Raw genomic sequence first — 64,447 nt, forward strand, 5'->3', positions numbered from 1 at the left:
CAAATATACAAAGAGCTCAATTGGCTCGGCCTCCTCGTGGGCTGCAGCTGGCACTCTGCTCAGTCTCCGCCACGCTCACTTTCACATCTGAGTTAACAGGAGCCTGCAGAAATGTGTTCCGAGTGTAATACGAATACGTGTGTGCAATGCAATCCAGTAGATACTATATGGCACTATCTGACATACCATATGTGTACTTATTTTATATAACATCCCCCGCTGTAAGTGTGTAATTTAAAGATCAGTGGAATAGATTCCACATGGAATTGAATTTCCCTACTTGTTTAACAAGAATATAATGAGATAATCTGATAATTCCTCCCAAAATATTCCACTTCTCTGCAGTGGAATCTTTGAATTGATTGAGAGGCCCCTGACTGTGTCTTCCGTCACAGCCTTAGACCGCTGCAGATCATTTTCCAGGGCTTTAATCAGATTATAGTATTTGCTCTTTAGTTTATTCTGGATAGGAAACTATGAAATTCATAGACAGCAGAAGTAAAGAGTAGCTTTCAGCAAGTCTGCTCATTTGAAAACAGATTAATGCGGCCTTGCAATGTATGAACAGCACAGATGTAAATAATGAAATGAATGATGGCTGAATTCCATTCTGCTGCTTTGGTTTGTAAGGTAATTCATTGCGTCGGAAAATGCTTTTAAATGTCTGTTTGAATATGTTTATTCCCAGTGACTCAACACACACTTAAACTAAAGCATACGGTGCTGCAGGCAGCGACGCACGAGAGATAAGAGAGATTAACCCTCTCCTCACGTGCACACAATGCCCTTCATTAATTCACCGGACTCTGCAACATCTCGAGGGCTGTGAAGGTTGTTCATCAGCACAGGCAAATTCAGGTTTCTCATTATCCAAAATGTCTTGACAGAATTCAATTCTGTCACAGAAAGAGTCCACAGCTTTGCCAAAAGCTTTTGTCAGGATAGGTTATTGTTTAGTGTGTTAATGCTCGGTGTTAAACTGGCACGTACAGTATTTCTCATTTATGGCCACAGGCAGAAATATGAAGTAAAATAAATCTGTGTAAAATAGCAAAAGCCAGTGGGAGACTTAATAATGATTCAAGTCCAGTGACTCTTTCAGATTTCATGCCTTGCAGTCTGTGATCAGCATGTTTTGCACGATAACATTTAGTTTGCTCTTCAGACTTGGACCATTTTAAACTAATGAAAAGTTTTAACGTCACTTTTTCAAATACTTTAATCCGTCTGTGCTGTGTTCAGATTCTCACATGTAGTTTTTCTGTTCACAGTGGCACAGCATGCTGTCATTGTTCCCCCAGAAGCACTCTCTGGTCATTTAAAGCTCCCAGCACAGTTGCAGATGAGAGCCAAGACTATTGGAGCCAAACTCCTCACTGCTTAGCAGCAGATGCAGCTGATGTGTCCAATCCATGTTTAGATTTAATTGTCAGAGCAGCTGGGCTTTTAGAAAGGAACGTTGTGCAGAAAATTACAGCCTCTAAACAAGCAGTCATGCCTGGAAGAAATGACCATCCCTCTGTTGGCTCTCAAAGTGTGACTTATCACATCGTGACTGTCCATGATGAACCAATTTAAGGTTTCATGTCAGGAGTAAAAAAACAACAAAAACAATCACGCTGGAGAACCTAGAAGGGACATAATGTTACGGAACAAGCAGGTTATCATATGGTGAAAAAGGTCACGTCTCACCCTCTCTACACTCTCAGATGAAGAGTGAAATAAATTAGTGTATCGGACTCTGCTGTGGGAATTCCCAGGAGGCCTCTGCTTCTTCCTTTTGTTGAAACTTCAAAGGATATTTCACAGGGGAACGATCTTCCTCCTCCTCCCCTCTTGAGATCAGTCGACTGTGGGGCTGACGTGTGCTGCTTTCACGCTCTGGAGGAGTCACATTGTTCTGCTGCTGCTTTCTTAATTTACCTCATGAACAGTTGGACTGTAGATAATGAGATGTGCGGATTATTATATAGTTCATTGTTAGATTACTTAGGAAATAATTTAATGGTTCAAAATACACCATGAACATATATTTTATACTTTGCAGAGCCTGAGAAATGTAGTAATATATTCATTTAACAATTTATTTTGCTAAGGTTTTAAAATTATAATTATTCATCAATTTTGTATTGAAACCTCGTCCACCTTTTATTCATGCATAAATTCAATAGCCTTGACAGGTAAATATGGGATCTCTCCATTTCGATATTTCCATCTTCCTCCCCTACAGCATGCCTTGTCAGAACAAGCATGCATGCATAGTATGCAGTACGTGGCATGAATAATGTAATGCTGTTATTCTTCTTTCTGCAAATATCCTGGTGATCATGATTGCATCAAAATCAACAACATCACATTAAATCCATTCCAAACACACTACTCTCTGCCTTCTGGGTAATCTCCTGCTAATTCATAAGCATCCGTCATCTAACAGTCTGTTCAAAGCACACCTAGATGATAACCAGACATCACGTACTGCGCCAGGCAGACCAGACCGAACAATGTAAATAGAACTATTCAGCTTCTCGTCAATTAAATTCAGCACACCACGTATGTGACCTTTCCAGTGCTGGTGCCATTTATTCAAAAACTTTGGATCTAATCTGGCTCAGCCGGACGGACAAGCCGTGAGGTCGGGAGAAAGTCATAATGTACATGTCCACGATATCTTCACCTTATTTGTCTCAGTCTGATCTATCAGTCATATACAGAGCTTAGATAGATGCATTACGAGGATGTAGGATGGATTTCCCTTCAGGGATCATTTGAAACTAAAAGCATTGTGCTTCATGAAAGAGGTTGCCTCGAGAACATTCAAAATATTTTTTCACTAGTAATGAGCACAAAACCGGCCCGTAACTCTTTTATTTTACACGTATTGGTACTGCTGAGCAGCTGCATACATAGTGTACAGTGTATTTAATGAGCCATATATCATTTGCAGAGCTTTTAGGATCAAAGCGTTTGGGTGTTCATGGTCGAACGTCATATGAGAACTCCACACTGTGCAGGCTATTTGTACTACACTGGGTACTTCATTAAGTTGTAGCTGGAGGTACATTTTAATTGGTGCCAGTAAAGTAAGAGCTGTCTCTGACTCAGACATCCCTGTGTGTCATTGCCAGTTATGATTGTTCATTCCTGATGCACCATTTAAACTATATGTAGTGCTCTCTCTCTCTTTCCATTTGGCAATCAATGAACTTCTATCACTCTGCTCTGATTTTAGTGGTTGTAAAGCTGAATATGAATCTATAACTACGTGCCAAAGCCACTGCTGCCCGTCTTTATGTTCTGATAATTTAGTTGCTGCTGACAGGATTTACAGAAATGCACTCTGCCTGATATATGTACTAATATTTGGCCTGTCCAGTTTCCCAGCAGCAGCTGTTGAATTTATGAACGCAAAAGACCGAAGTCACACTTGGAAACTTCATTTTCCAGCGATGTATGCTTCTGGATTCAAACTTTAATGATCCATATGGGGATATGGATCATTAGGTTTGCTTCATTATGTGTGTTTAACTTGCAGTACTGATGGAAGCACACCCAGAGATCATTAAAGTACTCGTCTCTTTTAGTAAAATACTTTAACTTAAAGTACCAAAATTCAACGTGCTCATTATGCAGAATGGCCCAATTCACAATGATGGTTGTTCAATTATCATCGGTGATGGTCGTAACTGTTTTCAACAGTGTGATTTTTGTGCTTCTACCTGCTATTAGCTGCACACGTAAAAAATAATTACATTTCTCAGATGCTGTTACTTGCTTAAATGCTCCTTTGGATTCTCCCTCTGAAGCTGCTGTTTATTGTTTTGTACTGATCATTCAACCAGGAGAGTCTCATGTCCTTCCAAGCTGTAGAGGAGCTCCAACTGTGAGTCACAGATTGTCTGAGGAAAGAATGATCAGACCTTTTACTTCCCAGGAGCAGGCCGAAAAGACCTTCCCACTTTTGTTTTTGTCTACACAGGTAGACAAGGAGGTACCCCGTCCCATACATTTACTTTGGGTCAAATTACTCCGCACCATTACAGCATCAACAGCAAAAAGCATTTTCAGTTAAGAAATATCTTGGCGTTGCTGGTTGTGTCCTGGTTACTATTTCTACACACATATCTCTTATTGCGTATAGCTCTTTCCCTCAGGCTTGAGTACATTTCAGGTCAAATATAATTCATGTTCTCCCAGATAACTGATCTAATGAAATGAGACCATTATAATCATCAGCAGCACAATGTCTCAGACTTTCATTAATATGTTTCAGTGTCCCTGATAATGCCCCCGAAGCTTCAGTGCATTAGCAGGGGTGCTAATGAAACCATGTTAATAATGTGGCAACACAAAAGCTTTTCAGGCTGGTCGCTTATTCTCCTGGCCTAATGCACAGCAGCATTAGCCTCAGTGCTTCTATTATTCTAGTGCCACTCCAGCCGTATCTTATTAAGTACAGATTGGATCAAGCAGCCGGCAGCCTCACCGCTCAGCATCGGGGTGATTTATCACGTTGATTCCTCTGACGGGGGCGATTCGTTTTCTGATGAACTATACGAACCACTGCCAACAAACTCACATTCACTCTTAATGGGTAATAGAGCATTCATTATTAAGCAACCGCATTATGAAGCAATAATTACGGTGCAGCCACAACAAACATTTTCATGTTTGAGTTCAAGTTTGTTTCTGATTTATGAGGCTTGTTTAGCTCAGACACGCATGCGGCTCGTGGATTATTTCTTTATTTTCTTCTTTTACAGACTTTCCTCATGAGCTCCCCAAAAAGTATTTTTTATTTGCTCCGGTGGGACGGCTGCCTATGGATGTCATGGAAACGTGGACACAACTGAGCAGCAAGTGATTCACTGCACACCCCTGCCTCCATCTGGCTGGCCTGCCGATGACTGTGAGCAGCCATCTGCAGACGAGGGAGGGAGCTGCTCTGATGCACACGTGCATTCTCAGAAATAATAAAATATAGAACACACTGAGACACAAGCATGGTGTCTGTCCTATAAACGATGTGCCTCGGAGCAGACGAGGTGGCGATGGTGGGCAGCAGTATGCCAATTATGTAACACTGGGAAATTCAGTTAGTCAGCATCTCCATGAAGTTATGAACGTGTTGAAAGTCAAAGAGCTCAATCAAAGGATGTCCCAGTCAAGGTGTTTTATATTTTTTATCCTGACCGTGATACATTCATTCTGCCCATACTGAGTGATGCACTATTTATTATGTTTTATTCCTAATACAGATTTACATGTTGAACTTTAATCAGACGTGTTTCTACTTTGAATGTTACAAGGATGTTGTTATCATTTGTTATCATTAGAAATACACGTAAGTGACAGACTGCTGTCACTCCAAGTACACTTTGCGACAGTTAGTTGCGGCTGTTCGCAGCATCTGGAGCACAATTTTCCGACCGTGTTATGTGGATTATGTTGTTGAACGAATTGTGGATTAGCCTGTGGAATTTTTGAGTGTGTCGAGATAAACGATAAAACCCTTTTTTGCTTTCACCTACCAGCGGCGTCGGTGTGCATAGGACCAGAAACACGTGTACACTTACGGTTTACACTTTGCTACCAGTTTTGTACGCTACAGGCGGTATCTTTGTTTTGATTGTGGAGAGTAATAAAACACATTTTAATGAACTGCTAAGATTTGATCTGTTTACACAGAAATAAAGTAGCTGAATATGAGACTTGTTTGCCCTTAAAAAGATGTGATATGGCTGAAGAGAGCCACACATTTCCCATATTAACTTGTTAATAAGAGAAGCCAGTTTGTTTTTATGATAGAAATTTATGAGCAAACACAATTGTGCAGATCAATCGTACCTTTTTAAAAGTAAACCATAAAACAATAGGCAACATACAAAGGTTAATCCAATTCAATAAAAATAAGTATCAAACAAACTTTAAAGCTAGAATAAAAAGGTGAGTCTTAGTTCCCTCTTTGATTTTACTTATGTTAAATATTACATATGAGTCGGCCATTGCAGATGTTTAGTCAAAGGTTTTAGAAATAAAGATGTCTCTCTCCATGCTTGTTTATCTAAACTGTAGGCTACATTTATTACATTAATAATAATACTTGATGTATAAAAAGAGAAGCAGAGATTTGAGTGCGCTAAACCTTTCCCTCATAAACTGGTAATAAAAAAACCTACAGACTCCATAGCGCCTGTAACGTAAGTGTCTTCATCTGGAAGAAAAATATTTTTTCCTGCATGTGTTTGTGTCTGAAATGTTTATTGTAATCATGTCTCAAAATGATTACCCAATAAGTGTAATGCCTGTTAAAGCATAGCTGGGAGGATGCATCTGTACATATAATAGGTGACTGATGTTTTAACCATCTGTTCCCATCACTGACATTATCATCAAGGCCCAAACACAGAGCAGATCCACACCTGATGCTCAGCATAAAACAACACCATGTGTTACAGTGTGTGACATGGCACATATGTTAACAGACAGTTATAGATGTTGACTGAATCTGTTTATGTATTTGGTCAACACTTGCCATTGCCTGAAAGAAAGAAATATTGTTGGCAGGCAAGAATTGTTTAATAAATCATTTTATTATTTAAGTAAGGGATAAATTGGGACAATCTGGACATCTGCCATCACCACATATGGAGCCATGAATGGATGGAGAGACTTTTGCCAACATATTCCCAGCAGAGAATGTGCAGAAGCTTGCCAATATCATCAACAGCTGGAATAAATTCTATTAAAATTAGCGTCTATTGGGAACTGATGTTAACATTAGCGGACGTGGTCGGCTAGGTTCTACTTTCCCAGTGGAATACAGTAAATAAATAATGTGAGCAGATGTGGACAATGTGCATAAAGGCACATGTGATATTTGGATATTTTATATGTAAAGTGTTACGTAAAAACTACAATTCCACACAGAGAGCACTTATATTGAAGCGTTATTGACGGAACAGAGCTGTCAGCCATTACCACATTGCATTGTGGGATATTTATGTTGCCGTAGTGTCTAGTGTTTGCAAATTGTAATATTGTACCCAAAGAAGTATGCAATTCTCGTACTATACTATAACATACTATAACATACTACAAAATCTCAGTGTTTTAGCGTACTAAATAGTATTTTAGTGCAGAATTTAGGTAGACAAAAGCAGACTAATAAAATCTAGCTAGCGACCGCCCTATTTGTGAGTTTAAATGATAAGTGCATGTGTGCATGCACTGCATGGCTCTGAATCAAGAGTGAAAATACGTTTATGTGAAGTGAAGCTGCTACGATATGCATCAACATCCCTATAGATCAGGTCTATTGACAGCTCTCACTTCTCATTAAGTCGCAGGCATCCATCGGAAAGTCGTCGGTTCCCCTGCTGACTGTTGGGTGAAGATCACATGCAGGCCGACATGCAGAGGGGAGCCGGGGCACCTCTCTCCTGTGGAAATGGATGTGGATTTTACCTGAGAGAATGCATGAAGGTTTTGTGAATGTGTGTGTTTGTTATTTATGAAACAGTAAACACAGCTGTGTCTGCAGGGAGCTTCCACACTGGCCGCTGATGCTGACGCTGTGAGACAGTTATTTGTTTTCTACAGCGTGTTTTCTCTGTTTAATATCAGGCTCCAGTAGATTTGTGGTCCGTTCTTTAATATAGAATTGTATCATATTGGCACGAGGACAGTGATATTCAAGGCAGGCAAACAAATTAACAAAATATGATTTGTTTTCTCAGGAAGTTTTTCATAAGCTGGACTGCAATATTTTTATGTAACAAGAAAGTTTGTAACTGTTTGCCTCCAAAATCTAACAGCCTTATAATTAAACAAAAATACAACCCACGTAAAACAAAACTTAAGCTTAGGATATTCATGCTAATTTATGACTGTTGTGACTAAGTTATGACTACATTTTTAAAATTATATTTAAATATCATCTGGAACATCAGTCCATACATCAGGACACTACAATTATAAGTAATGATTTTTCTCTGTAAAAGTCTCTCGTCTTCACTTGCGTCAACATCTCTGGCCTCGTTCCACATCTTCCATCACACTGCCTCCTTCTCCAACTTTTTCACCACATCAACCCCTAAATCCCCCCCCCCCCCCCCCCCCCCCCCCCCCCTCACTTTGATGTAGAGAGCAGTCTGTGTGCAGTCCAATCCTTCGGCCATTGATTGTAAATGTCCCGCTCGCTCAGAGCACAGTCAGCATTTTTGGAGATGATCGGCTGCTCCTCCGGGTCGTAGATCAAACACTGAGTGCCCCTCTGGCTCCACACCTCAAAGTGGATCTCATAAACACCTACAGAATGGATGGGCTTTTGGGGGGACTTTGGTTGCATTCACATGTCTGTATGTGTTTGATTGGAACATAAGATGAATGCATAAGGTCAAGTAAGTTTTAATAAGTTTTATTTATACAACCCCAAATCACTAATTGGCCTCAAGGGCTTTTTCACACCACTGATGTCTTCTTTTTTCTGTCTTATGTTAAATTCATATCTCATTCTGGTGGTGAAATGGCAAAATAAGTTGAAATTAGGAGTCATGTATTCAGATACTAAAACAAAACACAGTTTTGGAGGAACACATTGCTTTTCAGTCCACTGAACGACAGCTCAGGATACAGGGATTGTGAAATATTTTTTCCTGTTGCAAAAAAAAAACGCATTACTACCGACTCCATGTTGAGAGGAGCAGAACAACAACACAATCAATTTCCCACATTCACTGTATGAATCCTACAGAGAAGCCCTCGAGCCTCAAATAGCTGCTCTCTCCTCTGAACCTACACATTTTCTATCTCTGCCTCTTCTTACAAGTGAAGCATTATATAAAGGCTCGCTCTCACCAAACAACACAAACATGCACACAAGGGAGAGCTGCTTTGTTAGCAGGCATCAAATAGTGACCTCTATTACTGTTACTGCTAAGATGATGTAGAAATCAAGAACAATGGGAAAATAGGCAACAACATAAGGGTCATTTGTTGCTGCTTTTAATTATGAGGAATGTGTAGATTATGTGAAAAATGTAATGGGGAGGTTTAGATTTAACCAGAATGAAGAAGTTTGTGGGGCGTGAGCGCATATTAATGACCCGAGGAGAATGGAGGAGTACACTTTTGACAGATAAGAGCTTTTTCCACAGAACAGTAATTGCATTTTTTCTTGCATTTTTACATTTCATCTCTTTTTGTTGGAAAAAGACTTCCAGGCTTTAATTTGCCTCCCTCAGATATCCTTTTCGAGACGGAACCTTTAGTGAACATCAGGCACACAGCAACTAAAAGGCATCGCTCTGCTTGAATGATTTCACGGACTGAACTCAAATTAGATCCAAGATTCCTCTTTGACCCGCTCGCATCTGAAGGAAACACAAACATGTTATGGCATCCATCTGTCCTTTCATGCCTCTTGAGTTCAGACAAAGCTGTGATAGATTCTCCACCGGCCTCCCACACGACTTCACAAAACCTGCAACCTATGATCAAACCAAATGTCATCTTCAGTGTTGCATGTACTGTAAGTCAACAGCTAGATCAATCATCCTTCCTGTCAGAACTGGATTATTGATGTGTTTTCACACAATGGAGGCTTCGCACTCTGGTTAAAAATGTCAATAAGTCAAAGCTGTCATGCTGCAAAGTAGCTATTAGGATAGAGATGGAGATGGTTAATCATTATCTTTACTGCATTGTGTGTTCATTTTGTGTGGAGATAAAATATTGTAGCATGTTGGAACATTTTTTGTTGTTGTTGTCACTAAAGCATTGAAACATTTGGGAAAGGAGGAGCTACGAATCCCAGGTTTCTGTGCTCGCTCTCAAAATAGCACTTGAGTCACATCTGATGCTGTTTGTTGCTGAGCACAGACAGACTTTCAAAGTAATCTTCTAAATCTTTTTAATCTCTCATTGTGGATGTAGCCCGACCTACTTACACGAACAGAATTGTGTCGGTTCTTACAAGTGTTGACCTTAAGCTCGATAGAGTATAGTGTATGAGGGAAGGATGAGGGATTTAGTCAGAATATTAATTTAATGTATTGATTCCTGAGGATAAATTCTCTTGAGCTTCCTTTGCAGCAGGGGGGGGGGGGGGTCAGAGATCAGGATTAGTTGTAGCATCTGGTTGGTTAGAGTCAAGGTCCTGGAGGTTGGATGTCACAGAACGATGCGGAGCTTACACTGGATTTAAGATGGTTACAACACACAATAGATTATAGCGAAGCTTTAGTTCTACAGCGACGTTGTCGAACATTTAGAAATATAATTCACATGTACAAAGTACGTAAAAATATCGATTTTAAAGCACATCTTTAGCACATCAATATAATTACTATATAATATGGCTGCGTTCCAACAATATAATTACTATGCAACATGGCTGCATTCCAACATTTTCAGGTATGTTTGCAACGTAATTAAACAACTGTTGATGATTTAAATAATCCTTCCAAACGGTCTGCCAGTGCAACACGAGAGCAGCAGGTGCTGCTCAGGTGGCATAAGACTCAATCTTCTCGGTTCAATATGGAACCTTTGTGATGACAGGTGGGTCTTAATAAATTTAAGTTTCAAATAATCTTCAATAAAGTGTCTGCTGTTTGTACACAGCAAAGAGATAATTAGACAAAACTAATTTATTTACCACCAGATTGAATGTAATGTAACAGTTTCTCTCATTGTCAGAATCAGTGTCACTCAACTTCTTGTCTTCTCTTCTTGAATTTCTTGAATTTTTATTTATTTCTAAACAGACTGTAGCCTATCCCAGCATGCACTGGGTGAGAAGCAGATTTCACAGATTCATTTTCATCTTCAAACCAACACTTGGGATGCTGTAACACTGAACTTTGACCAGGTTGTGGGAAAGAATTCGCCTTTTTCTGCAGAGCCCCAAGGCAGTTCAGTCTGTGACCTCGCACCAGTATTTCAGAGCGAGCCACATTGCTGTCAGTGAATTTTCGAGCAGCAGGAATATAAAATCTGCCAGTTGATGGAAGAAAAAGTAAAAAAGTACTTTGTGGAGCCAGAAGAAGCTAATTTTGAGTCGTTGCATCAGAATTGGGTTGTCTTATTGACATTCAGCACATTCAAAGATCAGATCTCTGGTTTCAAGCTTTAATGAAAAACTTGCTGCATGATTACGTAAAGTGGAGTTTAGCGTCAATGCCACAGACTATATAAAAGATAATTGCATTCATACGTTTAAGAGTTTTGTTAATTGTTAAGCAATCCGTGTGGATAACAAAATATGTGTCTACAGATACTTTTTTATTTCCTTAATTTGAATAACTCCCAACTAATTGACCTGATTGCTGCATAGAGAATTTTCTGACAATAAAGAAATGCAACGGAAGCAGATACCCGAGGAAAAAATGAGCTCGTACTTATAGTTTGAGTCAGCAGTGAAACTGTTTAAATTATGTTCTCCCTGCAGTACTGACTTTTGACTTTTCGTTAGTTTTTCTACTCATATTCACCATAATTACTGACAGAAGCGCACAGATCCATGTCTTCCAAAGGGCCCTTGAGGAATTTCAGCAAATGAGCTCTTTTAACATCCTCATGCGATGACATACTGAGGATGACTCAGTTCATGATGCTACTGTTGCATAATATTCACATAAAACATCGCCCGAATGCATCGATTGCAGACATTTGTATGCTTCCTTTTTTCATGTAAACCCTGCAGCCATTATGTTTGCTGTCTTAAATACAACTGAAGAAAATAATCTAGTGATCTCTTAAAGAGAAGAAATGATGAACAACTGTACTGTATGAAACCAGTTATACACAGATATAAATAAAGTGATAGTTAACAACGTGACCCTATTGTGTTTTGTTGACATTTGCGATACCTCCTCAGTCTCACAGACCCACTGCTGTTTCTCAAATAATAATGTTTTTTTCTCCTTTAAATATGTTTTTCTCATTAAAACCTGGTATGTGGGAATGTATTGAGGAAGTTACTTTTCCTTTTCAACCACAGTGAGCTTGCACATTTGATAAAGGTGGCAAAATACCAACCAAATAAGATAAGTTGTTATTGTTATATGGGCTTTGCTTTTATATAGTTACATTGTGATGTTACGTATTCCACTTCAAAATTCAACATTTTAAAAAGCCTCTTCTATTTTATCAACGCCTATTTCATTTGATGTTATCTTTTACCGTATCTACTTGTTTTGTAATTTATTTCCCTTTTAGAATTATTAATTCTCATGTGCATTAGTCTCAGTTGTTTTGCTGTTTATATTTGTCTTATTTTCGGCTTGTCAGTCATCTGTAAAGCACTTTTACTAAAGAGGTGCTAATGTTTGATCAAGGTAGTATGAACAAACTGTTATAAAACAATAACAGAAATCTAAATGGACTTGGGTGAGGTGCGTATAAAGTACTGTCAACATTTACATATGTGAAACCTAAATCTGTTGTATTTAATTAATATATGTACAGCTAGAACCTGTGAGACCCTGCACAGATATACCTATTATTTTCTGTAGTGGATACAACTATTTTTTTAGCTGATTTAGACGCAACCAAACAATAAGACTAGCTGAAGATGCACCTCATGCATTTGTGCAATCTGCCATCTGACACGCTTCCCTGGCTATCATAATACTATGTTCATTCAGCCTGTGGTGCCAGAAATGCAGGATAAAGAAGAGCTGGTTCCTGGCACCAAGGGGATCCTTTAGAAAAGAGCTCCATAAATCAGGCTGACGAGGGCTTCTGAATTCAAAACAACAATGTACAGTAGGTATACGTATAAAGATGTGTTTCAGTGCACCCTCGAACAAAATATATATGTTGCTCCAAATGTTGATGTTATAGCAAAGCAGCAACATACTGAGATATGTTTGTATCAATGTATTCGTTTAGATTGACGTAGGAGGTGAAATGATGGGTCGTCTTGTTTGCTGCTCTGGTGTTTTGAATCCTACACCAGACCTTGGTCATATATCACCTGCCTCCCCTGTCCCTCTGGACTCTGTCCACTGGAACAGAAATGTGCAGTGCAAAGCCCAGTGACCCCAGAGCTGAATACTACCCACATTCATTTCTCCTGCATACCTCCCCCTCATGTCTCCCCCTCGACCTCCCCCAGTGTCTCGCTTAACACTGAGAGTAAATCCCCCAAATGTCCTTAAGAATTTACAGCAGAAAAAGATAACTGCTGTGACATTAATCTGACTTTATTTTTTATAGATATTGGACATCTTTAGAGGGCAAATAAATTACATATGCTATACTTTAATGTGGGTTAGCCATTTTTAAATTCCCCATTAAGACAATCGGAGATGTCTTGAAAATGTTTTACTCCACTGTAGCATAAGATTGTAGGAGGCTGTGTGTCTGCAGGTTATTGTCATCGCTCTGTCATCTCATATTTTGGGTGATGGTTGGCTGTTATATATACATTTGTGTGTATTTGTGTGTGTGTGTGTGTGTGTGTGTGTGTGTGTGTGTGTGTGTGTGTGTGTGTGTGTGAGTGCGTGTGTGTGTGTGTATGGTGGGTAGAACCCCACTGCGCGCCGCCTCTCCATCAGTGCGTGTGCACGAGTGTCCGCAAAGCCGCCGCTGCTGCTCTCCAGGCGCGCAGTGCCATCCACAAACTTTGATGAGCCGTAATCTTCACCAAGGAAACAAAACGTGCCGAATACATTTTTTTAAACGTATTTTTTTTTTTCAGCTTGCATCCGCTAATTCGGTTCGATCAAGGTGAGTAACCTGCGAGCTTCAAATTACACTGACGTGTTGACGTGTTTTCGCAAAAAAGGATGGAGCTCCATGTGTGTTTATATCCGACTGTTTTGCATAATCTACAAGTGGCTCAGGAACCAGTGTGAAGTTTATGAGAATGTCATGGTTTTGCACGTTATGATGTTTTTTGGGGTTGTTTTTTTCATTTGAATCTGTGATTTTCGCGTGCGTTTTTCTGCCTCAGTCACACCGGTGTTACCTTATTTACCTTAATTATTAGCATTAGTATCAACCGCCACATCACTGATTGCCATGTACATGTTTTCCATGTAGTGTTATCATTTTAGTCTTATTTTTAAGTTGTTTTTTAACAAACAGGTGTCAAAATGGAAATCACTCCGGTTGAAATATTCAAAGAAGACAATAAGTGCCTGCTTGAAGACTGTCCGGTAAATTCTTCAGCCTGGATGTCCGGATACTCCGAGAGCCACAATGTGACCCACGATGATAACTGGGAGTCGGAAGGCATGTCTCCCATCATCCCCATCATCACTGCAGTCTACTCCGTGGTGTTTGTGGTCGGCTTGTTGGGCAACTGCCTCGTCATGTATGTGATCATCAGGTAAGTTCATTTTAAGTATAATACAAGAAGGATAAAGATCAATGTTTATGTAGCAATATAATAGACATGTTATTGTGATTTAAATCTGAATTCAAAGATGTATTGTTGACAGGAAGGATTCTGGAAATTGAGGAAAAATAAGACAAGTCTTTTGACACATGCAGTGGAGTCTATATGTTTTTAGAAATACAGAAAACAACAGAGGCCCATGCAGAAAAATGTGTTCCTCCACAGTCACTGTAAATGTTATTACTTCTGGTGAAGGCACTGGCACCAACCCTTGGGCTTTCACAGTGACCTCAAGGCCATCTGGTCTATGTCATAGTTCTTCTTTGTGCCCGTATACTCAATAGAGATAGGTCCTCTTAAGTGGCTGGGACAGCATCTAAATATATATTCATTTTAAACCTAGTAAGTCACAAGGGACACAAATTGTTAAGATTAATGTTGTCATTTTTAATTCAGTGGTAAATGTGTAAACTGTAAAGCATCCAATATGGCATTGATTCTGCCATCTTTCAAATTGGCCTTTTTTATGAATCTAATAACCCTCAAGCTCCAAAATATGGTAACAATATTCTGTACATTTCCCTCAGCCTGGTGGACATGATATTAATCGTAGTGGAAACCAGTGGTGCTTTATCAAACTGATAGCCTGCTTGCACCTCATTGGCTCTTATTTATGGTGTGTGAGAGCCAACAAATCTCCTTTTGATGTAATGTGAAATGCAGCAGTGGCATCCACAATTACCTGAAATCAGATTGATTGCGACGCCTGTCGGTGAAAGCCAATTTTATTTGTACGTTTTACTGTTTAGTTGCTCCGTGGAGGACGATTCAACTGCAGTAACAAGGTGTTTTATGATGATTTAGTGTAAACAACATCTGAAAGTATCCCCATCCAAACACTAAAGGTACAACGTCAACATAGGCCATTAGACGTTGAGCTATAAGCCATTAGTAGAAGTATCTGACATGGCAGTGCAACCTTTATGGCTTTAAAGCTGTTTGTGCTGTTAAAGCTGATCAATGTTTTTCCATTAACATTGGATCAAATTGAAAGGGGTCGCTTTTGATGAACCCACAGATAATCCGGAGCACTTTAGCGTCTTTCAGCTCATTGTTTTGGTTTAGGTTTTGATTCACTCTCGCGGCTCTCATCGCTGTTGTTTCCACTCTCAGCAGACAGACAAAGCTCAGATAAAAATAAGCTACCTGCTCCACAACAAACAACAGTTACACAAGTTAGCAAAGTTAGTGTCTAGCTGGTGAACATAGTGGAGCATTTAGCAGCTAAGGAGCCAGCTATTCCACTCAGGAGTTGGTGGAGACCAAAAGCAGAGCTAAAAGAGAGTGAACATCAGACTTTCATTTTGGGTTCAAGCAGTGTTGATTAATGAACAATGTTGATTTATGATGAGCCAAGAAGGAAGGTCTTCTAAAGAGTCAGCCAAACAATATAAGGCTGCTATGTCAGGCATAGCTCTGGTCATCTCTCTCCTCCTCACTATCACATGCATGTTCAACAGGTACACAAAGATGAAGACAGCCACCAACATTTACATTTTCAACTTGGCTCTCGCCGATGCCCTCGTCACCACCACAATGCCCTTCCAGAGCACGGACTACCTGTTGAACACCTGGCCCTTTGGCGAGGTGGTCTGCAAGGTCTTCATCTCCATCGACTACTACAACATGTTCACCAGCATCTTCACCCTCACCATGATGAGTGTGGACCGCTACGTGGCTGTGTGCCACCCGGTGAAGGCCCTGGACTTCCGCACTCCGATCAACGCCAAGATGATCAACGTGTGCATCTGGATCCTGTCGTCAGCGGCGGGCATTCCTGCTTTTATCCTGGGTGGCACCCAGACGAAGAGCGGTGAGGAAGAGCTTCCGCCATCCTTTTAATAACCTTGAAAAAGATGGGGCATTCACTTTAAAGCATGTGCTGATAATATTTTAAGAGCAGAATATATATTCTATCATCTGTCACTGCTGAGTTTTCTATTAGTCACACATCATGCATCATCCTTCCTGAATATAGATGATGTAAGAAAAAGTTTAGAGCAAAATGTTCCCTTTCGAGTGCAGATTAGATGTTCCATAACCGCTCGCTAAATTGATAGCATAAAGGAACAGAGTGGAATTCTATTTACGATAAAGCACAAGTGCACTTCATCACTTAATTCACTTTTTCTGCCCTCCTCTCTCCTTTGCCCCTGCAGACATAACCGAGTGTGCCTTACAGTTCCCAGAGCCGTACGTGTACTGGGACACGCTGATGAAGATATGCGTGTTCGTCTTTGCCTTCGTCGTGCCTGTGCTCATCATCACCGTGTGCTACTCCCTCTTGGTCCTGAGGCTGAAGAGCGTCAAAATGTTGTCCGGCTCGAGGGAAAAAGACCGCAACCTGCGGCGGATCACGCGGCTGGTGGTGGTCGTGGTGGCTGTGTTTGTGGTCTGCTGGACGCCCATTCACATTTTTATCCTGGTCAAGGCGCTCGTGGGCATTCCCGAAACCACCGCCATCATGGCCGCCTACTTCTTCTGCGTGGCTCTGGGCTACACCAACAGTAGCCTGAACCCCGTCCTGTATGCCTTTCTGGATGAGAACTTCAAACGCTGCTTCAAGGACTTCTGCCTCTCGGCCAAACTGAAGGGGGACAAGGTGTCGGGGAGCAGGAAGACCCCCAGCGCGAGGGAGGCCGCCGTTCCTCTGGGGAACCAAGATGGGACTAGAAAGCCGACATGACTAGCAGTGGAACTGTCTTCAATTTCTCACATTGGAAAAGAAGACTCACATGACCTGGGCCTAACCCATGTCACATCAGCAATGTAGTTCTGTCTCTTTTAAAGAGTTTTTTTTCCATTATCACTTGTGTTTTAACCAGTGCCAACATTTCATTTCAGAGATCAAATGAAAGGTTCTCGTTATAAATAGTGCGCCACGTTGATTAATATTTTTCCTCATGACAGATTGTGTATTTAGATGGAAGTGAACTGGGAGAGAATTTGGTTTAAGACCAAAATGTTTGTCTTCAACAGTAAACATTTCCTTTCCAAGAAAGAACTGAACTCATTAATTATATAGATTACACGTATTCCTATGAGTGGGACGTCCCCAAACAATATCACAGAAGAGGTAATGAGAATATGATGCCAACATTTCCCAAGAAAATTGTTGATTATTTTCCTTCACACATCAGTGTTGTATGGTTGTATGCTCATTCAATTTTGTTCATGCTTTTTTTCAAATTCTCTGTATTCCTGTCATTTCCAACTATAATCTTTCTATCACCAAATGTGCCTTCAACAGTCCAGGATAACGGATGTTTGTAGCAGCGGAAAATGGTTTCAGTAATGATGAGTGAGTGGGGTCAAACAGCAACTGTTTTTTTAAATGCAGTTAACATGTTAGTGGTATAGCTGCATGAGTCACTGACATCACGTATGTGCCATAATCCTTTTCATTTCTGTTGGTGAGCGTTTAAATTGTGCTGATTGACCACAATGTGAGAGACTCATGGTCGAAAAAAATAAAACTCAGCAAACCGCATCAAAGTTTGAAGTTCATCGATGAGAAATGTTTAAAAATCCTGGACTGGAATGTGCTTTTAAAATTTGAAAGAGGGCTCTGTAACAGCTTTGACTCTGGAGTTGTGTCCAGTTTGATAAGTTGTTCAATTTATGGTATATATTTCAATCACATGTGCTTTGTGTGGCGTTTTACTATGATACACATAGTCCTATTGAAACACTCACGCTATTATTGTAGGGAACTGTTCTCATCAGTGCAATCTGAAAACATGAATAGCTGTTTAAACAAGTTGGTTAAATACCATTTCTTCTGTCAACTGTACAGTATGATAGTATATACGTTATTTTGCATAGATAACAAAAATGACTTTACGCAGACATTGAAATATACTGTATTCGTAGCATGTCAATGATCATTGCTATGATAAAGCAGCATCGGCAGCCTGTATGCTCGATGGGCTGTGCTGTTATGTTGAATGTACTGCAAATAGACTCTGTATTATATAAACACATGATCGCTCATGGTATAAACTCATACATCACATTAGAGGTCAGCTACGTAATTCAGAAATAAAATCCATTTTCAGAAGCATTCTGTTTCTCTCTCGTGTCCCTGAACCAGAGCTTTGTGGGTTTGGGGAAACTGTTTTATTATTAACAAATCTCTATGTAAACTGACATAAAAATAGATAAAAGCACAGACGTTCTGTTACTTGACAACAAAATAAGAGACATTATTCTAAGAAACTCCACTGTGACCAAGACATCCTTGTTTTCTTTTCAGTCTCTGTGCTTAGCGTTTAAACCTGCTGCTGCTGTATATTGGCTTTGACGTGTTGATTCAAAACATACTGTGCTTGAAGCGCTAAATATTAAAGCAAGTTCAACAAACATTGCTTTTCTTCTCTTGCGGTGACAACTCATCTTGTTGTCAGTTTTGATTTGTAAACTCTGTAATATTTGACTGTGATACTCTGCCAGAAATGTCTCTCTATGTTTGCATTGCATCAGTACTTTGAATATTTTTGTTTTGAAATAAAACGCTGTCTCTCAAGGTGGCTTATTTAAATCTCACTTTGATAAATAAAGAGCAGTTTTAGTTTTTACAGATGAGTGTTAGTGAGGTTTACTGTAAACCAGCAGCTCCCTCCAGAGGACAGAATATGTAATTACTGATATATATATATATATATATATATATATATATATATATATATATGTGGGCAGGTTAACAAGAAATAGATCTACAGTGATTGATGGTTGCATACACATAGCTTGGCATTAGCAGAAGATTCATAACAGCCATCAACGTTAGCGCAGGTGTTCAGACTAAGAAGAACATGGATAGATAGTAAACCATTCTTACCTTCACTTTGCATGGTGTACATTATCCCTGCCTCCAGGTTAGGTGTTTGGTGATTCATTAAACTCAAACACATTTGTAAATAACATTTAAGCACATCATTAGCATGTCAGTGCTTTATCCTCTTAATACAGCACAGTAGCTGTCTGCTTTTGCCCAATTGGTAAATATGAAATAATTAAATATTGAATATCAGATAACATTTTTTATAAAATATCTGATGGGTTTTTTCATCACATTTTGGATTATAAATGATGAATATCAATTTTAATAAATCAGTAAATTAGTCTATACAATGAGTGAAATAGCTTACCCTAATATTAAAACAAAAATACATTTAAACACAATTTAATCTGAGAGTTTATCCTGATTTTGATTAACTTTATTTTCTTTACTTAAGTCAGCTCATGTCTTTAATGTCTACTGGACTTTGTTTTCATTCTGGTGCAGTGGAGGTTTCCTGTTTCCCATTGTGTGGTAACATGAATAGAACATATGAATTGATCTAGGAAAAATGATATGGAAATTGAACTCCCACCCTTATTAATGTGATACTGTAGTAAAAATCTGTTTAGATGTGTTATACGGGCTACATATCATATTTTGTCTCTCACTGTTTAGCAAAAAAGATGAGAAAAATAACAATAAAATTGTTTTTTTTAATTATGCATGAATACCAACACAACAAGTACTGTAAACACGAAGGGAATTAATAAAAACCTAACAGAGCTGTCTCGAGGGCGTGGCTGAGCGAGCAATTGTCACGTGACTCCTCTGACGTCACTGACAGTCTCTTCCGGGTGTTTTGCTTCAGCTGGACGGTGGACGGTGTCAGCGAGCTAGCGTAGCTTTCTTTAAGAGTCAAAAGCCTTAATTTTTACAAAATGAACCGCATATTTGGTAGGGGAACACCCAAGGCTCCACCGCCGAACCTCTCAGACTGCATCGGAAACGTGAGTATTTCCCAGATTTAACTTTTTGAACGCTGTCTCGAACAAAGTAAACAAAGATGGATCCCTTCTAGCTAACAGTTAGCTAACTTTTATGAGCAGAAAGCAGGCCAACGTTTGCCATATTTAAATGCTACGCTGTCACATTCAACGAGCCTAATAGTTAATAGTTATTATGTTACTGATAGCAGACAGGATTGTCATATTGGGCGCTGTCAACACAATGTATTGACAGCGTCGGTCGACAAACTCCAGATTTAAACAAAACAATGGGTTGATCTGTTCACGTAATGAATCAGCATTATTTATTTGAGCCTTTATATTGACATGTAACAGACATGACGTCACTCTCTGGGTGAAAAGGCTGACAGCAACCAGTTATACTGGTTATTTGAGTGGGAAGAGCTATTATTACCCAACCTGGGAGGAGGAAGAAACAGATGATATGTGTAATGGTACTCGATAAGCCTCATTTATCCTACTATGTTTGTACACCTAAAGAAAAGGCCCTCCATGATATTCATCATTTATTAAAATTGGTTATATTTATATCTGAAAGGCACGTTTTTAAGATGATTATACAGATAATAATCAAAAGCTGATGTCTGTGTTTCACTTGCAGGTTGATTCTCGCTCGGAGTCCGTGGACAAGAAGATTGCCAGACTAGATGTTGAACTTGTGAAGTACAAGGACCAGATGAAAAAGATGAGAGACGGGCCCTCAAAGGTGAGACTTAGTGTCCAATGCTGCTGTAAGACAAAGAAGATAATGGGCTCCTGAAACCCTTTAGGGTGCTGCCATCCAGGACCCAAAGTCACGTATCAGTGAAAATGAGATGTAAACATATTTATTTAATAAAATAATACATGAAGTTCTCAAAGGTTAAATGCAGCTGCACCATAACGTTGCCTCAAGAAAATACAGCCTTAAATTGTCAAATATTGTATTTAAATCGGGAACTATCTGATCAAATATTAAGAAGTTATTATGTACTTATGTCCCATTCATAACCAATCATTTTTTTTCATTCACCAGAACATGGTCAAGCAGAAAGCTCTGAGAGTTCTGAAGCAGAAGCGGATGTAAGTACTTTTATTTAGTGTTTATAATATCAAATTAACTATAAAAGCGCTATATGTTTATGTTATCAGCCTCAGTTGTTCCCTTATGTCAATTGTTGTGAGAGTCTAACTTTATATCATCTTTACATCTTCAGGTATGAGAGCCAGAGAGATAACCTCATGCAGCAGTCGTTCAACATGGAACAAACAAACTACACAATCCAGACCCTTAAAGACACTAAAACCACAGTAAGACAGGAAATTATCTACCGGATGATGTTTTCTTCCATCTGGAAAGATAATAACTCAAGAAAATGGATCTTTCTGCTGACATTTGCTTTTTTCATTTTTAGGTTGATGCCATGAAAACCGGCCTTAAAGACATGAAGAAAGCATACAAGCATGTGAAAATAGATCAGATCGAGGTATTTGTTTTGCGAATACAGATTTACCGACCGAGATGATTGATCTCAGCAGATGAGATGGCGTCACAGCTAATAATTGTGTATATATTTAAAGATAACACGCCATTATTCCCCTCCTAATGAGGCACTTTAAATATATTACAGTGGACTAGAAGTGAAGGGTAACCACACATTACTCAAAGCTCACAACCGGAACATATTATTAGGAATTAAGTAAATGTAAGTAGACTGAAAAAGGAATTGTTTGGATGTGTTGAGGGCTGCATGAGGTATGATCCACAGTGTATGATGGCGGTCGGCATGGCCCCCACTTGGAGACGCAGACAGGAGTACAGGCACAGAAGCAAAGCAAAGTAGAACTGTGAACGGGGCGAAACAGCAGCAAAACGCATTTTAGCGACCTAAAAGAAAGGCTCACCTCAAAAGAAATTAATATCTGTTTAAGAGATATACAGTCTATGTTTCAGATGGGGATCTGAAGCTGTTACATAGCCATTAATGCACTCTTTAAAGCCACCAGACTCCATGTGAAGTCTTTGTTACAGATCCGATGGATGAAGTGCAAACTTTGAACTTGTTTTATTTTATTTTGCTATTCAGGATCTTCAAGATGAGCTCGGGGACATGATGGAGGATGCCAACGACATCCAGGAGGCGCTGGGCAGGAGCTACGGCACACCTGAAATTGACGACGACGACTTGGAGGCCGGTCAGTAAAAATACTTTGAGGATGGGGATTTTGCTTTGACTATAATCTGCCAGTTATTGTGACTAATTGCGAATTGTCCACAGAGCTGGATGCTCTGGGAGACGAGCTCCTGATGGACGACGACAGCTCCTACCTGGATGACGCTGCAACAGCGCCTTCCATCCCAGAGGGCATGCCTGGCGACAAGTCGGTCAACAGGGTACAACACAGTTTTAAGATTTTTATACGCGTTTCTCCTTAACTTACAGAGCTTTTTCATTAATGGTCATTCCTCTTGTGTTTCAGGATGGTGTCCTGGTGGACGAGTTTGGCCTTCCTCAAATTCCTGCTACATAAAAGTGCAATCCGAACACTCGTGCTAGTTTTACATGTATCATAGCCTTTTTGTATTTATCCAACTGACACTCCCAGCCTTTAGAGTGCGGCAATAAAAACCACAGCATCTTCTGTCCAACGAACGATGAACTGCATCTTAAAATCAGGTATCTTTCATTAAAAGTTGATTATTATTCTATTAGTGAGCTCATATCTATCTGAGGTGATTGTTTGAATTGGGATTCTCTTAACTTTGTACAGTTTCTGCAGCATTTGATGCCAAGAACAAAATAAATAATATTTTTCAAACAATACATTGAAGTCATGCAAAAAGTAATTTATACAAAATTCACTTTTATTGCCAAGTTAAATATGTAGAAATGCAAAAATCAATAACTTAAAAAGGCATTATTTATTTGTATGTACACTTAATTGAAAAAATAAATACGGATTTCTTGAAGCAAGTTGGGGCTCAACTAAAGTAATCCACAGCATCATCACCAGCTCAGCCTGTACGTGTGAGGGAAGATCCTTTGGTGCAGATACTCCACCACACTGCTCTTCTTACGCAGGTTTTCAAATTCATAGTGAGGAATCTAGAAAAAAAAGAAACGCTTTTTAGTCATTTCATAAAAACAAGAAAAGTCAGAAGGTCCTGTGACACTTTAATTCTATGCACCATTTTGGATTAAACAATTTGGGCAGATGAAAATCTGAAGATGAGGGTCCAACCTGAACGACTTCATATCCCAGAAGCCTCAGGTGTCGCTGCTTCATGGCCTCTTTTCCAAGTAGCTGCCTGGTGTTTGTAGTGAACCTCTTCTGTCCGTCAATACAGAGAGCGATCCTGCAACACATCAATCCACCCAGAGCGATGCGTTAAAACCGGTTTTTAAACCACGCCAGCTTCGACAGATTTTACATAACACCATTTACCTTTTGTATACATCGTCAACATGGCTGGCAGGCAGAACATATCCTTCCTCATCAAGTTTTATCTCCACATCTACAAGAACACACAAAAAACAAAGGTAGTTGATGTTAAGCCTCTTTAGGTTGACTACAGGACACATTTAGGAGACAAACAGCTGTTATGTTACCGAGCGTGTAGCAGTACGGCGTCAGAACTTTGGATCCAAAGTATGAACGAGCCCCGAGCAAATCCACCAGCCCGTTTTTCACAGAGTTGTACAGATGTGGGTCCACGGGCGTCTCCAGAGAGCGTCCAGACATGAGGAAGGACTTGACGCGGTACTTGGGAAGGAGCCTGGGACCCTGAGGAGACAACACGAGGCGTGAAGTAACACAAATACATGAAGTGGCTGGCCTTCAGAATAAAAGCACAGGTAGAAAGTCACCTGTACAGGTTTTATCACATAACTGGAATGCACTGAACCTCACACAAGGATGACATGTTGTAAGAGGGTGTGTATTCAGGTTTGAGGCTCTTGCATTATTTCCTTTTGTTGACATAGTTTTACATATTGTACCTCATAGAAAGGACACTCCAACTTCAAAGTCATGTAGAGCTGAGTCAGCTGTGCCAGGATGGTCCGGTCCAATCCTGTGCCCTGATCTGGAACACAGGCAATTTGAGTCAATTGTATATTGTATAGCCTATAAGCCCAATATCACAAATGTGTCTCAAGAGGAAAAACTCCCCCCATTTAATAGCTGTTGTGTGTGTAGAATAGATCAACATAAATGCAACACTATTAGTGTTCTTTTTAAGCATGCGTTTGTGGGAAGCTTGTACATATCGCAGGTGTCTGACAGGATGCTTTACCTTGCAGTTGCTGTAGAAAGTAACTGCTGAACACTTTGGAGACAAAGTTAACAGGGAACCTCTCCACCAGGGTGCAGGAGTGGAGGAGGTTGAGCAGCGTCCGGGGCTGGAAGTGTGAAAAGCGCGTCCGCAGGATGGTTTCAACTTTCCTGAAGACCTCGCCAGCGTTGGGAGGAAGGTAGCCGAGCTTTCCAAAAGCCATGATCTGCCTGGCCACCTGGCTGGTGCTGTAGTCGTCCGCTCGGTACACGAAGCTCTCCGCAACGGCATCGAATACAGTCGGGGACAGGATGTTCCTCCGGCCGAAGAACTGAATCAACTTGGTGACCGTCTCTGGGTGGGATGTGAAGGTCATTGTGGGCACATACCTCTCCATCGCCTCCACAAAGTAATGATCACTGTGGCCGAAGTGCATCAAGGCCCCGAGCACAACGGTGAGCTCCTCGTCGGTGAAGTGAGGCACGTGCCGTACAGCCTGTTTACACAGATTGATCACGAGAGGCATGGCCTGCGTCTGGTTCAGAGTCACGAGAGCGCTGAGCAGCCCGCTGACAGCCGGAGGATCCATGCGGGAGGTGGCGGTCACGGCGTGGGAGTGCATGGCGTTCAGCAGGTCCCGATGTTTTCCATCTTGACCCACGTTACCTTGCAGAAATCTATAGGCAGCGGTGAGATCCGCAAGGCTCCACTGGGCCGGCTCCTGCTTCTGGATTTGCTCCATCACCTGCTCCAGCACCACGCAGCCAGGACCCTCTAGAGCCAGCATTGCCCGGCCCAGGGTGCACAGCTGCCCTACACTCATCTGCCCTCTGTCCAGCCGCTCCTGGCTCTCGGACACCAGCCGCACCATCAGCGTGCTCCACGGATCCAGGAAGAGGCGGGTGCAGGCCAGGAGAGCTGACACCAGTCCAGCATCCGTCAGCCGCACAGAGTCCTGCTCCAGCTGGAAGCACAGAGCCCTGATGGTGTCCTTCTCCAGCACCGCAGGGTCCTTCAGGGAGCCGCTCTCCTGCTCCAGGTCGGCCACACGGTGAAGTGCTGCTGCAGCCATGGTGTCAGACATGATCCCCACGGTGCGCAGCAGTGTGAAGACCTGCCGGGAGGAGGAGCAGCCCCCGAGACGCTGCAGGAAAGCCTGCTCCTCTGCAGCTGTGGGTCGGTGCAGCTGGGTCAGACTGAACCGAGGTCCCGAATCTCTGTGGAGTCCTACAGAGCTGCTAGCGACAAAGGACGGCTCCTTAACCATGCTGGTCAGGTTCCTCGTCCCGCAGTCCAGCTGGAACTTCTTGCAGCCCCGTCTCCAGATGCAGCCGCCAGCTGAGGTATACAGGCAGGCTACACATACAGGCAGTTCACCGCTGGCCCTCAGGAGCCCGGTGGTGCACACAGGTCCAACAGGAAGGTAGCGTTGAATCCCGACCTGCCTGAGCAGCGGAAATCTCTGGATCAGCTTCAGAGCCATGACCAGAACTCTTCACACCCAGCTGGAACCATGAAAAACACAAACTTTAAGAAACAAGAAAAGGTTTACTTGAGGAAAACGCACATATTTCCTCTATGTATCGTTAACTAAATCAAAAGTTCATCCATGTTACAAGCAATGAGAGTAACTTACTCAGCATCGTTACTTTTCTGTTAACTAACCAACCTTGAGGGTGCTGTTAGCTAACGTTAGCCACTTAGCTGCTAGCTTCCTGGCTAGTACAGAAGAGTCTCGCTGATCTGATTAACGTGTTTAACGGCTGACACCTCGACACCGAGTGACAGATAAACAACTAATGACAAGATGAAACCGGCAAAATGCATACCGTGACATGCCGACGTCTGCACGAGGACACAGAACCGGTGACAGCGAAGATGTGTCCCTAACGTGGTTCCGTAGGATATTGAGGCGTTCAGGGAACCTCGTTATGCAGTACTTTCGGAAGCACAGCATTGGATTATAACTATATACATCAAGTGGTTCGTGCGGCTTTTGATCGGAATTAAATTTAGGATATCCATAACAGTTATATAAATCCACCACTTTTACTGACGAAGTCATTTTATTGACCTCACCTTTGATGGACGTTTTACGCTTCACGCCGATTCGAATCTTTACCGACAGCATTAGAAGGCAGCACCGTTCAGCATGAGTTTTTTTGTTATTTAGACAATAGAGGGCAACATAACCCATTTAATAACTGCACAATCTCACCCAACTTTATAATTACTAAGTCACAGTATAATATGTCACAAAAATGTCAGAAAATAGTCATGATATTGTATGCCATAAAAAACAGAGATAAGAGAAGTCATAAAAAACTCATGGTGTAGTCTGCCATAAAAAAACATGTAAAATGAACTATAGATTGTATATTTTTGCCAATGTATCTTTCTGTGAGTGTGAATGATGTGTGCAAGGTGTCTGTGTGTATGCAAATACGTGTTTGCCATGACGAGGAGACATTCAGTTGTCGGCTTCTTTGGGTGAACTGCATATTGACTTCAGCTCATTACATAAAGAGCCAGGATGCTTCATCATCCCCAAACCGGCCACAACAGCACCCTTCCCTGGACCAACTGAATCTCTGGCCATACTGATGGTTTTTATTCTACTGGACGTAGTAGGCTACGGCTGGCCTGACTATTTACTTAATCATGTTTTCTCCCTTTTTTACTCTCCTTTTTGTACCTGCAAAGGGGAGTAATTTATTGTAATTTGGTTTAATTTATTTCTTCAAGTTAGATCTGTTTCTTCTGAGGTTTGACTTGTAATAAAATGTCCTAGTCAATCGCGCCTTAAAAAGCCATAGTATAGCATGTCGAAAAAAGTCATAAAAAATGCATGGATATGATCCTGATGTTCAAGCGGTAAGGATAGTTTTCACCCATGCGGTCCGGTTTCGACTCGCGGTATGGGAATTTGATTTTAAGCTGATATAGAAAACAAATCAAAGAGTTATAGTATAAGCATGCAGTGCATGGGGGCCAGGGACGTCTTCCCCGGGCTTTGAAGCCCCTTCACATCCTGTGGAGCCCCCCCCCCCCCAACTGGACACACACACCCTCTTCCCAGTCCACTGTGGAAAATTTCAAAACACACCAATTTACACAATTTCAAATACTTGCCAATCATCAGCTGGCACATGCACACATCTACGTTACTGGCATGTGCAATTATCTGACATCTGAGCCTACAGCCATGCCAGCAGCTTTGTGAGGCAGGTAGCAGCTACAATTTAAATCTGAGTCACACAATAAAACAGGGTTCAACCAGGGTTTGAAACCGCTCCAATGTGAACTCTTTTTCCCACCACATGTACCTGGTGCACAGAACGTGTTCCTCTTGTATGTACCTGGTGCACAGAACGTGTTCCTCTTGTTTACCCTTGGTAAACGCAAGACTAAACAAGTTGTGAAACAAGTTGTGGACCGGAACAATGCTCTAACACACACGTCTTCACGTCTTCACTCCTCAGTGGGGAAAAGGCTGCAGTGGATCCCTTCAAGTGCTTCTCTTGACTTGTTCACCTGCTGTAAGTAGGAACATATCAAACTTAATACACATATTTAAGAATACTAAGAAGACTTGCATGAATTCACTCTCATGTACATTTAGTTTTAGCATCCATGGATTCTCTGAACCTAGTGAGCCCTTACTTGTTCAAGTACAAAAGGAGGAACTTTCTGGTCAAGGACGAATTGCGACCAACAGGCCTTGATGCTCTGCAGCATTTTGAGATCCGTCCCACTGACATCTTCCTCGTCACGTACCCCAAGTCAGGTCAGTTGTTTTCTATAACTTTCTGCTAAATTCGACACTTTTACAGCTTTTTTATCAAACAACTGTTACCTCCAAAGTTTCCTTCAGAATAGCTGGGGGAGTCCCCACGCTAGATCAGGGTCAAAAGTCTGAACTGAAAAAAAAACGACCTGAAAGTGAAAAAAATATTTGAATCTGAAAATATAAAATCTGAAACGGAAAAATATAAGACCTCGAATATCAAAATCTATATGAAAGTGAAAAATGAAAAAGAAAAATGTATTCAAAAAATTCCAGAACTGAATCAAAATTATATTCAACCCCAAAAAAAATTTCATTCACTTATTTTTATTTTGAATACATTGCTGTATTTTTCAATGTTGTTCAAGGTTCAAATTGTCCGCTGGTTTATCGTTGGTTTCTAGAGCCTTCAAGTATTTTCAAAGGAATGGCAAGCATGTTTTCTCAAGTCAACCTTCGCTAAGCCCCGCCCCTCAAGCGCAGACTGGCCAATTATAGCGCAGAAACTCTTCTGCGCGATAGACACTCGCAGCCGTGTAAGATTTTTTAAAACTTTGTGTCATTATCAGAATACGTCAGCACATCATTAACTAGCACTGAAGGTGTACTGGATGTATACAGATGGCGTTTTCACTTTTTAATGATTGTTACTGTGAATACAGACATAACCGGCTTTACAGGAACAGAGTTGTTCCTGTAAAGGAACAACTCCTGTCATTGTCTTCTGTCTTGAACTCCAGGTGATGTGGTGGTTCACTTTAACACTGTGATCTGTAGCTTTAGCTTCTATCTTTATCTTTTGAACCTTTTTTCACTGCTGAGTCAGTTTCACATCCTGGATATTTCCCTCAAACACATATTGCAGACCTTCTGTCGGCTTTTCTGAAATTGCTTTTTTGTTTTTCCAAATATTAGATACTATTTTGTCTAGCTAAACCTAGTGCAGTTGAATACAACAAACTGTCATGAAGGTTAAAATGTTCAGTTTGAAACTGTTTTGTAGAGCTGCTGATTTTACTTGTAGTTCATGGTGCTGACAGGTGTTTCTATATTGTTTATTATTTGCACCACATACAATGATGGTAACAGAAACAGGCTGGTCTGGTATGTTCTTTTTCTTCTGTTGTATTTAAAACATCCTATATTTTATTTGACTCTGCAGGTACAATATGGATGCAGCAGATCCTGGTTCAGATCATGGATGCTGCACACCCTGAATCGGCAGAAGATGCCACCAACAGGTCAAGAGTTCCTTGGCTGGAGGGGAGAACTGCGGACAACCCTTTCAGAGAAAGGACTGATCCTCGAGTCTTTCGCTCGCATCTCCCCCCCGACATGTTACCTCAGGGGGTGAAAGCCAAACAAATCAAGGTAATTTACAATATTCGATTCAATTCAAGCGTTGATTTAAGCATCCGCCTGTAGCCGAATTCACAAAATACGTATATGTTTTTTTTTGCTTTAGGTTGTGTATGTTTGGAGGAACCCCAAGGATGTCCTGGTGTCGCTCTATCACTTTGCCCACAGTTGGGTGTTGCTGGAAACACCTCAGAGCTTTGAGGATTTCTTTCAGCAGTTCCTGGATGGTGACGGTAGGTTCAGTATTATGGGGTTCCTTAAGTACATCAGAGTAAGAACACAGAACAGAATCATTGTTGAACAACTCTGTTTTTGCATCTACTCGTGTAGGATGGTTGAAATGAGGTATTTCACTTTTCAAATAAAACATCTGTTTGTGTATCTCACTTTATCTTTGTAAGGTTAGTATTTAGTTAAGTTTTAGAAAACAAACATTAACATCATACAATACCAGCAAGTATCACTCACCTTTAGTTTTCAGCGCTGACACACAAATCTTTTCTCCAACAGTTTACATGGGATCATGGTTTGATCACATCCGTGATTATCACAACGCACGAGACCAACTGAACATCTGTTTTGTGCAATATGAGAACATGTTGAAGGTTAGGAATCTTCTTTTTTCTATTGTTTTTTTTATAGAACTTGACCTTGATAAAAGTATATAAATGAGTTGAGCACTGTAGCAATGATTAACTAATGTGCATGGATGCAACAGCCATGAGGTAACAAAGACTTCCTGCAGATTTTGGATTTATGGGCCTTTCTGTTTTTGCACATATTGTATACACATCTTTGATTGACAGGACCTCAGAGGAGAAGTTGTGAAGCTTTGTGCCTTCCTGGGGAAAGATCTGACAGATGAAGCCATTGATCATGTTGTGGAGATGTCCACCTTTAAAAACATGAACACCAACCCCAAAGCAAACTACAAGGACTTGGTTGAAACCAACCGCTACAAGAAGAAAACCATGCGCAAAGGTTTGTTTCCACTACTTTTGTCATCATTTACAGAGAAGAAATGTACTTTTAATGATGGAAAATGACTAAGCAGCAGACAAGTACAGACGGGTACATCTCAGATTCTTTTTCCGTATCCGAACAGGTATAGCAGGTGACTGGAAAAATGTCTTCACAGTGGCCCAGAATGAAGATTTTGACAACGTGTTCGAGGAGAAGATGAGCAACTTGCCGCTGACCTGCATCTGGGAGATTAAAGAATAGCTCCTCTTAAAATCAGCCCGGCCCTCAAGTGGAGAGAGTCTCCCTCAACGTGTCCGCACGCTCACAAAAACAGTGTTTCACTCCCAAAGTGATTCTCTCTACACACTTGAACCTTTCTGTGCAGTGACTGGTGGAAACTGGCCTCCATCAGTCTGAAGTTCATTTTACAAACTGTCTCAGTGCTGATCACTGCGATTAGTTAAAAGGGTTAAACTTAAAGAAACCGTCCCTATGAAATGTCATGCAAAGATATACTTTTCTGAAATTCGAGTAAACTTACCCTTTAACACAAAGCCGAAACAAACGATCAGTTAACCATACAAGCAGGGCAATAGATCACTATAGTAATGTGTGCAGGGCCATAATCCTGTGTTTCTCCTTCTATCTAAAGCATGTAATGCTTGTACTAGGTCAATGTTTTAACCATTTATTTTCTCAAACTGCAGCATCTTTGTTTACCTCTATTTTGTCACCAAAGAGTTTTGAGTTCAAAGAACTTGTAGCTGAATATATGAATTATATACGCATGGTCATTGTGTTGATTTTACACCTCTCGTCTAGCCAGGGCTTTGATGAGCCATCAATAAATCCACCAGAAACAAGTGATGTGACTCTTTTTTCCCCAATTGGACGGTCAAGCATGAAGTTCAGCATGTGTCTTCAGTTGACACATCCTGTTCTACAAAAAAGATAAGATGTTTTGCATTGGAAGTGTACATTTTGAGCTTATGTAGATACTGCTGGTAAAGTAATTAAAACCTAATCATCATAGATGGGATCAACTGTATAATGCACGTCTAACAGCTCAGAGTCCTCACTTGTCTGTTAAATTAGGGTTTTTAATAATAAAACCACTTGATTCTCATGACAGAAACACTCAACGATGTTTAGGTGATCATAGTATTTCGACAGCTTTTCTTTTGAGTTGTTGCACCACAAAACAGCACCTTAGTTTTTAGTAACGGCAGTGTTCATTTGTTCTTACAGAAAGAATTCAGCTCGCGCTAGTCGGCACACGAATGAATTTAGCGAGGAGGTAGAGTCGACTTGTCGACTTGACAAGCACCCAAGGAAGGAAAAATGTGCACAAGCACCTTAGTTGTAAACAAAATAAAGACAGAATAATGCACCACTTATTTCAGTTGTCATTTATGGAAGGGAGAAAGTCAAAATACAACTTGATAGATGGCGTCATTTAAAAAGTTTATATTATAAAATGTAAAAAGTCAGCTAAACCTGATCACATGAATTGCAAAGACTTATCCCGTAGAGCTTCCAAGGTGCTGCCACTTCACATGACAGGAAAAACATTTTACAACCTATTTTTCCTCTTCTCATTAGAGATGTGTACATTTGGCAATACTGGAAGTTCACAACAAACAAGAGTGGATAGTTATTGCTTTGGTTTAGTTTAAAATGGGGTTGGTACTGGAAAGTTGACAAGCTGCACCGTGATCTAGCTGACGGAAGAGGAGAAGAGGGCGGAAAGAATTACGCTGGTATGGCTCTTTAATCGTCCTTGTCCTTGGCACCGTGCTTCAGGATGCGTGTGAACTCCACGTAGTTGAAGTTGCTTTTCTTGTCGATGGGGGCCTCTCTGAAGAGCTCGTCCACCTCCTCATCTGTAAACCGGTCACCCATTGTCGTGAGCAGCTCTCTGAGATAATCATCCTGGATAGAACCTGAGTGGAAAACAGTCAAATCAGATGAGGCAGCTTCATTTGTAAAAACACTTTTTAAACGCCGCTGCAATTTAAAGTGCTTTGTGTCTGAATTTACCTGTCCCCTCCTCATCGAAGCAAGCGAATGCATTTCTGATCACATCCTCGGGGTCTGTGCCATTGAGCTTCTCCCCAAACATGGTGAGGAACATGGTGAAGTTAATGGGTCCAGGAGCTTCCATCATCATCGCCTCCAGGTAATCCTCAGTTGGGTTTTTCCCTATAAATAGAGCCAGTTATGGTGCATTTAGTCTGAAGGGTTTCAACTACAGAAGTGGTTTAAGTACAAGTGACATTAACAACTGAACAGCGTAGGTGCACACCCACATGAATAAAGTGCAGAACTGCCTACAGAGATGTTTGATGATCTAGCCCTGAAGTAAAAACTGACTCAGAGACTCTCCTACTCACCAAGAGAGGCCAGCATGTCGTGAAGGTCCTCTTTGTCCACGAACCCATCACGGTTCTGGTCGATCATGTTGAAGGCCTCCTTGAACTCCTGGATCTGAGACTGGTCAAACATGGCGAAGACATTGGAAGTTGCGCGCTGAGGGCGCTTCTTCGTGGTCTTTCCCTTTGCTCTTTTGCTAGACATCTTGACTTTTGTTTGACCTGCGGAAAAAAATAAATGTTTATGTATACATGTTGCATTATAACAGGCAGGAGCTTACTTCTTAAGGAAGACGACCATTATCAAATGACAGTGTAAATACAATAAGGAGAGAGGAAAACGACATAATACTGGCCCAATAACAAAGCAAAAAGATGACACACGGAGACAATCTGATCAAAAGGTTATGTCGATCATAACGTTACTCAAAATAAGATTTTGTCATCCATGCCCCCAACTCAGTGGAAGGGCATTTAAATTATCTGGCAGTGATTCCCCAGCGTGGTGTCCCTCACTGAGCTATAAATGGAAATGTTCCCCAGCTTTCTAGGTTGATCAGCTCACTGGCTTCACTGAAGGCAGAAGAATTAGGATGTGAGAACAGATGCCCTTATCAGGCAATGTCTTGAATGAAGACGCTCTCCGACATTCACATCTGGATGTTGACACATGATGTTTTTGCCACTGGATGTTGCTGGAAAACGGGTCTCAAACAGACAGCGTGTGCTGCGTAGAGCTTTGCCTTGTATTGAGACACTGTTAATATGGTGACACGGCTCGATATTATCTACAAGATGAAGGTTCAGTGATACAAGTTTTAAAGTTAGTTAGGGCTGAACTTAATCATTCAGTGTATAAACTGACAATCATATGTTCCCAGTGTGACACTCAAATTGCTTCTTTTGTTACAATAACATAGAAAATAACCAATATGCAGATTATCATTATTATAATAAAAAAAAAACAGCAAATTCTAAAATCGAGAAAACAGAAAATAATTGTACTTATTGCAATACAGTTCTTTTCGCATTAAAACAGTTATTGTTTTACAGTTACAAAGCACTAATTATAAAGTTTTAAATGCCATCAAAACATTTACAGAAGAGTACAGAAAAGTAGCTTACATTAGAGTCTTAGGGACTTACTTAAGTTAGCGATGAGCACTTTCCTAAATGTAACGTGCAAAACCAAATAGTCATCCTCAACTTATCGTCATGTTAGTTTGTTTTAGGAACTCATTTTATTCCATTTCCTGGAGCTTTAGTAAGTACGTATACAGTTGCGGCCTAGCTTGAGTCATAATAAATTATTAGCCGCGAAGCTAACAGCTAGCCGTGTTTTCAGTGCAAAGTGGCACAATACCATAGTCAGACATACGGCATTCCTTTAAAATTGCATTATCAATTTGATATAGTGTCAGCAAAGCACTTATACTGTAGATAAGTGTGGTATGCAGAGAAATAAAGTCAAAACAGACAGTCTTACCTGACAACTACACGACACTCAGCTAGCCCCGATGCTGCTCTTTTCTCAACCACCGCCCTTCACTTCCTGATAATCATATTGGGTTCCGTACAGAACATTCAGATCAAACCAAGTGAGGAAAATAGGGGAGATCATCAAGCATGAAGCTATTATTACTCTCTTGAAAAACTATTTATGAGTTGTTTCGATCCGAATATTACGCTTACGTAATTCTTATTGAACTTACATTCTAAAACAGATCCTAATGTTATATTATTAACGGTATTAAAATACATAATGCTCCTTCACACCCCCGATGGAGGAAATGTAACTTCCACAAATACTCCCTTGCCTGCCTTGACATTCCTGGATATGCCCTTTTAAGGGAAGAAAGACACACATCGTCCTTTGCGCAATTAAGGGAAGGGAAAACTAAAATGACCCCCGTGGGAAACAAATGGGCGTTACTATGAATATGGCAAAATTATTCTTTATTTTATTTTGTTGTTGTTGATGCTGTTAATCTGACTCAAATACTTTCATAATTACATGCATCTCAGCTGGGTGCTATTTCTATATTTTCTAGTATGTGGCAGATGTCAGCTTGTTTATGTTGTTTGTACTATATTTATTACATTATATTTAGTGTAAAAATATGTATATGCTGCTTTCTCGGCCAGGTTTCTCTTGTAAAAAGAGAACTTAATTTCAATGGGACTTAACCTGATTGAGTAAAGTTAAAGAAAATAAAATCAAAAGGAAGTTCACACACTTAAACCAATACAATAGGGGGAAAAATGTTGATAGAAAGGATAATAATAGATACTGACTGCCCACCGTGGGTCAAACAACAGTTGGTCATTGCTGCAAAGGGAGGCTTAGTGCTGCCGAGCTTCTAAAGCAAGATTTTAAACTGTTGAGTCATGGGTTGAAACAAGCTGCGTTCTTTTTTGTCCAGTTGTCGTATCACTTTTAAAGTTGATAACAAAATGGCTGAACATATGGCATGAGTCACTTATAGGTATGCTATATGTTGGAACCAAACAAGTCACCAGTGTAGAGCTGCAGTCGTCCACAAATAACATGACTAGTGTTAATGATGGTAGGAGTTGAGTGATTAAAAGGCACAAACGAGCAGTGTTTATTATTATGTTGTAGCCAGTTTAAGAACAAATATAGATGCTGATTTAAATAGTGCCACAAAGCTAAGAAAAAGCTGTTTTTATCATTGGGTCCATCAATTAGAACAGCTCGCATACATCTGGAAATTAAACATTTCAATTCTGGGTCTAACTCATTTGATTACACACATTTCAAGTGGAGGCAAGCAAATGTTTTATATGCAAATGTAATACTTTCCAGTTGATCTCTTTGTATTTGTTCATGGTGGGCCTTGCTGAGTCAAATGTACAATAAAATGACATTATGTAGTGTCACGTTAAACCACTGGAGTGTGCTATAGCTTCAAATAAAAGCTCACCTTTTCTCAGCGATATTATAGACAGTTTCTTGAGGCCATTAACAGTTTATCTCAGCATGTTACCCAATCCTGTGTGAGAGCTCATTTAATTTGTTCATGTCTAGAACTGTTATCATTCAACATTCAAGTAGCTTCAATGTGTGGGAGTCATACTAAGCAGAGCATAAAAATACCCCAAATAGATCCCATGAGACATCCAAAGAGTTGGAATTTCCTGGACAGCTGAACCCAGTGACAGGGTGCTAACATGCATGTGATTCATTAAAACCGTATTTACTTGGACAAACAGACGAGTGGGGAATTCAATATAATAATACAACTCATCTGCATAAGGCCTCAAAATGACCACATAGTTGAAGTACCTTTCTGACTTCAACATTATACATTATAGCAGGGGTCACCAACCTTTTTTAAACTGAGAGCTACTTCAAGGGTACCGAGTAGGACGAAGGGCTACTTATTTGATACGAACTTCCTGAATAACAAAATTGCACAGATCACCTTAATAATAATAATAATAATATATGTGAAGAGACTGTTTGATCACATGTCAGTTAATTATTCCTCACAATAATTATTAATAATGATTTCCACAACAATGATGGTATAGCTAGACATACATATTTAAACATGCAACTTTTATTTCTGTTAATCTGTTTCAACATTTGAAAGTCAGAGGTATCACATCTCTGATATTTTTGTATCATCACATGATCAAAGCCGGTTACTTTTGCACATAGCGCCTGCTGGTGAATGATCCAGTGGTAATGTAGACATTTTGCGAAGTCTGGGTCACCTTTGCATTGCGCAATGAAGCCTGCATGCCGGCCCGTCATCGCGGGAGCCCCGTCTGTAGTCACCGACACCAGCTTTTCCAATGGTACCTTTTTCTCAACGAAGAAACTAGTAACCAGTCTTGTCTATAGCCGAGCGGGGGATCCAACCCTCCGAGGCGCGCGAGCGTCTTCGGGCGCCCGCGTTCAAACCTCTAGTCTGGGCCTTTTCGGTCGGATTGCGTTGCCTCGCCTCTACCCCCGCCACCCCTAAATTGTTGCCCCGCGGCCTGTTCCGTGGAATTACGGACCTGACGACGGGGTGCGCTCGCGGCGCGCGTCTGGCACCAACGGGATGCGCCCGCCATTCAGAACCAGAAAACCTAGTGCGGTGCAGCAGCCTCGTCCTGGCTGTCCGCCGTGCGCCTCCGGGTACCCAACTCTCTTAACTCTCTGCAAGCGTTTTTGATTAAAAAAGAACAGCAACTACAATTTTAGACGGAGCTCCATAATGACTAGTGCTATTTTTAGAACATGTCTTGCGGGCGACTCACGTGGTCCCTGCGGGCGACAGGGTGCCCGCGGGCACCGTGTTGGCTACCTCTGCATTATAGGCTTTACGGTAGTAGGGTGATTGTATTGGATTGTAATAGAGTACAATAGGATGAAGTCATCAGGGGACTGTGTTATCACGCTCGGAAGATATTCTTTTGAGTTTTTCCATGAAAAATTAGCTTTAGATTAGCTAAAGTTAGCAACACTCACGGCTGAGAGTGCTTTGGTAAAAATTCAAAACAAAAGCTGATGGAGAGATTAACCAACGATAATGTAATGTGGGCTAAAAGCCAGCAACATTGTCATGTTTGTGTTATGGACTTAATAAAAAAAGAGATATTCAATTAAATATAAACCACTTAGAAATCTGGGGACCACTGAGTCTCAAGGAAAAGTTGGATTCTGAGGCGCATTTGCACGGTGACATTTATTTGATAATTATAATAATGATCAATAACTCAACTCTTTGACTTAATCCCTTACTTCTGTGTAGCAAAACAAACTAAATTCTAAACAGAAAGACTTGAAAAATATGTTTACATTCACTAATTAATACAGTTCATGCACAGATTATTACATTTGATAGATTTCATACATGTATAAATTGGATAAAGGACACAAGAATTCCTCTAAAAAATTGAAGAATATGGACAAACACTACAAAAGTGAGCCTGTGTTTATTAGACTGTAGTGCTCATCGGCAGAAACCTGCACCCATTAATGTGTTGCCCTATGGGAGTTGACAGGCCCCCCCCCCCCCCCCCCCCCCCACTCTGCTCTCAGCTATATTTATCTCCACCGTCACCATAAAAGGCTGTGACTGCTGCTAGGACACTCTGGCAAGGGCTGATATTATTTTGGTTGTGTAGGAACTGCAGCCCTGTACGCACCTACCTGTGGGTTTGCTGGGATACTGAGATTTAAGCGTGGAATTGGACCATCTTTTTCTTTAAAACTTGGAGTTTGAGGCTTTTTGTCCAGGGTAAGTGACAACAGTTGTGCAGGGATACGACGTGATGAGCCAGGTTGTAGCTGTTGCACTATGTCTGTCTAAGCATGATGAGAAAGTGCCCGAGTGCCTGAATCTTATATACTGTCTTGCTAGCTGATTTTGCAAGTTTGAATTTGCAATTTTATGACGGTTGAAAGTCTTTACCCTGTTGTTTTCTGTGTTCGATCAACAACATAATTTGCATATTTTGGCTAGAATATTTAAATATACTTATATTGGCATCATGGGGATTGCATAACTTCTACTTAAAATTCTTTAGTTTTAGTAAAGTTGATTTTGTTTCCATCCTGAGAGCTGGATTAACTCTCCATGTTCAACTACAAACAACACGTTAAAATGTAATAAATCACAGACAGCTTGTTAAGCCATAAACTGATTTGAACAATAAGTCTATAACTTTTAAAATACCTACAATATATTTTAACAGTCAGTCCACCTGCCACTAACCAGTCACACAGACAACAGATAGGCAGCAAGAAACTCAGAAACTCCAGGCTCGTACCAGGAGCGGCCTGCACCATGTCTGGATCTATACCGTTCTACCAGAAGCACCATCGCCACTATGACCGCAGCTACCGTAGCAAGGAGACGGAGTCTAAACTCAGCCAGTACCAGACCAGCAGCAGATATACTGCTGGCAGCAGCACCTCCGCCACCACCAGCAGGAGCGGGGGGTAAGGAGGAGGAAGAGTGTCATACCTTCATCAATCAATCCACTTCTTTGTCAGTGGGAAGCTCCCCCTTAACACCATCACCCAACCCAACTGATCAAGTTCACTTCCAACAACCTTGTTGTATCACTTCCCTGTCACAGCATTGGGATCATCTTTCTTTGCCCTGCTGCCATATTGACACCAAAGTAACCATCATTCGTTCCTCCGCTTCTCTTTGATCAACCCTCACACACACACCTGAGGGTCTTTGCTCGTTATACTGGTTAAAACCTGCTTTGAATCCCGCATGAAGCTCTTTGCATGAGATGCTGTGTTCGCTTTTTTCTGCATGCTGACAAACTCTTTCCTGTAACACCTATTCCTAGATAACTCAAATTCTTATTTGGAAACAAGTTATTTTTGTCTAGTTTTAAACCCTTTGTTATGTCAGCTGTTATGTAATGGCTGAGTTATGGTATATGGCATAGACTGAAATAGAATCTTGACCTGTGCGTTCCATGTTGGAGGGAAAGTAACAAGTGACAGTTTGGCAATCTGTAAAACCCGGTAGCATTTAAATGTATTATTATGTTTTGGAAACTTATTTGCTTCCCTCTATTCCCAATATAGGAGAGTTGTTCGTTAGCGGTCCTTTTTGTTAACAGGATTTGTGCGTCCCCTGTCGAATGCATTGGTCATGGGTCAAATGAGGTTTTTGTTAGTGTATGTCACTAAATGTCAAAGTTTGGAAAGAAATGCTAAAATAGTAATAGCAGTGTCAAGTAGTTTGGTTTTATAGCTCATTTAACTCTGAGATGATGGGGATTCTTTGTCACTGCTTTTCTTTCTTATTTTAGGAATAAATAAAAAACACCCAGTTTATAGAGATCATATATATTACAGTGCCTGGCAGGTCTTTAAATACAGTGTCCTGGAGAGTGTGAACAGGTCAGAGGGCTTAGGTTTTACTAACACCATTTGATCTTTGCCTTTACACTCTTGTAGCTGGGCAGCCCACCAGTCACCAAATCTGTGCTGAGGAGAGGAGGATTATGTTGTGATGAGGATTTAACAGTCAGTGTGGTTGCAATAATAAATACTGAAGCTCTCGTTTATGTCATGTTTGAATCCATTTTAATTGGTGTTGATGCAGCTCTGACCCTGGAAAGTCAAGAGAGTGTAAGTGGTCAGCTTAAGGGACAGTGAGCCAGATAGATACAGGAAAAACTAGGGCAGTTGCCCTGTCACCTTTCTTGCCCCCATCACCTTATTGGGTTCTTGTTATCTCACACCCTGAGCTCCTACCCCCAACTCTGTGCTGCAGATAGTGTTGCTACGGACAAACTGTATGACAAATATGTATTGTCATCCCTTCCCTCAACTTATCTCAAGAAAGCACATCGAGTGAGATGATTGATAAGACTTTGGGTCTGTTAATGATTGAATTATTGTATCCGTGGTGCTCGGATTGCCCTTTGTTGATTGTGAAAATGTAATTATTGTGGAGGTAAAATAATCCAAACTAAACCACCTTCACTACTACACTACCCATTGAATCTCCATCTACAACACATCCACCCTGATCTTGGCTTTGTCCCCACATGCTGATGTTATGTTTTTAGTTGCTCTGTCTGGCTGGGTGCCAGGCTGATGGTATTTCTATATGTCCCAGACTTAAAGTGACTTCATATTCTGGGCTGGAGGCGAGCAGACTGAGCCCTATACTCAACAGAGTCAAGCCAACTTACTTGGCTGTGGATAGAGAGAACCAAATCTTCGGCTATGTAGTGCCTATCTTCAGGGGCAGGTAATGAACTCTTCCCACCATTTCAAACTGAAACTGAACAAATGTTGTGCAACATCTTAAAAGTTATTCCAGCTTTAATGGTATGCCTTGCTCCCCACATCTTATCCCTGGCTCTGCTCTACAAACTCCTAGTCAAGAGTTTGCTGCAGGATTTTCGGATACAGAGGAGGGAAGGGTGAGGGACACTGCTGCATACATGGCCCGCAGGGATTTGTTCACCAGTGGCCTGGAGATGGAGAGGTCAGAGCAGACCTCCAGGAGGGAGGCAATGCGCGGGTCGGCTGAACGCATCTCTCTGAACAAAAGGGTCAGTGGGGGAATCCATGTAACTCTTTTGGGGGTCATAAAGGCAGCCATCGACCCACAACAACATGGATTACTAACTGATTATCATCTTCACATCACAGAACATCTGTGACATGATTGTCATATCAGTGTCCAGTTTAGAATCTAGTTTTTTTGGTTCAGATGTGTATTCGCAAACCCTTCTCCTTCATGACATCACTGATTGGCTTTTCATACCAATGCCATCATTATAGATCATTTTGAATCAAAATGTCACAGACTGGCTTTTGTTACTTGTGACATCACAGCAGACAATCCCAGTCATGGCGTCTCTTACTGCTGACATCACTGTGTAGAGCATTCTCTTTCAGGAAGTTTTTGTGTTACTTGTGTCATCACAGTAGACGATTGTGTTTCATGACATTACTGAACGTTTCGTGTTGTGTGACATCACAGTCGTAGACCATTCTGCTTCATACCAGTATGTTTTTTGTCACACGTGACAGTATACCATCATGTTTCATGACATCATGGGATGGCTTGTGTTATGTGTGACATCATAGTAGACTATTCTGTTTAATGCCATCATAGAATGTCTAGTTGTTGAATCACAGATTGGCTTTTGTTACTTCTGACATCATCCCAGTAGACCGTCCTCTTTCATAACATCACAAATGATCTTTTTTTTATCGCAGTGGAAAAAAAAAATTAAACGTAATATTGTGCTACATAACACAATTATTTTATCTGCATAGTCAAACTACTGAGAATAAGTAATTGCAGTACTGCTCAGGAACACCTAGTGCCTGTGGTTTAGTGGTCGTTACTACTACTCCGTACACAAGGAAGTTATTAATGTCCCTGGATGATTATGCGAAGCAGTACCCAGCCATTCATTGAGCATCATAAAAGCCACAGTGACACCCTTACTGTATTCATCTGCCTCCACTCTGTCAGACAGCATTACTACTGGCCCAGTAGTAATGGGTGACAAATTCCTCAGGAGATCCTGTTTCTTGAGACACAGAGAAGCAGTGTCCTACTGGTGTTGTCATATTATGTGTTGAGTTACTGGATGAACTATTTCTAGGACATAATGAACAGCACACACTCACACTAATGACATGTCGAGTTTAAAAGAGTAAACATCTTGCATGTTTGAAACAAATAAAGATGTTTGATTGTTGCTGAATTGTATTGCTTTGTTTTCGCTTCAATCATGCATTTTGAATTCCTGGTGAAATCATGTGGATTTTTGAACATTTAAATATTAAATTTGTTTTCCATAGGGTATGGCTGGTAAAAGTACAATTGTCTTCAGTGTTTTAAGGCTTCAGTACTGTTCTGTTTGTAGATCTATGAACACGGGGAACACTTCAAGCGTATGAACGAAGACAGCCTGATGCATATCCCGGAGTTTGTGATTAAACCGCGCTCCCACACCGTGTGGGAGAAGCAGTCTGTGCGGCTGCATTGCACTGTCAGCGGCTGGCCTGACCCACGGGTCGTCTGGTAGGTCACAGAGATACATCACCTATAACATCACCTCAAATCTGTCCTTTCTGTCCCCTCAACATCCTGCTTATTCTTTTGAGCTCTATCTAGTTTCCGTGGCTTTTATCATTTTTCCTCTTGATTCAGTTTCATCGTTTTCAAGTTCTTTCTGTTTCTTCTGGTCTGTTTTCTGTCATGTTTTCTGCCTTCCACTGAAAGGTACAAAAACAATGTGGCAATTGACGCTCTTTCCCATGCTGGAAAGTTTAAACTTGAGAGCAGATACAACATGCACTCGCTGGAGATTAACAGGTAGGTGAAGCTCCTCCTTTCCACAGTCCTGGAATTTGCATATAATTTATCTTATGTCAATTTATTTTTCTTATGTTAGTTTGACTTGTTATCAGCTAGCTATTAGCTCTTCTCTGGGCCCGTTCACTGATTATTTAATATCATTTACCTTAATAGCTGACCATAGACTGTAGAAAAGCATGCGGTAGAAGTAGCCTAGTGCCTCCCTTTGTGTTTCTGGAGCGAAAATGTGAAGTTTAGATTTGGGTTTACTGCTGTCTGCAATCTTTCACTGTGTTCACCGCACCCCAAGATGCCACTAAATCCAACACACTGCACCAACGTTTCATATAAAAATACTCAAAATGTTTTATGTTCTTTTGTTTTTGTCACATTCACTTGAGACACAGAACTTGAAGAAGTGTATTTTTAAATTGCATTGTGTCTTCAAGTGAACAATTCTCCAAAATACAAACACACAGTAGAAGTGAACTGAGTAATTAATTGGAACTGTGTAAATATAACCAGTATAATATTTTTTTATATACTCATACTGCATCTTACTTTAGCTTAATAGCTTCTTCTTTCTGTCATGATTGTACCCACCGGGAAGAACCAAAGCTTCTGTCTTTATGGTAATGTTGATGCCTTTGTCCCTGACTAACTTGCCCAAACACACTGACACGGTTGGACTGTGAGCCAGAGAAGAGCCACACTATTTCCCAGGCAGCCACAGATAACAAAGACCAAGTCTAAACAAAGCGAAGACCATCTGACCAGTTCAACAAGCAGCCAAAACTCACCATGAGGAACATAAGAGATTATATTTATTACATTTTAGTGGAATATGTTGGCTGTATACAGATACTGTATGTACAGAGACCCACGCCACCTGGTGCACATGACATCACCAGTGGTGTCTATTTATTACCAGAGTATTCCTGGCCAGGAGTTATGGAACGCTTTACAGACAGAAGCCCGCATACTTGGTATTATTTACATGGTTGGGAGGGTTGAGGTTGAGGTGGGGGAAGGGCACTGTACACATGAGTCCTTAAGGGAGAGAATGTGCGCGTCATGGATATTGATCACCTGATGCTCTCCTCTTTCAGATGTGATTTTGATGACACGGCGCAGTATCGCGTCTCTGCCATGAACTCCAAGGGAGAGCTGTCTGCCTTTGCCTCCGTCGTTGTCAAGAGTACGTTGCTTTCACCAAACCATCACACCCCGAACAAGCTCCCAAACCTGTTTTGTCTTGATCTCAAAATCACGAAAAACAGTAATTATAGCTCACCATAGATCAATACTATCAGTGTGTAAAGTTTCCAAATATAACGTTTTTTTTTTGCTAATACCTGGTCATTAACTGTAAGAGGTCTAAAAAGTAAGAACCAAATGTACTTTAAGTTACAAGTGTCAATAATTAGAGACCCACTATGTGTTGACATCTATTCTCCATAGGGTTCAAAGGTGAAATTGATGAGTCCTTGCCATCACCCAGACGTAAGTTTGATTTGACCTTGTATTTGTATTTGTTTTTGTCTTTTATTATATGTTGTATTGCAGAATTAAAGTTGCTTTCATTCATTTATGGTCACCAGGGGGCAGAGGAACAAGCTGAAAGACACAGCCTTGACATGTGTACGTCTTTTTAAGATGTTTTGGCTAACGTGTTAGCAAGCAGATGCTAATTTACACATCCAGCAGATGCTGAGCAGCATTAGCATTCATTTTTTTGTTATGTTTCAAGCCATCTGATGAATACAAGTCACAAAGTCAGTCTCCTTAAAGCTCTGTTTTGGTCTCCACCATCTCTTTAGAAAAACCTCTCTCTTCAGCTGCAAGATATTTGATTCTCATCACTAGTTGCTAACTTTGTCTGTCTGCTGTTTGGTGCTGTGCATGTACCGTACAGCTGCTTGCAGCCTTATCCCACAGAAATTCGTGAAATGACCCCAACCTAGGCGACTTAAGAAGTTACATTACAAATGTAATTTGTTTTTACCACAACCATAATCCTTCTGAAACCTAACCAAGTAGTTTTGTTGCCTAAACATTAAATTGTTTCGATGGCCACCGTCACGTAAATGCACTGTTATGAGGTTGTGGTCATTTCACGTCTTTCTGTGTGATCATGTTGTTAATTAGAGACTGTTGTCAGAAAACATTCTCCCTCTGCTGCTGGAAGCAAAGGTAATCAGAGCAGTAGCACTGAACAGCAATATTGTGGCAACAAATCCTATATTATGAACATTGCTAACGGTGGGTTTCGGCTAACTGCTCATACAGGACTGACCTGCAGGGATGTGGTGGGTTGGGGGGCTGTGAAGACGGGTGGGTGCTACTGCACTAACAACCTTTCTGTTTCCTTGATGCTGCGGCGACAATGCAGGTGCCAGTACTGAAGGTAACGGGGTCACTGGATTCTGGTTTGAAAACGTTTCGGTGAACTTGATGTTTCCACTGCATGTCGGTGCATGACCACTCTTGTCTGTGTTGGTATTTAGAGTTCACAGTATTCTCCTTTTAGAGGACGTTATTTAATCCTTCATATATTGTAATTGTTTCAAATGTATGAATTTTCACGATAAAGATCCTAATTGTATTTTCAACTAATTCAGCAACTGAAATCACTGAATATTTACTTGTTTAAAAAAAAAAAAAAAAAGAAGGATTTTCACGTGTCTGTTGTGCTTCACTGTTTATTGCATGATAAACTATTTTGAGCACTTTACTTCCAAAGTCACTCTTTTGGTCTGTATTTGTTGCTGTCATTTTTTCTATACATTTGATGAATGTTCTCTTCTCCACCTTCTTCTGTCTGGCTGAAAAGTTTTGATCGAGTTTTTCGGTGTTTCTGTGGATATGATTATTGATCTGATTTGTCTCTGATGTTCTGTCTCTTTCAGAGTGCAATGTTTTGTTCCTCCCTTTCCACTCGCCATGCGCGTGCAAAGTGTTTGCACAATAATGCCAGTCCAAGCTCTGACTCTGCTATCTCGTGCTCTGTCTGTAGATGGCCCAGTGTCCGAGTATGGCATCAACTTCAAGACTCACATTGTTGATACATTTGGTGTGTCATTTGGAAGAGAGGGTGAGACCATGAGTCTGGGATGTACGGTCATCATTTACCCAGCCCTGGACCGCTACCAGCCACAGATCCAGTGGTACCGAGATGGTAAGAAGATGTGGATTATTGTGGATTAAGCCACTCCAAACCTAATGCCTGCAATCAAATATACTTAAGTGCCCTTAAAAATTGTACATAATTGCAGTACTTAAGTAAATGTACTTAGCTACTTTCTATTACTAGATTTTAAATTGATTATGTATCTGATTTGAATACATCACATGCATTAAAAAGTATGAAATTCATTATTTTCTGTGTCTCTGCTTATTGTTTTATGAAGGACGGTATTTGTGTTGCATGTTACTCAGACGTCCTCCATCTTTTTCTCCCAGATGTTCTGCTGTCTCCCTCTAAATGGAACCACATGTGCTGGAGTGGAGACCGAGCCACGCTGACTTTCACGCACCTCAACAAAGAGGACGAGGGACTCTACACCCTGCGCGTCACCACCAAGTCTGGATATGAAACCTACTCAGCCTACGTCTTTGTCAGAGGTGGGAACACCTTCCCTCACTTGTCATTAAAGTGTTAGCTGCTCACTAGATGATGGATTATATTCTGACTGAGTGCAATTTGGTGCTTTACATAATTAAGAACACTATGAGTGTGTCCTAAATCAGCTGCTACTTGCCTAAATAACAAATCAAGATCTTGCTCCAATGTTGCCTTCAAGCCTGAGACTCCTTCAGAGGACTCAAAGCTCTGACTCTGAGTCATTCGTGGTCATGCTGACCATCGTTCAAACATCAGTAAAGCCTGTTGAAGCACATTTAGAAAATGTCTTATAGCCTTTAGTTCTATAAAATGTTACGTATCTTAGATGTCTCGACACATACATCCTTCTTGCTATCCTTGAAAACACAAGATAAATGCAACGGGATTCTTCCAGCTTTGTTTTTGTCGAGTAAGTCATCAAGGTCAAAGTCACAACAGCCCGTCCCCTGGCACCTGATGATAACACCAGAGCTAATGGTCAAAGTGTCTGAATGTGAGTGACTGGTTTTAAATAGGATACACTCCCTGGCATCTGTTTGGATACAGTGGAAAAAGTGGTCAGTGAAGCTTATCTTTGCTGCCTTCAGAGACAATCTGACCTTTACAGCTTCAGCTTCCAGAAAATAGATCCTGTTGTTGACTTTGGTTACAGCTCAGGGTCGCCATTACATGACATTACATGACATTATATTACATTTATTTAGCTGGTAGTTTTATCCAAAGTAGCTAATTCAAGTGCTACATTTAGAGACAATCAGAGATAGAGTTGTTTTTTTTAAGGGTTAGGGTGCAATCTGAACAGATTCAGTCTTTTTCCGTCTGCGACAGAAGAGGCCCACTTAAGAAGAGGCCAGTCTCCAAAACAAAGCATTATATGAGCCTGGCTGCAGTCGGTCTATTCTCAGAGAGCTCTGCTATGGAATGAGTCTGCCTGTGAGCACTGATAGATAATATCTGCTTCAAGGAGAAACAATAGGCTGCTCAGTTTCCTTACAGCTCTCTTTGAGTGAACACACTCTCTTATAACTATATCTCCTCTTGTTTTATCACTTCTTTACAGATCTCTTATGTTGTTATAAGAGACCAATCACGCGTCACTTTTTAGATTATAGGAAATTTTGCTTCCCTAACATGCCTTCTTTCAGACTAGTGGAAAGAAAACATCCAAAAATACACATTTAGGTGTTTATTTTACTATTTTGTCTATTTGCATCTGTAGTTTTCTCCTAATTCTACAAAGGTTATTAGCATTAGACAATGCCTCATTTGCATATTTAAAGATAGAATTTCACTTGTATTATAAAAATAATTGTCTTAATGAAAGTAATCAACTGGAGAAGTTTCATGCTGGTATCCTTTAGTTAGAAATGTTTAACCTATTAATCTGTAATATCTTCAAAATCTTTGTTTTCTCAAAATTAGTTTTTTCTCCACTTCAGTAGCACCTTCATAAAACAACCTTTTCAATTTCATATCTGTTTATATATCATTGTAGATTTATATAACATTTTATTCCTCAAAACATGGCGAAAATCTTTTTTTTATGGCTGTTGAAAGTACTTTCTGATTTATGGAGTGATGCCTCTTATTTTGAAAAGTCAATTTTTTGAAGTATCATTTTGTTGATGGTTTGTGGTTTATAATACAAGCTGCATTATGTACACATGTACCCAGTTAATACGTGCTCTTAATTAATGATGCAACTCTTAGGTGGCCTGGCTTTACCCCTCATGTTTCTTTAAGAGTCACCTCTCTTATCCCCTTTCACTCCGGGGAGGGCCGTAGCTAATTCTGTCCTCCTGCTGATTGCTCCCGGCTTGTGTTTGACTTGAGGACCAGAAACATTCCTGACATCAAACCCTGCAGCCACATAGTTCAGCAAGAGGCACAGCACACCTTCAAACCACCAGCTACAGTAGAATCAGTTAACTAGAGACAAATCTTTGGCTCAAAGGCACTCAGTACAGTACAGATCAGGAAACAAGAGTCCAAACTGAAGCGGTTGTTGATCCTGTAAGTAGTGAGTAGTGAGGACTCAGCAGCCAATGAGGATATAAAAATATGTTTTCAAAAATTGTGAATCAGCACAACTCCTTGAGCATACCGTCATAAGTGAGCACAAAATATATTAGACTGATTCCAGTAGTATGGGAGATAAGCTGTGGACAGACACAGAGATGCACGCACTCACGCACACATACACATAAATACATAATCTCCTGGTGTAGATAAAAAAAACAAGAGTGTGTAAGACAGAGAGAGGATGCATAACGACAATCCTGATGGTGTTGATACTGTTTGTGTTAGATGCTGAAGCCGAGGTTGAGAGAGCTCCGGGTGCCCCTCTGGATGTGCGCTGCCTGGATGCCAACAAGGATTACATCATTGTCACCTGGAAGCAGCCAGCTGTGGATGGTGGCGACTCCATCTTGGGCTACTTTGTGGACAGGTCAGTGAATACACGGCAGTGGTCATGTGGATAAAACTCCTCAAAGAGTGAAGGGAAAGGGAGAATCACAGTTTTATAGCAATGGTTTGTGACATTTTGCTTTTCTTTGTCGTGACTCTCTGAACACTGTAGTAGGTATTAACACAGTAAGACACACATGAAGCAGCTATATGGTTTCCTTTAGAAACTGCAAAACAAATTGGATGGATACCACAGAAAACAGTACCAAATACAAATAAAAAAGACAATACAGAGTTGATAGAATGCTCTTTAAAAAAGTGAAAATAACAGAGATTAATGAACAAAGATATTCCAAAAATAAGAACTAAGGCAAAATGTCACTGACTGCCCTAAATCCACATGTTCTCCCACGATTAAACATTTAAATAAAAACCTATAATGTGTAATATATAACCTGTAATATGTGTACAGATGTGAGGTTGGAACCACCCACTGGATCCAGTGCAATGACACTCCAGTTAAATTTGCCCGTTTCCCCGTCACCGGCCTGGTGGAGGGCCGCTCCTATATGTTCCGTGTGCGTGCCGTCAACGCGAGTGGCATGAGCCGCCCGTCACGAGTCTCTGAGCCGGTGGGTGCCATGGACCCAGCTGACCGCGCCCGCATGAGAGGTACTGCAGCCTTTACTGTGTGTCTGGTCAGACACAGCCTCCATATTTAAAGAGCTTTATACACTCGGAAAAATAACAAAGTACAATAAGAGTCAGGGATCAGAGATTTTTACAGATTTTTTTAATTGGTCAGGAATGTCTTTTAGAAGTGTTGTTTTCATTACTATTATTTTAGATAAAATTCTGCCAAGAAACACCGTGTTTGAAAATGGACCAAATAAAAAATAGTGAACTTTGGAGCAAAATACAGACATGTTAAATCCTGATTCATAACCTTTCATAATCATCTACTGGCTGTCAGGTACCTCTGCTCCGTGGACCGGCCAAATCATTGTCACAGAGGAGGAGCCTGCAGGTAGAGAATGACATTCTTGATACCGTCATTTATACCAGTTATGTCTACGACACAAATTTTCCTGCTGCACGGGGTGATGTGTTCAGGGGCCTAATTCATTATCTTTTGATCCTCAGAGGGCATTGTTCCTGGCAGACCTCTTGAGCTGCAGGTGACAGAAGCAACCAAGAACTATGTGGTGCTGAGCTGGAATCCACCTGGAGAGAAAGGCCTTGAGGGTGTCATGTACTACGTGGAAAAGGTAACTCATTTAACAGTGTTTTCTCAGGTGTTACCTGTTAAAGGAAAAATCCGCACTAACACCTTGTATCCTTGTTTGTCAGTGTGTCTCGGGCACAGACAGCTGGCAGAGGGTGAACACAGAGATCCCGGTCAAGTCTCCTCGCTTTGCGCTGTTTGATCTCGCCGAGGGGAAAACCTACAGCTTCCGCGTCCGCTGCTGCAACGCTGCCGGTGTCGGCGAGCCATCCGACCCAACTGAGGCCACCACTGTCGGCGACAAGCTTGGTCAGAAAACACGCATACATGCATCATAACAGCAGAACGTCACATTCACAGTTTATGAATGTCCCAAAACATGTCTAACATTCTGGTCCACAGACATCCCATCTGCCCCAAGCAAAGTTGTCCCTATCAGAAACACAGACACATCAGTTGTTGTGGCTTGGGAAGCGTCCAAGGAGGCCAAGGAGTTGGTGGGATACTACATTGAGGGGAGCATTGTGGGTAGCAACGAATGGGAGCCATGCAACAACAAACCTGTGAATGGTACCAGGTAAAATGACTCCTCTTTCTATCTTAAACAAGCTTCATGTAGTCCATTTGTTCTATGTAAACGCGTTGCCTTGTTCACATTTGCAGGTTCATCTGCCATGGTCTGACGACGGGAGAGAAATACATATTCAGGGTGAGGGCAGTGAACGCAGCAGGGCTCAGCCAGTTCTCCCCGGAGTCTGAGCCTGTGGAGGTGAAGGCTGCTATTGGTGAGTAACACTGACGGTTCACATCTCAGTACAAGAAGCTAATGCAGGAGTCAGAGGACACTGAGAAATATAAATCATCCTGTTGTTTGTATATTCAGATATTCAGGCTTAGAGGACGGAACCCACCGCAAAAGCAATCCATTTAATAATGTTTTTAAATATGCTGTTGGTGCTGTAGCTTGTATTTCTGAATTCATTTTGCTGTTAGTTAGACTATAGACGGGGGCGACCGTGGCTCACTGGGTTAAGAGGGTTGTCTGGTAACCGCAGGAATATCATTTTTAACATGATGTCATCTTTTGAGACATGTCTTCAGCTTTGTATACCATCAGCATCTACACCCCCACACGTTCTCCACCATGGTTGCACCCTGTGTCACCCTGTCACGTTATTCTGCACCGGTATGTGCCCCACCTACCCACCACCCATGTCCAGCCACATCCACCCTCCCTCCTCCTCCTCCTCCTTGCACAGCCTGGTCAGGACTTGTAGTCTTCATTTTATGTGGATCAGTGCGATCCAATGCATTGGCTGTTACAAACCAGCCCATTGTCACACACCACCACCACCACCACCACCACCACCCCCCCATTTCACCTTTCCTGGGCAAAAGTCGTGTCGGCATCCCCTCTTGGTGCTAAAGGTAGCGACACACACACCTCTCCCACCCCACCGGTACCCTCAAACTGCACTGAGTTGCTCTGTCTTCACCTCTCTCCTAGCAGCTAACCCGGCAGTGGAATTGTTCTGTTCCATAGTTAACTGAATTTGAATGAGTAGACTATAAATGATTTAGGAAATCTGAGACATTCCTACTGTAGATCTGATTGGGCTATCTGGTTTCAGTCAGACCTGGCAACACTTTACATACACTATAGGGCTGAAATCACTGTATTATTACAGTAATGATATTATAATCACAATATGGCAGAATGTCTGCCAACATCACATAACTTTTTTCGCCTTTTTATCAGAATTAAACCCTTCACACATATAAAACATGATCTCTAAAGACTAATTCTACATTAGGAACATTTAAAGAAAATAATAATGCTCCACATTGAGATACAATCCCAGTGAAAGTCAATATATTATATTTAATTGGAGCACAAACTGTGCAAAACAGACCAATCCTGCTCTTTCTGATCTCCTGCATGTGTTCCCTAAAGTCTCTCTGCATTATTACCAGCATAACTTTCAGCCTTTGGATGTCTCTTACTCACTACCAGCTTTGTTCTGTTCTTTGTTTTCCCTCATGAAACTCACTCACTTAGTACACAATTAGTAAAAATGCAAATGTCTTTCTCTGCAGACAGAAGTATTGGTAATGTTTTCAAGAAACACAATCATTTCCACTTTGTTGAATTACAATAAATGTAACGGGCTGTTATGCTCCGACTACTAATACACTTAATTTACAGTATATTTCAATAACTTGCAGCTACATTTTGTTTCATGTTGAGGAGAAATAGTAAAGAAAGAGCTAAAAACAATTACTTCATATGAATTAGATTATTCAATCACAACACAGTTATTTCATCTTTTGAGTGGATATCTAAGAGGTGATGAACTCCATTGGCATTGTTAGTACAGTGTTTTTTCATAGAGGATTGGTGCAGCGCCTGCACTCTCACAGTCATTGCCTGTTCTACTGTACATGCCTGCACGCTCTCATAATCCAAAATAAAGCCTACTCACCTCCTCACACGGATGTTGGTCATCTTGTCTTCATTTTTCACTCCCTGTCAGATGAAGATATTTTACTGCAATTTGATGTACTGTTTCTGTTTCTGCTCGTCTTCTGTTTGCTTCTCTGGATATTTTGCCTTCTTTTTTTTTTTTTTAAAAGCCTCTTTTGCTTTTCTCTGATAACTCCTGTAGGGGGCGGCATCCCTCATGGTGTGTTGCCGGAGATGGGGCCGGGGGGTAACGCGGGCCAACTAACCGAGCACAGGCCACGCTGGATGGGCACGCATGAAACTGTCCAGTCCCCCCCCGACACTATGCAAAAGCGCAATAAAGCTCAGGCTGACACTGAAGCCAGGCAGGGGGCCGGAGATGCCGACTCTGCCCTCGCACTGCCCGAACCGGCGGAGAGTAAACGCAAGGGTGGCAAGAGAGGCAGTGTGTCCTGGGCCCCTGACCTGGCAAAAGACCTGGTCTCAGAGTCTGTGTCAGACTCAGTTTCTGACTCACTAACTGACATAGTCCCGGCTGCACACTTAAACCCGGTCACCGTGGAGGTTCAGGATCAGGCTGTAGCCACAGACAGTGAGCCTGATGCCCAACAGGCACGTAAGTTCTCTGTAGATGCTTCTGCTAATCGGGAGACAGCGAGGCCCAGGAGAGGGTCTACAGGTGAGCCCCGGTCACAGATGGAAATCTTTCATCTTCAACAAACACGCACATTTAGATCTATGCAGAGTACATTTTCTTCTCAGATCAAAATGTGTGGATATCTCTTCTATCAGTTAGCACCTTAGTTGAGATCAAGCCAGGTGGCGCGATGGTTATCCTTCATCTAAAACAAACACAAAATAAATTAGCATCCATGAAAATATTCCACCCTGACCGTACAAAGTAATAGAATAAAGATTTCTGCAAGGTTCTACTTTTACATTCACATGCTTTTGACATAAACTGATCAATAAACAGTTGGTGAAGTTCTCTGCTGGTATTCTTCTCTTTAAGGTAAGTCACTGTAAAACACCACCGAACTGTAACTCAACACGCTTGTCAATAGTTTTCCTGGCCACCACTTTCACACAACGCCCCCCCCCACCACGACCACCACCACCTCCCCCCCACTGGGTGGCTCAACATCAGTCACCATGCACCTCAGGACCTGCCATCACATTCAGTACCCAGAACCCTTTAACACACACACACACACACAAGTATGTCATGGCAGGAGCCAGCTAATCACACCCTGCACTTCAAAAGTGGGTCATCCAACCAACACAAGAGCAGGACACTTGTGACCTGAGACCTTTTTGGTAGGGCACTGTGTACCCCTTCTCCTCTCGGACACTTTGATCAACTTCTCACCCCTAAAAAGGGGAGAGTATCAAGTTCAAGTGACTATTTGTGTACGACAAATTTACTATCACAATGTTACACGATCCTGCTTTTGGAGAGACCTTTTTGCTCACAGTTACTTCTTCATCCAAGTCCCAGAAATCACTTTGTCCTTTGTTGTGTCATTTCTTACCACCAATTTGATGTAATATATAACTACTTTCCAATTCAGTATAAAAGAAGAGTTTGACATTTTGGGAAAACGATGCTTATTTGCTTTCTTGCAGAGAGTTAGATGAGAAGATTGATATCACTCAATAGTTTTTCCGTGAAAAATGAAGCAAGATTAGCTTAGCTTAGCATAAAGACTCAAAACAGGGGAAAACAGTTAGCCCGGCTCTGTCTGCACATTGACTTCCTGGCCTATCTGGCTTTTACACTTCATGTTTTGTAAGGATTAAACAAACAAGTTACTACGTATTAGTGTGCTTTAGTGGAATACTTTTTTGGACAAAGTCAGGCTAAATCCCCCCCCCCCCCGTTTCCAGTCTTCATGCAAAGCTAAGCTAACCATCTTCTAGCTGTTGCTTCATATTTAGCGCATCGGCATGACAGTGGTATTGATCTTTTCACCTAATTCTAAGAAAGCGAAAAAGTGTATTTCCAAAAAGGTCAAAGTGTTCCTTTAAGCAAATCATAATGCAAAAGCCTGATATAAAAGGTTAAAGGTGCTATTGTGTTGTAGGTTTGACGATATTCTGTTACAGCAGGTATTCGCCTACTATTGTCTTTAAACTTTTACAAAATACAGTGGTGACTTCAGTGATGCTTTGGTATTGGAGGAGAGTAACTTGTAATGCAGCCAATACCTGCTGTAATGTGAAATGCTTTCCGTAATGGGACACTGAAGCTTGTCAGCATCAACAAAGCTACAATACACTTTCAAAGATCAAGGATTATAAATGAATTAGAGCAGCTGGCCGGAGAATTAGGAGTATCACCTCATTGTAGTGCTTCAGTTTCCCATTACATCACCCTGAGGCATTATGGTGTTAATATGTGTTTTCTGTCATCTCAGCCTCCCCTGCTCCACCCTATGGCATCACTGTCCTGGAGTGCGTGTGCGACTCCATGGTGCTGGCCTGGAAACAGCCGAGCTTCATCGGCGGTGCTGACATCACCGGCTATTTCGTGGACTACCGTGAGGTCATTGATGGCGTGCAGGGGAAGTGGCACGAGGCCAACATCAGGGCTATCAGCGATAGGGCTTACAGGGTGAGTCATTAAGTTCAACGACCCAAATACAGGGTTCAGTTGATGTAGATGTTCCATAAATAAGGTTTTATCTTCATGTCCCTTTGTCTCCAGGTGTCTGACCTGAAGGAGAACAAGAAGTACCAGTTCCAGGTGCGTGCAGCCAACATGGCAGGTGTCGGCATCCCTTCGCTGCCCAGTGACACGTTCCTGTGCAAGGAGTGGACCATCGCCGTGCCGGGTTGGTTATTCGACGCACTGGGAGGATGTTTTCATGAACAGAACCCTCTTTGTAGAACATCAACAGAACAAAAAAGCCTCACACTCACAGATTTTTTTGTTATCTGAATGTCCTCTCCTCCTTGAAATATAACCTTTCCTCCTGCTCACGCTGTGATTGGCTGCTCAGGGAACAAGAGAGCAGCATGTTTCCATTTTCTGTGTCCATGATTGTTTATGGATCCCTTTAATATTAGTAAAACATAATCAGACTTACTATTCTGCAGCTTTTAAGCCTGTGTGTGTGTTTGTTTTTTACCACAGGACCTCCTCATGACCTGCAGGTAAGAGAGGTGCGAAGTGACTCTCTGGTGTTGTTGTGGAAACCACCTGTGTACCAGGGCCGCGATCCGGTCAACGGTTTCTACATTGACATCAAGGAAGCGGAAGCACCGGAGCAGGCGTGGAGAGGAGTCAACAACAAGGCTGCAGAGAAGATGTTCATCAAGGTCGCCATCAGCACTTCTTTTTAAATTACGAGTGTGACAGCAGCTGGTGTGATAATCACAATTTCTTTCATTTGGCAGATTAAGGATCTGAAGGAAGGAGAGACGTTTGTGTTCCGAGTGCGCGCTCAGAATCAAGCCGGCGTTGGACAAACCTCCGCCGTGACAGAGCCGGTTGTGGCTCTCACCAAACCAGGTAGAGGAAAAACGTTTGATTGGGATAAACCTGGTGGTGACGAGCTCATTGCTAAAATATACCATCTCTGAATTTCAGGCACCAAGGAGATAAAGGTGGATGTTGATGATGACGGTATCATCTCCATGAACTTTGAGTGCTGCGACATGACGCCCGACTCCAAATTTGTGTGGTCCAAGAATTACGAGGAAATCACAGATCCATCCCGCCTGAATTTGGAGACCAAGGGAAACAAGTGAGAGGACTTTTTAAGTTGAGACTCTTTGATCGACACACCAACACTCAGCGGTCTTACCTCATACGTCTTTTCCCTTCAGATCCAAAGCTGTTTTCAACACTCCTGGGGAGGAGGACATTGGTATATACTCGTGCCTTGTCACCCACACTGATGGTGCTTCATCCAGCTACACTCTCTCTGAAGAAGGTGGGTTACAAAAGCACACGTTTTAAGAAGTAAATGAAATAAAAATGACTTCAGTTTTCTGCTTTTTTTCTTTTTGTATTCATGAATAATTTCCTCATATCTTTGTCAGAGTTGAAGAGGCTGCTGGAGGTCAGCCATGACCACAAATTCCCCAGTGAGTGTATCAGCACGTAATCACAGCTGTTTTATGAACTGGACTGTTCTTCTTTAAGTTGGCTCTCACTCTTTCTTCACTCTAGTTATTCCGCTGAAGTCAGAGTTGGCCGTGGAGCTACTGGAGAAGGGGAAAGTTCGCTTTTGGCTGCAGGCGGACAAGATTACGGCTAACGGCAATGTCGATTACATCTTTAATGACAATGCTCTCTCTCAGGGGGACGTAAGTAACCAACTTCAATTCATGATATATCTCAGAATTATGTGTTTTGAGTTTTATGTAGGGGAGAAAAGTTTTAAAGGTGTTGTTTGTGTTTTTGTAGAAATACAAAATGAACTTTGACAAAAACACCGGCGTGATTGAGATGATCATGGACTCTCTGACTCCGGCAGATGAGGGCACCTTCACCTTCCAGTTGCGTGATGGGAAAGCTACCAACCAGTCCAGCTTGGTGCTGATAGGAGACGGTATGTTCAGTCAAACAGTAAAATCCTGAAGATAATCCAAATCACATCGATGAATATAAAAAAAATGCTTCCCTAAAAATGGGACTAACGATTGAGCCGGTTCTAGGCTCTGATTGGGCAACTTTTTGTCAGTCTAATCTGGCAACACTGATCATAAACTACATTCATGTTATCACATAATTTAACAGCAACGGCAAACAAGTTTCACATGGTTAGATATCACGGTTAGATGAAGTGTTGTTTTAGGCCATAAAATGTTAACTTACTCTTTTTATTTGCAGTGTTCAAGGAGCTGCAGAAGGAATCAGAGTTCCAGATGAAAGAATGGGTCAGAAAGCAAGGTATGGATGGCTGCATACTCAAAACTACTCAATGCAATTAGTTGTGTTGTCTACAACATGTCAGAAAACCAAAATCACATAACGGTATCCCAGAGCCTAAATATCTGTTACAAAGATATAAAGAGAAAAGCTTAAAAATACTCCCACTGGAAAATGTTGAATCGCTGTTGATCTACTTTTGCATTACATGATATCATTTCCGTTTTCATAAGTGCCATGTCTGTTGCAGGTCCTCACTTTATCGAGTATTTGGGCTATGAGTTGACACAAGAGTGCTGCGTTATAATGAAGTGCAAGGTGAGACAGAACTTTGACTGTTTTTTTCCTGCTGCGCTCTTTTAAAGACAAACCGTGAGTGTTGATTTCATCACATCCATCTGTTGCGATGCATTTCAGGTTGGGAACATGAAGAAGGAGACGTCTGCGCTGTGGTACAAAGACGGACACCAGATCAAAGCAGACGAGCATCTGGGCTTCACCGAGGGAGTCCTGAAACTGGAAATTGCTCAGGTAAGAATATGAGAAAGGGGAGAAGTGTGAATTTATGCATTTATATATATATATATATATATATATATATATATATATATATATATATATATGCCAGAGAATGCTTTATTTAATTATTTGTTTGTTTGTTTGTCCTTTGACTTTTTTGCTTTTGCGTCATATACGTGTTTTCTGCAGCGCCCCTCGCAGAAGAAAAAAGCTTGCCTTTTCACATGAATACAAATTATATTCCTTGTTCGTTGTTGTTTTACAACTGAATTTGACGATTCCTGCTCTCTGTCAGATTTCCAAGAAGGACTCTGGTGTGTATGAGGTCGTTCTGCAGGATGACAGAGGAAAAGACACTTCCAAATTGAATTTGACAGATCAAGGTAACCTTTTTAAAGCCACACACTGAGATAACCAATCATGACCGGAGCAAATATATCACTGAGGATGATCCAATCTGTCCCCTTCAAGGTTTCAAAGACTTGATGAATGAAGTTTTCAATTTTATCGGTAAGAAGATGAACATTTTGTCCACACATTAAACATTTTGGTGCATGATTCATTTTAAATTTGCATTTTGATTCCAAAAATCATATTTGAATTGCAGCCAATTCCTCCACTCCGCTGAAGATCACAAGCACAGATGAGGGCATCCGACTCTACACCTTCGTCAACTACTATAACGATTTACTCCAAGTGACGTGGCACTATAAGTACGTTCTGTGTCTGCAAGCATGTGTACATTTCTTATTAAAATCAATCCGTTACAGACACTGTAGCTGAGGCAAAGATCTGTGCATTGTTTAATTACACCTGAGAGTACATTGGACATGGTTCTAGTATTTCCTGTAATTTTGTGCCCTTTTTACAATAGCGAAATATTTCAGTGCTTTGTCCGTCGGTATAGTCTTCCTCATGTTTCTGTGTTTCCACGTCTGTATCGTCTCTCTGACTGACAGGGATTCGGCCATCGCCTTCTCTGACCGTATAAAGAGTGGCGTGGTGGGAGAGCAGCTGTGGCTGCAGATCACAGAGCCCACAGAGAAGGACACGGGCAAATATGCCATTGAGTTCAACGATGGAAAAGGTGGATTGAGGAGGACCGTTGAGCTGTCTGGTCAAGGTGAGACCACCAGCGTATCTTAGCCACAATGGCTGTATAGTACCTGTACTATGGTTTAATGCTGCTTTGTTTTAAATGTGTGGCTTTTAGACATTTTATGACCTCTAATAGACTTCTTGTACTTCTTTTTATAATTCAGATTTCTTGTTTTTTCCTACACTAGCATTCATATTCATATACAACCGTTTTTTGTTTTGCAGCATTTGACGACGCATTTGCAGAATTCAAGCGACTGCAGTAAGTTACTTATTCCTTCGATAACTATCATATTACAATAGCTTCATGTAGCTGCAACCCCAGCATAAAAACACATTGTGTAAATTTAAATCTTTGATTTTAAATCTGTGATCTGAGGAACTATATGAAGACGTTTGCATGAAGATGACTTCTGATTCTCAGCACCTTTCATCTAGTGTGTTGTTCCCTCTTTCTTTCTTTTCTTTACCTCATCAGACATAATGCTATTTCAGAGAGAAGTAAGTGTATTTTGTTTAAAGTGGCTTTGTGGGGGTCTGGATGTGTGGAGCTGTTGAATCTTAAAGAAGAAAGACCTGTCCTTATTTTGTTTAGAATTATCTATAATGTAGTTTCAAATGCTGCTTTTCTCTAAAGTCTTGTAAAATATTTTTTTGATTCCACTGATTTTAGTGGTAATATTCCCGTATACTTAACGTCCAACCTGGTTGTTTACTTTAAATTAGCATCGTAGTACAACTTTTTGATGTAATTATTGAAGTTAACTTTGTTCCTTTCAGGTCGTGCTCGAGTAGCAGGAGGCCTGCCTGATGTGGTCACTATACAGGAGGGCAAGGTAAACTGTTTCAGCTGATATGATGTGGCCAGCGCCTTAGACAGCGCAATGAGAGACCGACTCTACGTGCTTGAACATAATCGTTGTATGGTTTCATGTATGCGTGTTGCATGTTATCTTCTCACCAGGCCCTCAATCTCACCTGCAACATCTCGGGAGACCCTTTGCCAGAGGTCACCTGGCTGAAGAACGACAGGGAGATCACGTCCGACGACCACTGCATCCTCAAGATCGCCTCGGGCAAGTTTGCCAGCTTCACCATCACCGGCGTGAACACGTCGGACTCCGGGAAGTACAGCATCCTGGTGAAGAACAAGTACGGCACAGAGAGCGCGGACTTCACTGTAAGTGTCTTCATCCCTGAAGAGGCGGGCGGCAAGAAAAAATAAAAATGGTCCAAATCTTGTCGTAAATATGTATAAATGGAAGAAAAACCACTGGAAACAGTTAAAGAAAAGAAACAGGCTTGAGGATGTTTTAGATGTTTTGTGTAGAATATGAAATTATCTCTAGAGGTGCTGAATCTGAATGAGAGAAATGCAGAGTGTGGTGAAGAGTTGTGACTTTAAATTATTATCAGCATTTGGTCCAATAAGAACAAATCTAACATCATGTCCACTCAAAACTGTTACTGGTGCAATTCTAGATTTCGTTTGTGTAAAGTTGTGGCATGCAGAGCGGCACATGTTTGCGCTCACTTCACTGTGTTTGCTTTAGAAGAAAAATGAAACATTACTTGAGAAAAGAAAGCCAAAGATGTAGTTTAAGACGTGTTGTGTTGATGGGACGATAGGAACGCTAAATCATAGAGAAGAAAATCATGGAAGTTAATGTGCAATGTCTGCTAAAAAGCCAAATGTTTTTACATGTTTTATCCCATTTGCTGCAAATCATTGCATACTTTACTGACAACAAAACTTTGAATGTTACCAGAGAAAAGGCTTTGAGGGTTAAGTGCAAAACAAAGAGCAGGACAGACCCGCTAACAATTAAGTGCTGCAGGGAAGATTTATTTTTGGAGGCCAACCCGGGAAATTAGCATCACACTGGTTACCTCAACAAAACATCAATGGGATTCTTCCATTAGACTTTTGGATTATGGCAGAAAAGCAGCTCTGTGGATATGCTTTAAGTAAAACAGCAAAAGTAAACAAAATGTATCGCAAATGGGCTAAAACATGCATCGTGTCATTTCATCAGATTTTAAATTTAAATGTTGTGATCATGGCGTCACGTCCATTGTCTGCCTTCCTGTAGTGCATACTGTATGTTTTGCCCACTGTCACTGTTGTTACAATGTGTTTCACCATTGATATGAGATCCCCTTCACAGTCCACCATTAATCATGATAATGCCTCCTTTATTGTGACGATAACGAAGCCACTGTGATGAAGACTGTTTGATCACTGTTCCTTAACAGTGGTTATTGCATCACTTCCTTTTCCCCCTGGTTCTTGATGAGACTAATAAAAACAAGCATGTACTTCCCCACTTCCTCCTCCTCCTCTTCCTCTTTGAGTCGTCTCACTTTGGTTTGAAGCCTCCACCCTTCACTGTTCACTGTTCACTGTTCACTTTCTCGTTCCAGTTGACTCGTTCCATTTTCACTCCCAGTCACCATTCCTGTAGACTTGGACCGCCTGACGATCATCCACCAGAGAACCCCTCTCTGTACTGTAACCACTGTGCACTTTAATGATGCTGCTCTGCAAAGATAGACGATTTAAGATGATTGCTGTATTGTTTTGGTGTGAGTTGTCTCGTTTGGAGATATCGGCTATAGAGAGGTCTGCCTACTATTTTTGTCAACCATAGTTCCTACGGAAAATATATTTTTTGGCGCTTTAAGCAACACAAGCTGAGTGTCGTATTGTATCATATTGGAGATCTCTACAGCCTATATTTCTAAAAGCGAGGCAACTCACACCAAAACAATCTAGATTGATGAATAGCACCACAGGTAAGAGGATTTTGGGGTGAACTGTCCCTTTAAACATGAGTACTACTGCTGGAAGTCACCGTGGAAATCCAATAAATAGTCCAGCACACAACCCCCTGTAAAACTAAGCTTTTGTACGGATTAACGGACAATATATAACGTGTTAATTAGTGAGCTTTGGGCAGAGCCAGGCTAGATGCTTCTGTTTACAGTCTCAGCTAAGCTAAACTTATCCTGCCGTCTCCTCACTGGAGCCTATTGAACAGACATGAGAGAGGTATCGATCTCAACATCTAACTCTCAGAAAGAAAACGTAAATCTAAAAATGTCAAACTCTGACTTGAACAGACCAGAACTACTGTATGTCTGTCAAGTGCTAAGGGCTCTCTGGTTGTACACCATTTTAAACAGAAGAGAAAACAAATTTGACAACAGTTCTTGTTAGAAAGTGGGTTTAAATTATTATTATTATTCATAAATTATTTTATGTTTATATTATGCACTGCATAGGATGTCCTGGTTTTAAAGTGGTTAAAGAACGTGATTGAAATAAGACAATAATAATTAAAATGAAATATTCAGTAAATATAAATTCATTTTGATGGTATTCTTAGTAAACATAAATCAGTTTTCCTTGTGAAATTGATTTGGATTCAGTAAATATTTCAGGTCTATATAACTCTGTTACTAAATCCAACACATTTTAACTGTTGCTTTTATTGTCATTTACATATTTTTTTTGTTTAGATTTAATTAATTTGTTCAATACTTTTTACTCAAAGTTGTAGTAAAATCGAATCAGTTATATTACGTGTCACTTTGCTGCCATGGTTTCTTAAAGTAACCATTGTTCAGAGTCTTTAGAGTTTAGGACTTCAGTCTTATGCAGGTGTGATGGTTAATTCTGGTTAGAGCGAGGCTTTTTATACACGCTGACGTCTAACTCCAGTCCTCTTCCTCTCAGCTGGAGATCGGAGAGGGAACACCTGACTTGGGGGTGACTTCATACTCAACTGATGCGGAGGGAAATGTGGTGTTTGGACCAAACACCCCGAAGGAAAAGATGAAAACCACAGTCACTGGAACCAAAAAGCAGAAGAGAAAGGGTGAGAGGGCTGAAATGAAATATGTGACGTCTGAAACAACGACATTATGGGTTTTCATTTTGTCATGACTGAGATGCGACGTTTACTAATGACTGTGCTCTTGCAGAATCTGTAAGTAAGACTCTTCCAGTGGGAAAGGTTGAAGACAAAGATCGAGAGAAGGCTGCAGTTGAACCCAAAGCTTCAGATTCAGAACAAACACAAGATGCAAAAGAAGCAATTGCTGACCGGCCTTTGACTGCTGACCAATCAGAAGCGTCCGAGCAGCCTGCAGACACAGCAGAGGAGCCCGGAGCAGCTGAAACACAGTTAGAAACAGAGTGAATCTAGTGGAGAAAAGTATTGATTGTACTCACATATACGCAGATATGCTACAAGTTTAATGTGGGCTTTTGAGCCTAATATGATTGATGTGCTTCCAGTTACTGTATCTTAGACTTTGCATTTGCTCTTATCAAATATGAATGATGACAATATTCCACATTTGTGTAATACAATAAGTGTCTTATGAAACTTTGCTTTTTGTTTTATATGATGCACTCATAATAACACTATAAAGACCTGTTGTTACGGTTTCCCTGGATTTGATTTAGATATGTTTCTTTTTCATCATATTTTCTTTAATAAAGAATCAGTTGGCATATATCTTAGTTTATATTCTAACACTTTTGAGAATATAATGCCAGAAGATTTTTGGATGTACAGCGTAGAGGCTGACAGAGGTGAGGCCCTCGCTAGTCGGAGGGAAGAACAAAGCAAACATGAGAAATTCTTGGGGTGAAACAGAGCAGAATTAATTCAAGTGAACAAATGTAAAAGTTGTAGAGGTCCAGAGCTCCTTCCATACAAGATCACTACCGGAACATACTGCTAACGGACACATTTCAGGGATTTAGCAAGCCAGAGCTTAAACAAAAACAGTTAAAAAGACCTAACGTTACGGGTGCTGCAGCTGAAGCACAAGTTTTTGTGCTATATAGTTTACATTTTTCGAATTTCAGGCAGAAAGCTTTTATGTGCAAGGTCCCCAATCTAGAAAATCCCTGTAAACATCCAGTCATAGTTTGACTCAGCAGGTGTTTTATGGGGAACTGAAACCTTGTACTTCCCTGCAGAGTGAACGGTACGCTTTGTTTGTTCCTCCTTACTTGTATTAGTAAGACAGCTGGTGGCACACTGACCCTTCTTTGGCTGAGGATTCAAATTAAACTGCCCTATACTAAACTGTCCAGGAGCAAATCCCTGAAAATCTCATGCCACCTGCAGGACTGCTGCTCTGAAGCTGATTGAGACCTCTGACCTCCAGATTAAGAGCGTGAAAAATGAACTTCCTTACTGCGATCGCAAAATTAAATCACAATATTTTGCTGCACTTCATTTCAGTAAATGGGTAAATTGTGCTGCATCCACATTTGGTCAAATCTTATCAATTAAAACAGGTTTAAGTCATCTAAATTATGTATTGTCATGTGCACAACTGCATATAAGCAGTCGTTGGCAAAGCAAATCTTAGACCTCAAGGTTCCTCCAACAATGCACATTATTATAAAAAGAAAAAACACGTAAAAAATGTGAATCTAA

General features: G+C 41.0%; 6 protein-coding genes across 8 annotated transcripts; 4 read left to right on the plus strand and 2 right to left on the minus strand.

Annotated features, from left to right (window-relative positions):
- Positions 1–13,531: 13,531 nt before the first annotated feature.
- Positions 13,532–17,093, plus strand: LOC142937508 (delta-type opioid receptor-like). Of its 2 annotated transcripts, XM_076080475.1 has the most exons (4): positions 13,532–13,586; positions 14,137–14,338; positions 15,868–16,220; positions 16,567–17,093. In XM_076080475.1, exons 2-4 carry the CDS (start codon positions 14,184–14,186, stop codon positions 17,091–17,093), a joined length of 1,035 nt encoding a protein of 344 aa, XP_075936590.1. In that variant the 5' UTR covers positions 13,532–13,586; positions 14,137–14,183. The 2 variants fall into 2 exon arrangements, with proteins under 2 accessions (XP_075936590.1, XP_075936591.1); XM_076080476.1 differs by lacking the exon at positions 13,532–13,586 and having other exon boundaries at positions 14,094–14,338.
- A 2,942-nt stretch (positions 17,094–20,035) lies between these two features.
- On the plus strand, positions 20,036–23,016 carry chmp5b (charged multivesicular body protein 5b). The gene is made up of 8 exons (XM_076080241.1): positions 20,036–20,194; positions 20,814–20,918; positions 21,228–21,274; positions 21,409–21,502; positions 21,607–21,678; positions 22,279–22,387; positions 22,471–22,586; positions 22,673–23,016. The coding sequence occupies exons 1-8, from the start codon at positions 20,126–20,128 to the stop codon at positions 22,721–22,723; spliced, it is 663 nt and encodes a 220-aa protein (XP_075936356.1). The 5' UTR covers positions 20,036–20,125; the 3' UTR covers positions 22,724–23,016.
- A 20-nt stretch (positions 23,017–23,036) lies between these two features.
- fastkd3 (FAST kinase domains 3) lies at positions 23,037–26,412 on the minus strand. 2 transcript variants are annotated; one of them, XM_076080238.1, is made up of 7 exons: positions 26,297–26,412; positions 24,489–25,972; positions 24,193–24,278; positions 23,803–23,977; positions 23,639–23,708; positions 23,435–23,549; positions 23,037–23,298 (listed from the first exon to the last, which is right to left on the minus strand). In XM_076080238.1, the coding sequence occupies exons 2-7, from the start codon at positions 25,948–25,950 to the stop codon at positions 23,200–23,202; spliced, it is 2,007 nt and encodes a 668-aa protein (XP_075936353.1). In that variant the 5' UTR covers positions 25,951–25,972; positions 26,297–26,412; the 3' UTR covers positions 23,037–23,199. The 2 variants fall into 2 exon arrangements, with proteins under 2 accessions (XP_075936353.1, XP_075936354.1); XM_076080239.1 differs by lacking the exon at positions 26,297–26,412 and adding an exon at positions 26,104–26,246.
- Positions 26,413–26,611: 199 nt separating this feature from the next.
- Positions 26,612–31,439, plus strand: LOC142937365 (amine sulfotransferase-like). The gene is made up of 7 exons (XM_076080240.1): positions 26,612–28,006; positions 28,090–28,254; positions 29,417–29,625; positions 29,720–29,846; positions 30,124–30,218; positions 30,420–30,594; positions 30,719–31,439. Exons 2-7 carry the CDS (start codon positions 28,101–28,103, stop codon positions 30,835–30,837), a joined length of 879 nt encoding a protein of 292 aa, XP_075936355.1. The 5' UTR covers positions 26,612–28,006; positions 28,090–28,100; the 3' UTR covers positions 30,838–31,439.
- Positions 31,440–31,970: 531 nt separating this feature from the next.
- On the minus strand, positions 31,971–34,577 carry myl12.1 (myosin, light chain 12, genome duplicate 1). Its single transcript, XM_076080242.1, has 4 exons — positions 34,435–34,577; positions 32,970–33,170; positions 32,617–32,778; positions 31,971–32,519 (listed from the first exon to the last, which is right to left on the minus strand). Exons 2-4 carry the CDS (start codon positions 33,151–33,153, stop codon positions 32,347–32,349), a joined length of 519 nt encoding a protein of 172 aa, XP_075936357.1. The 5' UTR covers positions 33,154–33,170; positions 34,435–34,577; the 3' UTR covers positions 31,971–32,346.
- Positions 34,578–38,752: 4,175 nt separating this feature from the next.
- Positions 38,753–60,210, plus strand: myom1b (myomesin 1b). The gene is made up of 36 exons (XM_076080419.1): positions 38,753–38,907; positions 40,559–40,693; positions 40,826–41,000; positions 42,333–42,490; positions 42,692–42,784; positions 43,876–43,964; positions 44,228–44,269; positions 45,783–45,944; positions 46,229–46,390; positions 48,699–48,840; positions 49,273–49,472; positions 49,774–49,827; positions 49,944–50,068; positions 50,151–50,334; positions 50,428–50,602; positions 50,689–50,810; positions 54,907–55,103; positions 55,197–55,323; positions 55,626–55,810; positions 55,889–56,003; positions 56,082–56,238; positions 56,321–56,427; positions 56,537–56,581; positions 56,667–56,803; positions 56,904–57,048; positions 57,330–57,389; positions 57,619–57,686; positions 57,786–57,899; positions 58,183–58,270; positions 58,359–58,397; positions 58,495–58,600; positions 58,847–59,010; positions 59,211–59,247; positions 59,464–59,486; positions 59,766–59,821; positions 59,950–60,210. The coding sequence occupies exons 1-36, from the start codon at positions 38,753–38,755 to the stop codon at positions 60,208–60,210; spliced, it is 4,404 nt and encodes a 1,467-aa protein (XP_075936534.1).
- The last annotated feature ends 4,237 nt before the right edge of the window (positions 60,211–64,447 follow it).

This window comes from Anarhichas minor, unplaced genomic scaffold (assembly GCF_050575085.1).
Source record: "Anarhichas minor isolate MPS153535 unplaced genomic scaffold, ASM5057508v1 ptg000074l, whole genome shotgun sequence".
Taxonomy (NCBI): domain Eukaryota; kingdom Metazoa; phylum Chordata; class Actinopteri; order Perciformes; family Anarhichadidae; genus Anarhichas; species Anarhichas minor.

What these genes read in the sequence shown, in the direction of transcription:
- myom1b (XM_076080419.1), top strand. Translation starts at nt 38,753, where the DNA reads ATGTCTGGATCTATACCGTTCTACCAGAAGCACCATCGCCACTATGAC. An exon ending in GCGTTATAATGAAGTGCAAG is followed by an intron (nt 57,687 to 57,785) that starts GTGAGACAGAAC and finishes GATGCATTTCAG; the next exon opens with GTTGGGAACATGAAGAAGGA. An exon ending in ATTGAATTTGACAGATCAAG is followed by an intron (nt 58,271 to 58,358) that starts GTAACCTTTTTA and finishes GTCCCCTTCAAG; the next exon opens with GTTTCAAAGACTTGATGAAT.
- chmp5b (XM_076080241.1), top strand. Translation starts at nt 20,126, where the DNA reads ATGAACCGCATATTTGGTAGGGGAACACCCAAGGCTCCACCGCCGAAC. An exon ending in TCTCAGACTGCATCGGAAAC is followed by an intron (nt 20,195 to 20,813) that starts GTGAGTATTTCC and finishes TTTCACTTGCAG; the next exon opens with GTTGATTCTCGCTCGGAGTC. An exon ending in GCGACAAGTCGGTCAACAGG is followed by an intron (nt 22,587 to 22,672) that starts GTACAACACAGT and finishes CTTGTGTTTCAG; the next exon opens with GATGGTGTCCTGGTGGACGA.
- myl12.1 (XM_076080242.1), bottom strand. Translation starts at nt 33,153, where the DNA reads ATGTCTAGCAAAAGAGCAAAGGGAAAGACCACGAAGAAGCGCCCTCAG. An exon ending in CGACATGCTGGCCTCTCTTG is followed by an intron (nt 32,779 to 32,969) that starts GTGAGTAGGAGA and finishes CTCTATTTATAG; the next exon opens with GGAAAAACCCAACTGAGGAT. An exon ending in CTTCGATGAGGAGGGGACAG is followed by an intron (nt 32,520 to 32,616) that starts GTAAATTCAGAC and finishes TTTTCCACTCAG; the next exon opens with GTTCTATCCAGGATGATTAT.
- fastkd3 (XM_076080238.1), bottom strand. Translation starts at nt 25,950, where the DNA reads ATGGCTCTGAAGCTGATCCAGAGATTTCCGCTGCTCAGGCAGGTCGGG. An exon ending in CTTTCTACAGCAACTGCAAG is followed by an intron (nt 24,279 to 24,488) that starts GTAAAGCATCCT and finishes CCTGTGTTCCAG; the next exon opens with ATCAGGGCACAGGATTGGAC. An exon ending in GTTGACGATGTATACAAAAG is followed by an intron (nt 23,550 to 23,638) that starts GTAAATGGTGTT and finishes GATGTGTTGCAG; the next exon opens with GATCGCTCTCTGTATTGACG.
- LOC142937508 (XM_076080476.1), top strand. Translation starts at nt 14,103, where the DNA reads ATGGAAATCACTCCGGTTGAAATATTCAAAGAAGACAATAAGTGCCTG. An exon ending in GTCATGTATGTGATCATCAG is followed by an intron (nt 14,339 to 15,867) that starts GTAAGTTCATTT and finishes CATGTTCAACAG; the next exon opens with GTACACAAAGATGAAGACAG. An exon ending in TGGCACCCAGACGAAGAGCG is followed by an intron (nt 16,221 to 16,566) that starts GTGAGGAAGAGC and finishes TTGCCCCTGCAG; the next exon opens with ACATAACCGAGTGTGCCTTA.
- LOC142937365 (XM_076080240.1), top strand. Translation starts at nt 28,101, where the DNA reads ATGGATTCTCTGAACCTAGTGAGCCCTTACTTGTTCAAGTACAAAAGG. An exon ending in TGAAAGCCAAACAAATCAAG is followed by an intron (nt 29,626 to 29,719) that starts GTAATTTACAAT and finishes TTTTTGCTTTAG; the next exon opens with GTTGTGTATGTTTGGAGGAA. An exon ending in AATATGAGAACATGTTGAAG is followed by an intron (nt 30,219 to 30,419) that starts GTTAGGAATCTT and finishes TTTGATTGACAG; the next exon opens with GACCTCAGAGGAGAAGTTGT.